This window comes from Ascaphus truei, chromosome 13 (assembly GCF_040206685.1).
Source record: "Ascaphus truei isolate aAscTru1 chromosome 13, aAscTru1.hap1, whole genome shotgun sequence".
Taxonomy (NCBI): Eukaryota; Metazoa; Chordata; class Amphibia; order Anura; family Ascaphidae; genus Ascaphus; species Ascaphus truei.
In genome coordinates, this window is record NC_134495.1 from 41,506,514 (window position 1) to 41,578,602 (window position 72,089).

The 72,089-nt window shown below is 45.3% G+C and overlaps 1 protein-coding gene across 1 annotated transcript; it reads left to right on the forward strand.

The window, feature by feature from the left end:
- Window positions 1-14,002: 14,002 nt before the first annotated feature.
- LOC142465249 (uncharacterized) lies at window positions 14,003-53,542 on the forward strand. The gene is given in 6 exon segments (XM_075569249.1): window positions 14,003-14,075; window positions 17,546-17,734; window positions 18,859-19,044; window positions 29,343-29,466; window positions 51,182-52,684; window positions 52,687-53,542. Coding segments are annotated over 5 exon segments (1,992 nt in total). The 5' UTR covers window positions 14,003-14,075; window positions 17,546-17,656; the 3' UTR covers window positions 52,788-53,542.
- Window positions 53,543-72,089: the final 18,547 nt, after the last annotated feature.

Consider the following 72,089-nt stretch of genomic DNA (forward strand, 5'->3'; position numbering starts at 1 on the left):
CGTTTCCTGGAGACGGTGGACAGTCATGGGTCTGATGCTCAAAAGATCCGCAATGGTAACACAACTCTCCGGTTGGGCGCAATTGTCGTAAGGGTGCCCGAGGACGCTGGACTCCGAGTTGCATCGGCTCTGGGGCTTCCAGCGCGGGCAGCGGGGAGAAGGCGGGCCTCGGGGTAGTAGAGAAACTGGAGAAAGGAGCACGGAAAGGCGTAGACCGGGGTTGCTGGTGCTGAGCGCGGCGTACCTGAAGACGCTGATCCATACGAATGGCTTGGGAGATAAGGTCCTCCAGAAGTCCTGGCCTAGGTTGAGAAGCAAGTTCATCCTTCACAGAGTCCGATAAGCCTCTCCAGAAGACAGAGACTAAGGCCTCCTGATCCCATCGCGTCTCAGCTGCTATGGTCCTGAATTCCAAGGCGTATTGGGTCACAGGCCGACGTCCCTGTGAAAGCTGCAGCAGAGAGTCAAAAGCAGTCTCTTGTCGTGCGGGGGTATCGAAGACCTGTCGAAAGTCTCGTCTAAAGGCTGCGTAATCTCGGGTAATATCGGGACGCAGTTCCCAGATCGGGGAGGCCCATGCCAGTACATTACCTGTGAGCAGGCTGTAAACATAAGCCATCTTTTTACGACCAGTGGAATACGGCTGCGGAGCCATCTCGAACCGGATCTCGCATTGATTGAGAAAACCACGACAGGCGTGTGGATCCCCTGCGTACGGCTTCGGGGCCGGAATCTTCGGACCTGGGGACAAAGTGGATATCGGATCTGACTGCGCCGGCGGTGCAGCCGCAGGTGGTGCCTGAAGAGAAAGGTCCTGTAACTGTTGGGAGAGGAGAGCCACTTGATCCGTTAAGGCCTGGATTTGTTGGTACATGGCCGTTATCATAGAGTCCATGTCTGTCTGGTCTGCGTCTTGTGGGCTCGACATAATGTTACGCCGGTGCTGCCCGCAGACCAGACCTGTCCCTTATACTGAGGTGGGAGCATAAATGAACATGCACCCGCAGCAAAAGGAGCGTGTCCGGAGTGTGGTGTTTTAGGCGTTGCCAGGCCAGGTGGTGTTAGCTTTAGCAATACTTGCCGGTACCGGTAAAGAAGTTCCGTAGTCGTTGCCGTTAGCCAAGGTCAGGGATTGGAGAATTCCGGAAGGTCGGAGTCCAAGAAGGGATTGAGAGCCAGAAGAAGACGTCCGCCAAGCCAAGTCGTAAAGGGAGAAAGTGCCAGAGTAGACCTCCGCAGTGGAGACTATGTCGAGCAATGAGTGAGTGGCAGGACAGGCAATATAAAGTGTGGCTGACCAATCAGAAGCGGGGGCAGACCTGGAGGAGTGCGTGGAGCTGTCTTGGATAGGTCCCCTTGATTGGCAGGCAGGTGAGTAATTTTGGTCTGGGGAAACAGCCTGTACGTCAGCTGGGGGCGTGGTTTCACTGCTAGTGCAGTGAATAAATTATCTTCACCCGGCGGGCCCTGTCCACGCGCGCGCCTGGGACAAATGGCAGCCGCATGAGAGAGGGGCGGCCTCGGAGCAGAGGTGGACCACCGGAGATGGCGGGGAACCCCCAGGGCAGCGGAAGATGCCTGGTGCCAGCAAGGGGCACACACCATGGCAGCAGTAGGAGGCAAAGGAGGTGAGGAGGGGTTGCGCTGAGAGCGCCGCGATCCCCGAATTCTCACAGGATGTTCATGCACCTTCCACCAAAAATTTCCCCTCTAACCGTGGTTGGTTCGTCCGGAGTCCGACCCTCGAGGGGGGGGAGGGTACTGTAAGGATCCGCGCTACGGGTATACCCACGTGCAGCGCATCCTTACCTTTTTCACAGGCCATTCAGGCTCCCCGGCGGCATTCCCCGCTCCTGGCTGTTGTCCTCGCACCTCCAGCCCCCGCACCTCCAGCCCTACGGGCGTGCGCGCACCCAAGCCGCCATTAGTTGGCGCCAGGTGCCTGACTCCGCCTCCACTGACGTGGCACACGCTCCTTGCGTGTCTCCGTCCCGGTACTGTCAGCTCCGCCTCCCCGCTTCTTCTTCCTTACCTGACCCTTCCCCTGTCTGTCCTTCTGCTCCTCCCCTTCTTCTGTCTGCTCCTGGACCCTCCGGTGCGCCTTCCCCATTTCTCCGCCTCCTCGGACATCACGCACATGCCCTGCACGCCCCTTCCCCATCAGCCTTGCCTCTCAGGTCTTCCTTCTCTTTCTGTCCCTTCCCTTGTCCATCCCTCCGCTCCTCCCCTTACTCTTACCACTCCCTTTGCCTCTAGCAATCCTCCTCTATCTGGGTCTTACCTAGGTCACTCCTCTGTTCCTTCCCTCACTCCCATTGGTCCCAAACTTTCACACTCTGCTCTCCTATTAGGTCCTTCTTCGGGCCACTCCTCCATCACTCCCCTTTCTCTGATTGGTCCCAGCCCACTATATAATCCCCCTTCACCATTTCCTCTTTGCTCTGCATAGCTTCTGTACCTTGGTGCTGTCTACTGTTGCCTGGCCTCTCTTGTCTTTTCAGTGCTGCTCCTGTCCCTGGGATCTCTGCTGACATCCCTGGATTTGACCTTTTGCTTTGGACATTACTACGCTGCTCTCTGGAACCCTTTGAACCTCACTTTGGACTTTCTACGCTGTAGACATCTACAACCTTTGGACACGGCACACAGACAATCTACTACGCTGCTCTCTCCACTCCACGACCCAGGCTTACGGACAATCGATTACATTGCCCTCTCCAACCCACGACCCTTGGCATACGAACTTAACACTTCTACACCGGAGCTGTCAAGTACGGTATCATTTACATTCTTGTTGCCCGGACCACCTACGCTACTTCCACACTCCGGCCGTGCCCCCGTTTGCTGCTAGGTGTGTGGTTTTACCCTTTCCACCTCAGTCCCGGGGTCTCGTCTGGCTTGTGGGCAGGCCGAGCGTTACACTAAGCTAATGCTCAAAATAAATACCACTCAATGACCTGTGATTGGCTGTCCAATAATCCAATGGCAGTTCGTCATTAGCTGCAATTAGCATACTGCTGTGTACATGATTAGTTACTCAAATACTGCAATGTTTTAATACAAATATAAATTTAAAAAATGTATTTCAAAAGGCATATAAAATAACAGGTGGCAATAAATTTGCTCCAGGAGAATACTGGAAGAATGGAAACAGAGGATTAATAACATACCATTAACTATATACTAAATTAGAAATGACATAGAATAAATGCATGCAATCAATAAAGAGACCAATTATCTACACTTTCATTTAACCCCTTAGGGGAAAGAGATTCCAATTGATATATCCAAAAGGTCTCTGTATAGAAAGACTTTTTAATCTATCTCCTCCCCTCCTACTTCTGGGAATAATTTTAATTCCCTTAAACCTAAGGATGGAAGGATCTTTATTATGGTATTTAAAAAAATGTTTTGATAAACTGTGTTTCTCATACCCATGTCTAATGTTCCTGATGTGCTCTTGGATACGCACCTTAAGACTCTGCTTAGTGCGGCCCACATATTGAATATTACAAGCACATTCTATCAGGTAAATTACATGGGTAGAGTCACAGCTGATGAAGTCTTCGATTTTAAACTCTTCGTTTGTAATAGCAGATTTGAATATTTTTCTATCTGTATGCATTCACCCCCTGTAAAAAGGTGAGGCTGACACGGAGTTGTGTTCAAAGAGTAGAAATTGTGTATTATGAGCGCAGCATCAATAGAGTAAAATAACCAGCTTATTCTGTGTGCCCAGAACAAAATAAATCAACAATAAATTCTTCCCTTGGTCAAGACAGGGGAATCTTATTCAGGGAGTTATAGTTATACATTTCTGTCACACTGCATCATTCTTACTTTCTACTATTCTCTGCACATGCTCCAATACCTCCTTCTTCTGTAACTGTATCTTCTTTGTTTAATGTTATCTGCTGCTGGGCCTAGAGTAGCTGTGTGGGATGTATGGGATTAGTCTCTCTGTCCTGTCTTGTATCAGGAGCTTCAAGGTTGGTTAAATAGCTGGATTTTCTTTTGCATGCTGCCTTGGAATATTAACCCATCCCTTGCTGGTTATATTGGCCAAATACAGTATGCAAACAAAGCACATTCTTTCTTCTTATAAACAGACACAGTATTTTCTTCTTAAACAGAATTTTCTTAGGGTAAAGTCCAGGGGTTTCAGGTTCAACACCCCCTTCTCTTACTTACACCATATACCTTCACCTTATTGAAATAATAATGTTGGAATGGACATATTATTTAAATGGAATGGGGGAATCTATGGAGAGGAAATTGTTAGCAGTGTTCGGAATCGATCTTGTCTTTTGTATGTCTTTTTCTTTGTTATATGTCAGTATGCGTGTTGTTTCAAGAATGAACTTTGCTCCAGAGCGGGGGATATGGACTGTGTCTTGTTGCTCAAACACTCAAGTGTTTTGGTCAGCTAAAAAAGAACAGTTTAGGTTAGATGAATTGATCTTTGGGTCAGTCTGGGATAGATAAGATGACATGTAACTTGATTGGTTTATAAGATGATTTCCCTCGTTTTCAGGGAGTGCATTGTGTGATGTCATTATATTCTGCCTAGTAACCTATTTTAAACAAAGGAATCCTCCCTTGGCAAAGTGTCTAATGGACAACTTTCGTGTATGATCATACTCTATGCTGTACAGGCAACAAACTACTCATTATCTATGAACCCGTGTTTGTGAGTTTGCAAACAACGATAACCCTCTGTGCCAGGCTGAGAGAGGAGGATCACAGTCTCTGGCTCCTGGCAGTGCGGGAGGTGCCCCCTGTGCAGCCAGCTGAGATTTCCCCCTGGGGTTGCGGGACCCTAATGATGAAACACTGGGGCAGCGCTGTATAAGGCCTGGGACATAGTAGAGTACACTGTGCTGAGCCGTGCTGAGCCGCTCTGAGCAGATGCACTTACCCCCTGCATCTGTCATCAGCGCGGCTTAAGCAGCCGCTTCCGCACGCTTCCGCATGCGTGCGGAGGCTCAGGTATTTTGAAGAGACAGGCAAATTTAAAATTTGCCGCTCAGGGGAATGGAGGAGCGGTCACGTGACCACTCACATCCAATGGGAGCGAGGGACTAGCCCCGCCTCCCGCCACGCCTCCGTTCCGCCTCTGCCACGCCTTCACCCCGCCTCCGTCTCATCTCGCCCCCAAAGCGTGCTCACTGCCTCGCCTGTCAGGACACAAAAAAGCTCCAGTTTGAGCAGGCGAGGCAGAGCAGGAGCGCGGATCAGCGCGGCCCGAGGCACCATGCCCGAGGCCTTAGAGTAATGTATATAAGAATAATGTATATAAGAGTACAGGTAGTGCTCGTTATCCAACGTTTCACTTTACAACAAATGGCATATCCAACGCCTTACAATGCAACCCTTTTTTCAACGCCGGAATGGGTTATCCGACGCCTGAATGCGTTATCCAACGCTCACCACCACTGATTAACATGGGACTCACTTTACAACGGTTTCACTATCCAACGCTACTTCCAGAACGGATTCCGTTGGATAACCCAGGACCGCCTGTAATGTATATTAGAATAATGTATATAAGAGTAATGTAGCAATAACGCAAAGTATTTATCTTGACCCCTTAAATTCATTAGATATGTATCAAAGTCTCACAGTAAAATCCAAACCCGTTCACATCAAAGGCAGATAAACTCCTTGACCTGGAGACGTGTGTGAGATCTTCAATACAAAAATACTTGAGAACCAAGTGTCTTCTTCACACAATAATACATCACATGTATAGTTATTACATGACATGTATAGTTATCACATCACATGTATAGTTATTACACATGTGATCTTTCCGAGTACATCGATTATTTATTTACAAAATTATGTTTTAAAAATTAAATCTTATCTAAGGGACACTCTACAGGTTTTATCCATTTTAAAAGATATAGAATGGAATGATAATTTTATCCTTGTAACATGTGATGTTACACCTCGATTACTCTACACCTCGATTAATCATAAAAAAGGGTGTGAGACTATAAAACAAACTTTTAAAGAACCATGCAGATTTTATCCTAGAGGGTATAGATTTGATATTAACACATATATTTTTTTTATCTGCAACAGTGTGGGACTACCATCGGGACAAGCTTTGCGCCAAGGTATGCAACATTTTAATGGGTATATGGGAAAATGAACACATTTGGAACAATAACCTTTTTGGCGCAGACCTGGTCACATGGCATCGCTATATAGATGACGTGTTTTTTATTCGGAAGGGAGATGAAGCCAGTGTGATGGTAGGTGATAACCAGGCTCTCATATAAAGGTTTAATCCCATTTGGTTACCCCTGATCCATAATAAGGGTTCAAGAAGAGTCAGCTCTTGAGCCCAGTACTGTGTAATGCATAAAATGTATTGTGCGACAATAAATTATTTTGTGTGTTTTTCCCTTTCCAGGGATGCCAGCAAGCAGGGATTGCTAGACTATGAGTTTCAAGGGGAGTTTTGCGAAGAAAGTGTTTATTTATTTTATTTTTTATTTATAAAATATTTTACCAGGAAGTAATACATTGAGAGTTACCTCTCGTTTTCAAGTATGTCCTGTTGTCAGAATGTGTCTAGGTAGTCGGGGTCCAGAGTTGCTGGATACCCCAAAAATGTACCTTAGAATCATGTTTGATTCCTGGATACATATAGGCACATTGTCCCTGCAATATCTCCCCTTGAAATTGCTTGCGCGACTCACCGCTAGGGTTCCCTGCTTCAGCACAGCCCAGAAAGGTAAATGGTGCAAAGGGATGAAAAGTATCTCTGCAACTATCAGGGGTCCCTAGGTTATGGGGGATACTGCCCGGGTTACCAAGAACCTATATAGGGGTTCATGGGTTCTCCAACCATAGATAAGGTTGTGAGGGGATTTGTATAATTCAGTCCCAAGTCTATTTCATAGTGTGTGGTGAATATAGGGTAATAGAAAATAAAGTGCAGCTTTTTATTCTATTCCCCATACCCAGAGACTTAGGACATGTAAAGGTATATTGTTATTAACATTTCTGTTTGGTATAAAATGTACTGTTGTGCGCGGTATTATGAGCTGGGACTTTCAGAAGCAATGTTCTGAGTGAGCCACTGGGCTACTAACTTGGTGCCAGTGAGTCTACAAAACACACAAAACCCCAGCAAGCTCTTTTTGGGATCCCCTTTGCCCCCACAAAATATATATGTATATAAGTGTCAAAAAGGAGAGCTATTGAGTGTGGCAAATGTATACAACAAACGACAGAGAAGCCCAATGCTACATCCAACATGACAAAAATACACAGTAAAATACTTATATATTCTCTTGAAAAAGGGTCATTTAGTTTAACCCTTTAGCCAAAGCGTTGTTAGCTTGCGAGCCACGACAAGGCAGACACCTGTTCGCAAGTCCTAACACTACCAGATAAAATACTAATATACCTCTATTAGGATTACAATTCTCATTTACCTCTATTAGGAGGGAGAAAGACCAACATTGGATCTGTATCCAGTAGAAGGAAAAAACATATTCACTTGGGAAGTGGGGAGGGGCGGGCTTAAAACCTGGGAAGGAGGAGCCACTAACCTCCAACAGCTGAGACAGGCTTTACCGGAGCTGAATTGAACAGGGTACATATTCCGGAGACCCCCTGCTTCATACCCAGGGAAGGATTTTTAAAGGTAAAGTTCCTTTTATGCTCTCCTGTGTATAGGGTTGGCAGGTGTCCGGTACTGAACCGGACAGCCCGGTATTTGGTTACTCTGTCCGGTAAAAAATGAGAGATAATACCGGACATGTATGTGTGTGGGGGGGTGACATGTATGTGTGCGGGGGGGGGGGGTGACATGTATGTGTGCGGGGGGGTGACATGTATGTGTCCGGGGGGGGTGACATGTATGTGTGCGGGGGGGTGACATGTATGTGTGCGGGGGGGAGACTTGTATGAGTGCGCGGGGGGTGACATGTATATGTGCGAGGGGGGAGACATGTATGAGTGCGAGGGGGGAGACATGTATATGTGCGAGGGGGTGACATGTATGTGTGCGGGGGTGACATGTATGTGTGTGGGGGGGGGAGACTTTTATGAGTGTGCGGGGGGGTGACATGTATATGTGCGAGGGGGGAGACATGTATGAGTGAGGGGGGGGGTGACATGTACAGTATGTGTGCGGGGGGGGAGACTTGTATGAGTGTGCGGGGGGAGACATGTATGAGTGCGAGGGGGGAGACATGTATGAGTGCGGGGGGGTGACATGTATGTGTGCGGGGGGGTGATATGTATGTGTGCGGGGGGGAGACTTGTATTAGTGCGCGGGGGGTGACATGTATATGTGCGAGGGGGGAGACATGTATGAGTGCGAGGGGGGTGACATGTATGTGTGCGGGGGGGTGACATGTATGTGTGCGGGGGGGTGACATGTATGTGTGCGGGGGGGTGACATGTATGTGTGCGGGGGGGTGACATGTACAGTATGTGTGCGGGGGGGAGACTTGTATGAGTGCGCGGGGGGGTGACATGTATATGTGCGAGGGGGGAGACATGTATGAGTGCGAGGTGGGAGACATGTATGAGTGCAGGGGAGTGACATGTATGTGTGCGGGGGGGTGACATGTATGTGTGCGGGGGGGGGAGACTTGTATGAGTGTGCGGGGGGTGACATGTATATGTGCGAGGGGGGAGACATGTATGAGTGCGGGGGGGGTGACATGTATGTGTGCGGGGGGGGAGACTTGTATGAGTGTGCGGGGGGGTGACATGTATATGTGCGAGGGGGGAGACATGTATGAGTGCGAGGGGGGAGACATGTATGAGTGCGCGGGGGGGGTGACATGTATGAGTGCGCGGGGGGGGGGTGACATGTATATGTGCGAGGGGGGAGACATGTATGAGTGCGAGGGGGAGACATGTATGAGTGCGAGGGGGGAGACATGTATGTGTGCGGGGGGGGGTGACATGTACAGTATGTGTGCGGGGGGGTGACATGTATGTGTGCGGGGGGGTGACATGTACAGTATGTGTGCGGGGGGGTGACATGTATATGTGCAGTGGGGGGGGTGACATGTATGTCGGTTTTACCTCTCCGGACTTAGTAACCTTGATAAAGGGCATTTTTGCCTGAAACTAGTTGGTGGACCCCTGCTGTGGTCTAGGGGGGACCCTTTTGTCCACTTTTTATGTAATAAATCTATTTTTTTGTTGCTTAAAACCGTGAGCCTCCTTCTGTTACTTTGGGCAGTGCACTGCCTTATTTTTCTACTTGTTGCTGCTGCTAGGGGGCTGGTCAGCTTTCTGCATCCTGATTGGCTGCACTACACAGCAGCAGCCAATCAGGATGGAGGTGGCAGGAAAAACATGTAGCAGAGAGAGGTGAGGCTGTGTCCTGTGTGTATTTGTCCTGTTTTGCCCTGGTGTGTGTTTGTGTGTGTATTTGTACTTGTACTGTTTTGTGTGTGTGTGTGTGTGTGTTCTCTGGCTGTCCTGTGGGGGTGATAATGACAGGGAGAGGGGTGAGAGAGGATGAAGGGAGAGGGAGCGGCTCAGCGAGTAAAGACACTGACTGGCACTGAGAGTTTGAAGCAGGGGAGCCTGGTTCAATTCCCGGTGTCAGCTCCTTGTGACCTTGGGCAAGTCACTTGATCTCCCTGTGCCTCAGGCACCAAAAACATAGATTGTAAGCTCCACGGGGCAGGGACTGTGTCTGCAAAACGTCTCTGTAAAGCGCTATGTATAACTAGCAGCGCTATACAAGAACATGCTATTATTATTATTGGATGTGAGGGCGGTGAGAAGATGAGGAGGGGTGCAGTATTGCTCGCCATGGACCTGTATGTGTCAGGATCAGGCTTAGGTCCCGTCCCGCCCCGTGACGCATCTCGCAACGTCACGAGTGACGCGCATCAGCCGCAACCTGCGCATAGGCGCCGCGCTGCTAGGAAGGAAAACACAGCAGGGACCATCTCCAGGCTCCGCGTCCGTCCGGCGCACGGGCCCAGGCAAACAAGGGGTTCATTCTCTCAATTACTCCTCAGCTGCTATGCACTCCGCCCCTGCCTGTCTGATTGCTCATTACCCTGCAGCCTTGTGCCTCTCTACCATTGCCTGCCGGTTCCTTAAATGCTCAGCCAGCCCTCCTGCAAAGTGGCTGAGCGTAAACGCTGTCGTGTGCTTACCTCAAGCTTCCTGCCTTTGTCTTGTATTTTGACCTCAGCTTGCACCTGGACTCCTGCCTTCTCTGACCCCTGGACCACTGCTACGGACACGACTATTCTACATTCTATACCCCTGGACCGCACAACGACAATACGATCTCTCCACGGTTAGACCACGGAAGTACCTCGGCCAATCGGACCTCTCCTACCCTGACCCGGCTACACCACTACCACTCTGCACTCCGGACATGGCTGCTCGGTTGTAGGTCGGTGGCTACAACTTCCCCACCTCAGCCTCGCGGTCCCGACTTGTTTGTGGCGAGCACTCGTTACGGTATGACTGCAGGTCAGTTATTTCTGAATGATCAGACCATTAGGTCATTTGTTCTAAATTTCACTCCAAGCGTGCATTCATTTGCCATATTTCATAAAAAAACCCTCGGAAGGGCGCTCCCTCCCAAGACCCCTCCCCAGATTTTTTACGAAACAGAATATAAAGTGGTGCAAATTGGTGAATACTTGGAGTGAAATTTAGAAAAAATGATGTAACAGTTAGGTCATTTATAAATAACATTCTTCCCCAGCAACAATTCTCGCCTGCGCCGCACCTTTCACCATTTTGTTTAGTATTTTTGGACAGGCCACCCAGCATCCCTACCTGTGCACCGCGCAGGCAGCCTCGTGCCAGCTGGAAAAGTCCCTCTGATTAAATCAGGATTTACTTTGGACTATTTCAGTGTATTATTGTCATCACTAAGATACACCAGTCAGGAAAAAATCACTTCTCCCACCTTCCTCGTGTCAACACTGACCCCCTTCTCTTGGCCACACTGCCCCCCCACCCCACTAGATCACACAGACCCCCTCATGCCAATAAAGACCCCTCCATCCCATCCCTAATGATAAAGCCCCTGCTAATGATGCAGGAAGGGTGAGACTCCCCCGGCCAGAAGGGGAAATGAGGGCGTTATTATATCTCTATAACGGGGTGAGACCGGTCCTGCGCCGCACTATAGTACAGAGCAGAGCGCAGGAGAGGAGCGGGGGCAGAGAGGGGATATGGGGGGGACATTGGTGGGTAGAGCCCTGAAGGTGAGAAAAGGAGCTGTGTATGTGATGCAGAATTTGGGGGGAGCCAGGGGGGGAAATTAACCCCTTTTCTGAAAAGATTTTTTGAAGTGAAACTTCTTTAGTGGCACCTCTGATGGGATAAAACTGGATAGATGTGGGGCGAAATGTTGCGGCGGCGGCGATAGCTCCTAATCGCCGCCGCACCCCCCCCCCCGAGCCCCAGAACCTCCACACACCCCCCCCCACCCCCCCCCCCCCCCGAGCCCCACACCCCGTGACATATCGCCGCCGCTCCTAACGGCCGCTGCCATGCCGTGCATGCGCAGTTGTGATGGCGCCGCTGACGGACGCCACACATGCGCAGAAGCGGCTGGCAGCGGCGTCGTTCCCCCCACACGCGTTCGCGGGCCCCCTGCGCCCGCAGGAAGCAGTGACATACGGCGCAACACACGCGCGGCACAGGGGCTCGGCGCCAGCTCCTGGAAGAAAGGGTGATCTCGCCCGCGGCCGGTCACTCATGCCCGTGCCGGGCGCATGTACCCCGCGGGGGTGGGGGGGAGGGGTGTGTGCGCAGAATTTGTGAAGGGGGGGGCGCAGAAGGGGAGGGGGAGAAGTGGTGCGCAATTTTACACCCCGCCCCTGGCTGCAGCAGGACACACACACACTGACTGACCCCCCCACACACTGACTGACCCCCACACACACTGATTGACCCCCACACACACTGACTGACCCCCACACCCCCACACACACACTGACTGACCTCCACACACACACTGACTGACCCCCACACACACACTGACTGACCCCCACACAGACCCCCACACACACACTGACTGACCCCCACACAGACCCCCCCACACACACACTGACTGACCCCCACACACACTGACTGACCCCCACACACACACTGACTGACCCCCACACACACACTGACTGACCCCCACACACACACTGACTGACCCCCACACACACACTGACTGACCCCCACACAGACCCCCACACACACACTGACTGACCCCCACACAGACCCCCCCACACACACACTGACTGACCCCCACACACACTGACGGACCCCCACACACACTGACTGACCCCCACACACACTGACTGACCCCCACACCCCCACACACACACTGACTGACCCACACACACACTGACTGACCCCCACACACACTGACTGACCCCCACACACACTGACTGACCCCCACAACCCCACCCCCACACACCCCCACACACACACTGACTGACCCCCACACACACTGACTGACCCCCACACACACTGACTGACCCCCACCCCCCACACCCACACACACACACTGACTGACCCCCACACACACTGACTGACCCCCACACACACTGACAGACCCCCACACACACACTGACTGACCCCCACACAGACCCCCACACACACACTTACTGACCCCCACACAGACCCCCACACACACACTGACTGACTCCCACACAGACGCCCACACACACACACTGACTGACCCCCACACACACACTGACTGACCCCCACACACACACTGACTGACCCCCACACACACACTGACTGACCCCCACACACACACTGACTGACCCCCACACACACTGACTGACCCCCACACACACACTGACTGACCCCCACACACACCCCCACACACACTGACTGACCCCCCCACACACACACACTGACTGACCCCCACACAGACTCACATACACACACTAACTCACATACACACACTGACTGACACACATACACACACTGACTGACACACATACACACACTGACTGACACACACTGACTGACACACATACACACACACACACACACACACACACACACTGACTCTTACACAGACTGACACACACACACACTGACTGACTTACACATACACTGACTGACAAACATACACACACTTACTGACATACACACACACTGACACACATATTCACACTCAGTGCAAATAGCTAATACAGGGGATGTGTGCCGAGCACGCGCATTATAAGTCAAATGTATTTGCGTTTTGTCAATGAAATTGTATTTTGATTTTTAATTAAAACATCACCAATACAAATACAATTTCTGTGACAAAAGTCAAAGAAGTTTCACTTACTATGCGCGTGCACAGCACACACAGCTTTTTTTTTTTTTTTTTTTTTTTTTAATGAATCTGAGGCTTTAAACTACTAGAATTCCTATGGCAATGTCTCTTTTGATCCTGATTATTATAACTATTCTGTGCTATCAGCTCTGAGACAAAGTCCCATCTCCTTATTCACAAGGCTCAGCAACCGCTGCGAGGATCCCAGACTTTATTTATCCCTGAGAGAGAGTTACTGGGAATATGGATGGGAAACTGCTTGTGGATGTGACTAATATCTGTGATTAGAGAGACTCATTATACTGAGGGTTTATTAGAAATGTTTCACTTTATATTATTATTTATCTCACAATCACTGATATAAATCTGCAGGAAATGATATGAAGATCCTGTGACTGCAGCCAGAGGCCCCGCCCCCTCTCCCTCTGTCTCCGCCTCCTCTACAGCTGCACGGTGATTGGCTGCTGTCAGTGACGTGTCCTTTTCTTTCCTGCCTGCATCTTCCAATACTATAATGTTTGCAGATAGATTAACTACAAGTCCCAGATACACAACTGATCTCTCATCACCGCCTCCTCTACAGCTGCATAACGATTGGCTGCTGCTTGTCACATGATCTTCCTGACACGTCTTCTGAGAGTTGTAGTCCTGCTCTTCCTGTACTGTAATATTATTTACAGAGAGATGAACTACAAATCCCAGAACCCATTGCGTTAAAGAAAAAGATCAGCCAATCAGTGAGGAGTTTTGATAACTGCCCCCTCCCCCTCATGGCTGCAGCAAGGTAAAGATCTGATCTTCTGTCATCATTCACATTATACACACACACAGCTATTGTAATACACAGGCACACTGACACACACAGCTATTGTAATACACAGTCACACTGACACACACAGCTATTGTAATACACAGTCACACTGTAACACTGACACACAGCTATTGTAATACACAGACACACACTGTAACACTGACATACAGCAGCTATTGTAATACACAGACACACTGTAAAACTGACACACACAGCTATTGTAATACACAGACACACTGTAACACTGACACACAGCAGCTATTGTAATACACAGACACACTGTAACACTGACATACAGCAGCTATTGTAATACACAGACACACTGTAACACTGACACACACAGCTATTGTAATACACAGACACACTGTAACACTGACACACACAGCTATTGTAATACACAGACACACTGTAACACTGACACACACAGCTATTGTAATACACAGTCACACTGTAACACTGACACACACAGCTATTGTAATACACAGACACACTGTAACACTGACACACACAGCTATTGTAATACACAGACACACTGTAACACTGACACACACAGCTATTGTAATACACAGACACACTGTAACACTGACACACACAGCTATTGTAATACACAGGCACACACTGTAACACTAACACACACATCTATTGTAATACACAGGCACACTGTAACACTGACACACACAGCTATTGTAATACACAGACACACTGTAACACTGACATACAGCAGCTATTGTAATACACAGACACACTGTAACACTGACACACACAGCTATTGTAATACACAGACACACTGTAACACTGACATACAGCAGCTATTGTAATACACAGACACACTGTAACACTGACACACACAGCTATTGTAATACACAGACACACACTGTAACACTGACACACAGCTATTGTAATACACAGATACACTGTAACACTGACATACACAGCTATTGTAATACACAGTCACACTGTAACACTGACACACACAGCTATTGTAATACACAGGCACACTGTAACACTGACACACACAGCTATTGTAATACACAGGCACACTGTAACACTGACACACAGCAGCTATTGTAATACACAGACACTGTAACACTGACACACACAGCTATTGTAATACACAGACACGCTGTAACACTGGCACACACAGCTATTGTAATACACAGGCACACACTGTAACACTGACACAAACAGCTATTGTAATACACAGACACACTAACACTGACACACACAGCTATTGTAATACACAGGCACACTGTAACACTGACACACACAGCTATTGTAATACACAGGCACACTGTAACACTGACATACAGCAGCTATTGTAATACACAGACACACTGTAACACTGACATATAGCAGCTATTGTAATACATCAACCAGTGTTGTTTAACCTATTTTTGGTTAAGGAAACCTATAATTATATTATGTTATTCTGAGGTTTCCCAAACCTCTGTGATAGTATCTGAGATCAGATGCATTGTAGTTTCTAATGTATTTGGTCCAATTTCAAATGACCTGATACAAGATAAAAGCATCAAAAAATGACCAAATGGTCAGCCTTCCAAATACCACCAGTGATGGAAACTGAATAAAACGTTTTCTAACTCCTGTTGGAGAAGGGCATTGAATGTAAATATATATCACGGTTCAGATGTTGTATCCTGTCAGTAATTGATAATACTCTGTCCATTCGGAGGGGAGAGATACAGGGGACTAACCTGCAAGATATTCTCTTTACCCAAATGTAATACCAAACATAGACACCAGTTCTATAGCTGTTCTCTGGATAAGTGAAAAGGGAAATCCCTAAATTGCAGAATTTTCTTGCTGGAAGGGGATATGTAGGAGATGTTACCTTCTGTCCAGACCAATCTCGATACTGCGTAAACTGTGGGGTCCCTGCTAAGATTGCGTCTTCCAAGCAGCTGATCTCCAAGAAATCCCTTACGTACACTCTGCTATTGCTTGGAGATGAATGCCCAGACCAGCCTCAATACTGTGTAGTCGTCAACACTAGACTGGCGTCTTCCGGCAGCTTGAAGAAAGGGGAACTCCCACATGGTTCTTTGGTAGCAGCTGAGTGTCTCAGTGAGTGCAGTAGGTCCCATTATCTATGATCACTCCTTGCCTGCTTCAATTGGATGAGCCCAACTCGTTTCATCGCACATAGTGATTTCCTCAGTGGTATGAGACCTCCAGGATCGCGTAATCTATGACCACTATTTGCCTGCTCCAATAGGATGAGCCCAACGCGTTCGTCACGTATAGCGACTTCCTCACAGGCTGTGTTAAAAACAAAAGGTGACCCCTTTTATTTTTCGTCATATCGTGCAAAAAATCACAACATTTTGTGAGCATTTATAGGTCTCTGTCCTGGAACAGGATTGTTCATTTCATTTCTACTCATCAATAATTAAGTATAGATATAGAATAAAGTATCTGTTGTCTAAATTTAGCATAGGTTGAACTTGATGGACATACGTCTTTTTTCAACCTCATCTACTATGTAACTATGTAACTATGTTTCCCCCTCCTTTGCAGCTCTGCCTGCTAGCCCTTTGTTTTAGTTGCATGTTTCCCCTGCTCTGACAACACACAGTGCCTGTGTAATCGATACATTATTGTTACACATACTGTACTTTTTTTTCTTTACACTGCCAGTAGCTGGTTGCTTTGCCAATCTCTTTAATCCCCATTGCTAAGTGGACTTTTCCATACTCCCCTGTCTGTATTCACTGGTAGCATAGCCCTGTCACTATTCCTGTGTGACAAATATTACTCACTTCCTTTTCCATCCTAAGCAGGCTGAGTGAGTACCTCTTATGCTTCTACACTCTGGCAAGGCCATTCCGTTTTTACCTTTCTCTAACTACAAAGCACTTCACCCTAGAGAAGTATTATCTCACCACATCATACCATCTACAAGTGCCTTTATATGTCTGATGCTTTCCCAATAAAGTTAAGATAATATAACAGGACTTGTTGTGCTTTCAAAAGGGGACGAGTTAAGCTATCTGGCCTCAACCACATCCTACATGTGGCCCTGGTTCCAGAATAGTCTTTAATAGTAGATGATTACATTTAAGAATTATTTGATATCTAATACATATTCGTTGGCATTGGTAATGGCATGATGAACTCATAGTTACAAAATGGTTTTCAGTGAAGAAGATAAGCACGTTATAAAGTGCTGGATTCAGAGCACGAATTTTCATCTAAAACACTTCCATAAAATGAATCTTGATGAGTGGTCGCTAGGAGGACTGAAAAAGTAGTACGCAACAATGTATATCCCTCCCTCTCCAGGGTGACACTGACAGGACCCACAGCCCCTCATGTGTCGATCCCACTACAGGGTGATACAGACAGGAGGGACACTAATTTCATTTGATCCTTTTCGGTCACTGCAGGGTCACATATACATCCTTATCTCTCTCCATGTGTAGGAGGATATTCTTGTGAAGGAAGTACAATATATATCCCTAGCTGCAGAAGTCACCTGCAGTGAAAAACTTCCACAGGAACCAGTCTTGGACCATCTGAATAACTCACTGATCATGAACAAGGACGAGAAGCAGATGACTGAGAGGATCTTGGATCACACCCTGGAGATTATCTACCTGCTGGCTGGAGAGGTGAGAGCTGCTGGAGAAAGTTATAATGACACCACTCTTATCTCCCTCACTACAACAGGGACCTGCAGAGCGTTAAAGCTGCAGTTCAGTCTTTTTTAATTTTTTTATTTATTTTTTTACTTCAATAGCTTCATGTGGGCAATCTCTAATTACCTAAAGAACTGTATAGCTGCCGGTCAATTTGTTCTCCATGTATTGATAGGTCGAAATTTGGTGACATAATTAGTGAAGGGATCTGTTTATATTCTGCTTGTCTGTCAGTGGAAGCTCATGAATATTCATGAGCATTCCTGCACTGACATGTGCTAGAGGGAGGGCAGGGATGACAAAGGGGTGTGCCAGGGCTTGTGACAGGACATGAAGGGGCAGTGCCTTAGCAAATGGCTGTTAAAATAGAATACAAGAAAATTGGTCTTTCAAAGTTGTTTTTTTAAAAACAGAAAATGCTAAAAGTATTTTTTCTTACTACAGAACTGATTTATTAAAAAAAAACACACATGCAGGATATTGACTGAACTGCAGCTTTAATATGTGAGGTACTTGAGAAGCAATATTCAGGGACACGTAATTAGAGAAAGCAAGAACCCAAGGGCAGACAATGTGTTTGGTCATATGGAGAGCCCAGGACCACATAAGGACACGATTGGGCAGCAGGAGAGCACAGAGTCAGATAGGATCAGAGAAGGATGCAGTTTGGCAGAGGGGATTGACCCAGTGATTGCATGTACTTGGATCCAGGAAGAGACCTGTTTGTGCAGAGGGAGATCCTGGGACCACTACATATATTATAAAATAAATGTTTTGTGTCTGTGCAACATTATTCTGTAATATCCACAGTGTCAGAAGTCCTGTAATGAATACATACACTTTTTAATGTGATGTGTGTACAATTTATGATCATTGATCATATAGGCACAGGGGAGTCAGTGAGTTATGGTGCAGTTATATCAGTGATAATAGAAACAGAATTGGTGGGGAGGGCACTGAATAGATTGAGTATAGAGCTGTTAACAAGAGACATGTCCCTCTTAGTGCAAAGCAACAAATTTGCAGGAACATGAGACATGTCAACTGTTGTCTCTTGCTCTGCACAGTGATATTTATTACTGTCTCTCAATATGTAGGATTTTATAGTTGTGAAGAAGCACGGTGAGCATGTCACAGACAGCAGCAGTCCCTGTGTGCCAGAAAGACCCATCATGGAGAATCCAACTAAGTCCCTGATACATGAGAGAAACGATGACAAGAAGCTGATGTCTGAGAAGATCCTGGAACACGTCAACATCATCATTCACCTGCTGACTGGAAAGGTGAGGGCTGTGTTACAGTAGATATGTCCTGGAAAAACTCAGTTCCACACGTGTCTTTTTAGGAAAACAATTTGAATAGAGACTTTTTCTGCAAATAGCTGTTACCAAGAGTGCATTTAATACAAATCAAACATTGCTGTCTGACTTAACATAAAGGCACTGAAATAATAGTCCTAAGCAATCCAACCTTTACCCTAAAAAGGGAGCGGGAATGCATAATTTCATATGTCCGTATATTTATTATTTTCATTGGGCGTCTCATTTCTTATCTTATATGATGTCGTTACTGGTTATACATTTGCTATATATTTTAGCAGACTAAACACAAAGAAATACTTATGATGTCTGCCCACCTCATCTCCACACCCCCTTCAAGGCTAACATCTTTGTATCTCTTGCCTAACTCTACAAAGAGAGAATTAACCGATGAACTCGAGGGGCCCCCCTAATAAAAGAAATGGCACATTAGAAAGGTGATGGGAAGTTAAAAAAATCTTCCTTCACATATACAGTACACTATTTCCCTGCTACCCATAATATACTGTAATACAAATCATGTTTTTTCTTCTAGCTTATGGAAAGACAAAAGCCTGGTTATAGTTATGCATAAGTTAATAATATGAAAATATTACACTTCTGCAGCTAGGAAGAATATCAGTGCTGAGTCTAGCGATCCCACTGTTGCCACCAGAAAATAGCCTGTCACGGAAGAGACCAGGACTATCGCACCAGGAATCAATTCGCCAGACAGAAACACACAGTTTATACAATTTAATTTATTGGAAAATGAAATGTCCACAACTATTTAGAGTAAATCAGCACACACAACTGGGAAGCTGGGGTTAACCTATAAATCTAGGTGCAGGGAACTCCCTATAGAGGTTTCCCTGTTCTTTCTTTCTGCAATATCCGCTGCATCTTCTCCCAGTTACACACAGCTTCTTTCCCCAGATGCCTCTTCAAACGAAATCTGCTAGGGGTCTCCCTTCTCCCAGGTGTTTGTAATTTGACCCATTCCTTTATCGGTGGGTGGAAATACAACAACAACCACATTAACCTGCAAAGAGTTACTTGGAAAGATCCCAGACCATTTGGCCACATTCCAGCTGAACATAACATTAACCCCTGATTCCTGAAGTGCTTGAACCAGGCTTTCAATACAGATATATAGGACTAATGACAGGCTTGACCTTTATTAAAAGCAGTCACATTTACCCCTACCGTCACACCTCCCCTTTAAACAGAGATCTCTTAGGTTGCGACCACAACGGGTTGATCTCCAAGCATGACGCATGAAGGTCTGAGCTTAGATGGACCTGGATCGTCCTGCCGGGAATGTCCATCGGTATTGTTGTTCTCACTCCCCTTCTTTTGCTGTACAATGAAATCATACTCCTGTAAGGCCAGACTTCACCACAGCAGCTTGGCATTATCCCCATAGACCAGCTGGTACCAGGTCGGGATTATGGTCCGTAATGACCATAAAAGAGAGGCCATACACACATGGTTGGATTTTCCAGAGGGCCCATACTATAGTCAAGCACTCCTTCTCAATTGTAGCATAAACAGCCTCCCAATCTAATAACTTGTTGCTTAGGTACAGAACTGGGTGTTCAACTCCATCAGCACCTCATCTGACTCAGCACTGCACCGATACCAAATTTAGAGGCATCGGTCTGAATCAGGAACTGCTCGTCATAGATGGGAGTTGCCAAGAACAGTGCGCTTGCCACGGCAGCCTTGGGAGCAGAGAAGGCCCGCTCATACTCCGGTGACCAAGTTACCATGGGAGGGAGCATCTTTTAGTCAGGTCAGTTTGGGGTTTGGCCAGGGAGCTGTAGTGTGGTACAAACTTGTGGTAATACCCAGCGTTCCCCAGAAAGGCTAGCACATGTCTCTTGGTCTTGGGAACCAGCCACCCCACAATGGCTTCTGCCATGGCGGGCTCAGGTTTGAGATGCCTGTCGCCTACCCTGTGCCCGAAGTATACAACCTCTGCCATCCCTATTTGGCACTTGGCCAGCTTTAGCGTTAGCCCGGCCTCCTGGATGCGTGCTAGGACCGCTGCTACATGGGTAAGATGATCATCCCAGGAATGAATAAACACTGCTAAGTCATCCAAGTACGCCCGAGCATACTCCTGCATTACCTCAAGCAGGCGATTGAGCAGACGCTGGAAGGTAGCCAGCGCGTTCTTCATCCCAAATGGGTGGTGAAGGCTGACTTCTCCCACGACTCCTGGGTCAATGGGATCTGCCAGTACCCTTGGCTCAGATGCATGGTGGTTAGATACCCTGCCCTGGCGAGCTCGTCTTACAGCTCATCCATCCGAGACATGGGATAGGCATCCGACACGGTCTGGGCATTTAACTGCCGATAGTCCACACAGAATCGGATGGTTCCATCCTTTTTGTGGACAAGGACCACTGGCGAAGCCCAGGCACTTTGAGACCTGGAGATCATTCTGTCTCCAACATCTCTGCAATCTCCTTCTTAATGCTCCGCTTTACCTCCACAGACACTCGGTACATGGATTTACAGAGGGGCCCCTGATCACCAGTGTTGACTAGATGATCAGTGAGGTGAGTCCGTCCCGGCTTGTCTGTGAACAACTCTTGCACCTGCTTCCTTTTGGAAACCGCAAGCTGGGACCCTATACCTATGTCCTCTACAGAGCCTCCCTACCTTGCCAACCCTAGGAGATTGGGCAGAGCTCTGCTCGCTGCGTCTCCCGATAGTGGTCTACACACCGCCATCACCACCGGCTGACTCGCATAGTATTCTTTTGACATGTTGATATGGTAGCTCCGATGTCCACCTAACTCCTGATCCAGAGCTACCACATAATTTGACTCGTTCACCTGCTGGATTGCCGGGTATGGGAAATACAGCTCAACCCTGTTATAGTGTGATGAGATACAACACGGATCAGCTTATAACGCGGTGTGAGTATGGCTCCCAATAAATTACACAGTCACACACAAGAACATTTATTATACCATAAAACAAATACCTGTAAACTGCTGTATATTGCTACTCAGGTAGGCCCGCTTTTGCCCCGTCGCGTGGGTGGTGCGGCGCTCTCTGTTGACGTCTTTGGCAGGCTGTGTGACATCTGGGGGATGCTGGGGGTTGGACTCCAGGAAGTGGAGCCAGCTGGAGCGGAGCATGCGTCTGTTGCTGCGTGACACCAGGACTTCACCGCCTCCCTATAGTGCTCCGTGCTGCAAGAAGCTTATCCAGCACCCCCCCTGTATACAGTTTCCCCTCAGTCTTATCCCCCCCGACTCCTTGTATATAGCGCCTCCGCGATTGCCGACCCGGACCCCATGTCCATGGTGTCGGATCCCCAGCACACTGCGAAGCTGCTCCGGTTAAGTCCTGCGTGGTGTGCCGCTGCGCCTCCGGGTCTGGGACAGCTGGGAGAGTTATCCCAGCTCTCCCCCTCTGGTGGACGCGGAATTCCTTATTGCAGACACATTTTAATTCTCTGCAATCTGCTTATAACGCGATCGCATTATGTGGACCCCAAGCACTGTGTTTTAATGGGGTTCAGCTGAACCAGGCTGCCAGGAGCTTGTTCTGGCGAGTCGGCTTTAGAACAAGCACCTGCTGCCCCGGGATGAACTTTCTACTATGGGCATTTCTGTCAAACCAGAGCTTTTAGTAACAAAAAAGTGGTATTAGGGCGCTCCTATACAGAGTGATTTAATGTGATCAGAATAGTGAATAAAAATAGATTATCATGTACATAAACAAGTGCTGAAATATATATATAAAAAAGGTAAGCGTGCAAGTGCAAAAAATTGGGTAATAGGTCGCAGCTCAACCCTCTGAAGAAAAGGTCCTGGTTTTCTTCTGTGTAGTTATATTCGAAGCTTTGGGGAGCGCAGATATCACCATATATAAAAAAACAAATAGAAACTACATAGTGTAATCAGCTTCATAAAGTTTCTTTTAGATTATAGGATTCAGCCAAATGGGAACTCACAATTTCTCAAACAAAAAACTGCATCTCCAACATAACATGTGGCTCAGGATATTCAGCTGTTGGCTTCTCTAGTAGTAGTATTGTATTGGTGGTCACAGTGTGATCTGCCTCGATGAAACAGAAAGATACCACAATAGTGTAACTCTGTATAAAATTCAGATGTATATTAGATACAATATTGCATTTACATTAATCAAAGTAGCATTCACACATAAAAACTATAGTTGAGTGGCCAGTTATATCTCCAATAGCCCCGGTTTGAGTCTCTCAGTTCGCCATGCTCCCGCTGAGTGTCACATCACTTCCGGTGGCAGGTTGCATCACGGTGCCTTCAGGATTGTGAAGGAGGACAGGCAGTGCTTCTCTTGGAGAATACCAGTAATGCCTACTGTGTCGACTCTACGCATTTCGGTTCTCAGCTTCGTCAGGAGTCATGACTCCGAAGGCACCTGAAGTGATGCCACCCGCCAGCGTTTCTGCCTGGACTGAGCTCCCTTGAGGTTAGCCTGTGCTAATCCCATCAGATCGGCTAACCGATCCTTGGGCTCCACCACATACTGAAGCACCGTCGCATCTGTTGTGGTGGTCTCCCCCTCCCATCCCTTCCGGAACAGGTTGAGTGGTCTACGGACCCAGCACCCGTATAGAAGCTGAAAGGGTGAGCAGCCAATAGACTCCTGTGGCACCTCCCTGTATGCGAACAATAGGTGCTGTAGATGTGCTTCACAGTCCCCTCCTTCGGCCTCCACAAATGCCTGCAGCATTTGTTTCAGGGGCCATTGAACCGCTCACACAGTCGGTTGGTTTGAGGGTGGTAGGGGTTGGTGCGGAGAGCAGCCCAGAGATTTTGGGGAAGCTCACTCATGAACTGTGCTCCCTGGTCAGTCAGGATCTCACTAAGAAACCTACAGTTGTTAAAAATATGCATGAGCACCTCGTCCACCTTCCGGGTGTCAATGGAGGAGAGAGCCACCGCCTCCGGGTACCTGGTTGCAAAGTCCACGACCGTTAAAATATACAGTTTTCCGGACCTACTGGGGATCATCAGGGGCGCGATGTCTAGTGCCACCTGCTAGAAAAGTTCCCCAATCACTGGTAGCAGCTTCAGGGAGGCCTTCGCCCGATCGCCTTGCCACTCGCTGGAAGGTATCACAGATGCAGCAGAACGCCAAGGCCTCCCGCGATACCCCTGGCCAGCAGAAACTTTGTGTCAGCCTGGCTCTCGTACGGGATCTCATGCGCTAAGTGCAGCAACTGTGCGCAGTAATTACTAGGTACCACTTACTGACATTTGGCTGTCCATGGTCTGTCCAGAGCTGCCGGGGCTTTTTAACGGTATAAGAGTCCATAGCGCCATAAGATCTGCTTGGCTACAGATTCTGAAGACGGAGCAGCAGGCTTGCCTTCCAAGCTCGGGTCCATCCGCACGGAATCCCAGGAACATCTTACTCTGCTCTGGCCCACTGGCCCTAGTCACACAGTCACTGTCAAGGCAGGCTCCGCTCGTCTTACCCGGTCCACCTCCTCCGTAAGGTCCACGACTGGAGGCTCCAAGGTCCGGGGAGTGAAGGTTTCAGGGTTGTAACCCTGAACAACAACTGATGCTGGGTTGGGATCTCTGCAAATCTGGCTCCGAGTCATCGCGGCTACGGCATCATCCTCCTCGTACCTGCATCGGAGTCAACACAAGTCATTGTTCAACAGTACAGAAGCATCTAGCCGGGAAAAATGCTGATATCACAGATGCCTTTGCCTGTGCCCCAGTCCAGGAACACGCTGGCTACTTGGAGGGATTTGCTGCCCCCCATCTGCCAGGGTCACCCTCATCCCCTCCCCAGGTAAAAGGTACTCTGACCCAAACATCTCAGACCGAGCCAGAGTAACTAGTGGATACTGGTAGGGTTACCCCCGCATCAGCTAGGATAAGATATGATGGTGCTACTCCCTTGGTAGGTAATAAAACAAGAACACACAAGAAAACGTAACCTAGTATGGGCACTCGTCCATCTCCTGGGTGATTAATGGACAAATTAAAATTAACTTTATTAGATTGCCAATAGGAGATAAAATCTAGGTGATTAAAACGATAATTAAACGCATAAGTGATCCAAATAGTAAAGAACTATATTAAATCCTGTGGATCATGGAAGATAAGCTGTGATATGGTGTGAATAAATCCTATCAGCAAATGTGTGGATGTATTTATCCACAACAAAGGGGTGAATATACATATCCTCTGCCCTTTGATAAATAAGGACTTGAACTGTAGGGTCTACTGATCATCTGATGTAGCTGAATGCATAAGTCCCTGGTAACAGGTAGGTTGTTCTCAACTTGGAACCCCTGCCTGGTCTGCCTAATTGGTATGGGTATATTTGGTCTAATACCTCATAAGTGTAATACAAGGATATAAGTATTACAATAGGTAGAGACAATGATGTGCAATGTAAGCGCACACCATTGGTGTAAAGAGTACTCTGGACCGATCCAGAACTAGCAGACTAGCGAGCGGACTCTGTATGAGTCTAATCGCGATTCTGCTGATGATTGAAGCAATAAGTCAGTTGTGGGGTAGGTATCAATTAACCTAATGTACCCCTGTGTTGACAACCAGACTTACAGTATGTTGATAGGTTCCAAGATATACTGAGGCAGACAAGCGAGTGGGCTAACAGTGAGTCAGATCGTGTTCCTTGAAGGTATAAGTTATTGAGGGCTGGTTTAGTAGTAACCTATAGTGGACCTATGACCTATGAGGACACCCTGAAGCACACTATCGTCGACCTCAGTACCTGTAATGGCTAGTTAGGACTGCATGTACAGGTCCCTAGTAACAGGTAGGTCATTCTTGACTTAGAACCCTTACCTGATCTGCCTAGTTAGTATGGGTATATGTTGTCTAATACAGCGGTGCGCAAACTGGGAGGTGCGACCCCCAGGGGGGGGCGAAGCTGTCGGCGGGGGGGCGCGGGGTTTACAGAGGCCCTGCGCGCTTCCCGAAGGCACTTAAATTAAGTGCCGGGGGAGCTGCAGGGCCTCTGTAAACTTTACTTACCTAGGCTCCGGTGGCTTCCTGCATCGCCATGACAATGCGGCGTCAAAATGACGCAGCGAGGTCGTGACGTCACGTTGCTATGGCAACGTGACGTCATGACGCCGGAGCGCAGGTAAGTGGGGGTTAGGGGGGCGCGGGAGTGAGGGGACCACCGGCAGGGGGGCGCAGGGAAAAAAGTTTGCGCCCCCTTGGTCTAATACATCAAGTGTAATGAAAGGATATAAATATTACATTAGGCAGAAACAGCAATGTGCAGTGTAAGCACACACCGTAAGTATATCCTGGTACCAATCTATGGATGTTAAGTCGTAAACATGAGTGTACAATAGGTTAATTGACACCAACCCCACGGCTGATTAAGTGTTTCCGCAGGATCGTGATTAGATTCATACAGAGTCCGCTCGCTTGCCTACTATCTTAAGATCGGTGCCGGTATTCCTTTTATACTAACGGTGTGTGCTTACCCTGCACATTGCTGTTTATGCCTAATGGGATATTTATCCATCTGGAATGTCCACCTCCACTGCAGGTAGCCCATCTAGAGCCTCCACTTACTCATCACCAGAGTTGGCGGGCGATTCCCATATTCTGGAAGGGCCCGGAATTACCTCAGGGCTAGCCAGTGCCTCAGCTCTGAGCACTGTGCCTCGTACTCCACCAGGTCGGTGATCAGCTGCTTGTCCCAGTTCCTGGTAAGTACTTCCCACTCCTCAAACCGGAGTGCGATCAGGTCCTTGGTCCAGGACAGGTACTTGTCCGACATTCTTGTAGTCTTGACTGTACGTCGAGAAAGCTACAGGGAAATGTAAGGGTGTGTGTACTGAAACAGTTGTAATTCTGTGTTCTGTCTTCTTCAAAATTGAGACCTTAATCAGGACAGATATTCCCAGAAGAATATCGAAGCGGAACCTGTCGATTCCGCCGCTGCCTCACACCAGGGATCAATTCACCAGACAGAAACACAAGAGTTTCTCAAATTAATTTATTGGAAAAAGAAATATCCACAACTATTTACAGTAAATCAACATTCATACTTACAACTAGGAAAGTGGAGTTACCCTATACACCTAGGTGCAGGGAACTCCCTAAAGAGATTTTCCCAGTTATTTCTTCTTGCCATGTCCGTTGCAGCTCCTCCCAGTTGCACACAACTTCTTTCCCCAGCTGCCTCTTCAAACAATATCTGCTTCACAACTCAACTGAGCTGAGCTAATCTCATCTGGCTAGGGGTCTCCCTGCCCCCAGGTGTTTGTAATATGACCCATTCCTTGATTGGTGGGTGGAAATGCAACAACAACCACATTAACCTGCATAGAGTTACTTGGAAAGAGCCCAGACCATTTGGCCACATTCCAGCTGAACATAACATTAACCCCTGATTCCTAAAGTGCTTGAACCAGACTTACAATACAGATATACAATTGTGTGAAAAAGAAAGTACACCGTCTTTGAAATCTATGGTTTTACATATCAGGACATAATAACAATCATCTGTTCCTTAACAGGTCTTAAAATTAGGTAAATACAACTTCAGATGAATAACAACACATGACTTATTACACCGTGTCATGATTTATTTACCAAAAATAAAGCCAAAATGGAGAAGCTATGAGTGAAAAATTAAGTACACCCTTACTGCTTCCATAGGAATTAAGATGCTAAGTAGCAGACAGGTGCTGCTAATCAAATGCCCTTGTGACCACCTCTATGAAAGCCGAAGTTTTAGCAGTTTGCTGGTCTGGAGCATTCAGGTGTGTGTTAACACAATGCCAAGGAGGAAAGACATCAGCAATGATCTTAGAGAAGCAATTGTTGCTGACCATCAATCTGGGAAGGGTTATAAGGCCATTTCCAAACAATTTAAAGTAGATCATTCTACAGTGAGAAAGATTATTCAAAAGTGGAAAACATTCAAGACAGTTGCCAATCTTCCTACGAGTGGACGTCCCAGCAAATTCACCCCGAGGTCAGACCGTGCAATTCTCAGAGAAATTGCATAAAACCCAAGAGTTACATCTCAGACTCTGCAGACCTCAGTTAGCATGTTAAATGTTATAGTTCATGACAGTACAATTAGAAAAAGACTGAACAAGTATGGTTTATTTGGAAGGGTTGCCAGAAGAAAGCCTCTTCTCTCAAAAAGAACATGGCAGCACGGCTTAGGTTTGCAAAGTTGCATCTGAACAAACCCCAAGACTTCTGAAAAAATGTCCTTTGGACAGACTAGACCAAAGTGGAGATGTTTGGCCATAATGTACAGTGCCACGTTTGGCGAAAACCAAACACAGCATATTGGCACAAATATCTCATACTAACAGTCAAGCACGGTGGTGGAGGGGTGATGATTTGGGATTGTTTTGCAGCCACAGGAACTGGTAACCGTGTAGTCATTGAGTCGACCATGAACTCCTCTGTATACCAAAGTATTCTAGAGTCGAATGTGAGGCCATCTGTCCGACAGCTAAAGCTTGGCCGAAATTGGGTCATGCAACAAGACAATGATCACAAGCACACCAGCAAATCTACACCAGAAAGGCTGAAAAAGAAAAGAATCAAGGTGTTGCAATGGCCCAGTCAAAGTTCAGACCTCAATCCGATTGAAATGCTGTGGCGGGACCATAAGAGAGCTGTGCATAAACAAATGCCCGCATACCTCAATGAACTGAAGCAACGTTGTAAAGAAGAGTGGGCCAAAATTCATCCACAATGATGTGAGAGACCGATAAAGTCATACAGAAAACGATTACTTCAAGTTATTGCTGCTAAAGGTGGTTCTACAAGCTACTGAATCATAATGTGTTCTTAGTTTTTCACACATGGCTCCTCCATTTTGTCTTTATTTTTGTTAAATAAATCATGACACGGTGTAATTTGTCATGTGTTGTTGTTCATCTGAGGTTGTATTTACCTAATTTTAAGACATGCTAAGCAACAGATGATTGTTATTATGTCCTGCTATGTAAAACCATAGAATTCAAAGAGGGTGTACTTTCTTTTTCACACAACTGTATGCAAAAATAATACAGATGGGTAGTGGTAATCACAGACTTGACCTTTATTAAAAGCAGTCACATTTACCCCTACCATCACAACCACCTTCCTGTTTTCATTCAGCCTTTTCTTGAACAAACTTTGTTCTATGTATCTGTATTTCCCTCTCTGCCTTGCTCACCTGTCTTTCCATAAGGAAAAGATTCTTACAGGACCATTTATTATATCTGGATACTGAGTGGGGGATTCTCTGTGTTTCAGGTACCTATAAAGTATGATGATCTTGCTGTGTATTTCTCCATGGAGGAGTGGGAGTATTTAGAAGGACACAAGGAGCGTTACAAGGACGTGATGATGGAGAATCAGCAGAACCTCAGCTCACTGGGTAAGAGGAGTTTTTCTGTTATTCTAATAGAGCAGTCAGACATGTTTGGATTCAGCAAACAGGAGCTCAAGTTACACTTTGGGGCCTATTCTAGTAGCTTCGATAACCAACTCATCAATAATTTTGGGCTATTCTAGCAACATTTTGTAAAGCCTCGATGAGTTGGCCAAATCGTACGGGGAAGGCATTTTTTCGCGATTTCTGGCTCCTGCTCAAATACGTAGAGCGGGAGCTGCAAAAATTCAAACAGCGCAATTTTGATAAATTTAGGCTATTCTCTGATTAGATAATCAGAGCTCTGGGATTGCGAGTTTATCAAAGATTTCATCTCGTCAGGCCTAGGGTGGCGAGATGGGATCTGAGGTCAGGACTTAGAAAAGTCATTTTTCCTGCATCGGATTGAAGCCGAGAGTCTCCGTAGCTGATACACATTAATACCAGGTCCGGAGACCCCCGGCTTCTATCCTGTGCAATAAAAATACATTTACAGGAATCTTCATTACATTAGCGGCTAACCGCTACGGCAATGAAGGGGTTAACTACCAGCGCCCGGTTTATTGTGGGTTACTACCGCTACGGTAATGAATGCGTTAACCTCCCCCCCCCCCACCCCATCGCTACCTACCAGGTAGGCATAAACACCCACCGAGGGCCAAATACCACCTTCACCCACCCGCGCTACCCACAATAAACATTACAACACAATTCTAGCCAATACACTCATTCATTGCCAGTGTGGTTACCTATGCCCTGAATGGGAGCAAAAATAACCCCAATGGCAAGTATTGGGCACCCCCTCTACCCCAACAACCCTCCCCCAACACATACAGTACAGTAATGGGCAAAATTACTATTATCCAGATCTGAATAATAGTGCATTTGCCCATTCAAAATAAAAAAATATCCATACAGTAAATACAACTTGCCCTTATCCCTGCCAAGATGAAGGCCGTCCTCATCACCATCCTCCCCATCCTCACCCTCCTTTGGCAGGAACACAACAATAATAAATACAATCTTATGGCCCCTAACCCCTTAATCACCTTAAGCGAGGAGTAACTGCTAAAGTAATTAAAGGGTTAACCCCCTAACCACCCACCCTGGGACAACTACCTCTACCCATTGATTGGCACAGTGGTACATCATGCACATATACTATGGGTATGATAAGCCACAATAGCAGTCAATTGGCAACCTAAAAAAATAACAGCACCTAAACAACACAACAATAACAAAACCCAAACACCTAAACAACACAAGAATTTAAGAACCCAATCACCAAAACATGAAAATTAAAGAACCCAATCACCTAAACAACACAACCATAAAATAAATGCCTAAACAAGCCAAAAATTAAATAAAAACAAGCCCTCCAAATACATAACAATTATCTCAAAACAATAAACAGAAATAGAAAACATAACAATAATTTAAAAAACAACCATTTGCCTAAAAGTGCCTGTCACTATTTGTCTATACCTTAAAGGGGTACAGATAAATACATTGACAGTCAATGGGCAAGCAAAAAAAGTACAATAAAAAAAGCTGAAAAACAAAAATAACATACATTCAATGTGCTTCTTACCTTTAGATGTCTTCACCCTCCGATTCCCGGTATATCAGGAAGTTCAACATCCACAACGCAATGATCCTCAGTTTCACGAAAGTCTGGTTCTTCAATCTTCTTCTTTTCTTCAATCTTCTATCTTCTTTACTTGTAATCCATAGAAATCCACAGGGCGACTGCTGTCCCGTCGTCTTCTTAAGCTAAAATGAGATGGGACAGGCCTTATATAAGGCGTGTGACGTCATATTTTATGGTCAGATGGTTCAGCATCTGATTGGATGCTGTAACATGTGACAAATTGTTTTGCATTTTTTTTAAGGATTTGACATCATCTCCAAGGGAGGTAGGTCACACACCACATGGCTGTCCACAATCTGATTGGTTTAAGTACCCTGTGACATGTTCTATTTTTTTTTTAAAAGGATGTGACATTACTTTAAGGAATGTCATATCCTTTTTAAAAAAATGGCTGCCATCACATTGTACAGGAACCAATGGGATTGTGAGATATACCATGTGGTACACTCACAATCTCATTGTTTGCTGTACCATGTGATGGCAGCCATTTTTTTTTAAAGGATGTGAAAACATCCCTTAAGGTGATGTCACATCCTTTAAACAAAATGGAACATCGGATTGGTTGTTGTACCATGTGATGGCAGTCATTAAAAAATCTGTCACATGGTACAGCATCCAATCGGATTGGAGCTGTACCATCTGACCCTAAAATGTGACATCACAGGCCTTATATAAGGCCTGTCTCATCTCATTTAGCTTAAGAAGACAATGGGACAACATCCACCCTGTGGATTTCTATGGATTACAAGTAAAGAAGATAGATGATTGAAGAACTGGACTTACCTGAAGCTGAGGATCATTGCGTCGCAGATGGAGAGCTTCCAGATACATCGGAAATCGGAGGGTGAAGACATCTAAAGGTAAGCTAAACATTGAATGTATGTCATTTTTGTTTTTTTATTTTATTTTTTATTGTATTTTTTAATTTGTATTTTTTTGCTTGCCCATTGACTGCCAATTAATTTCTAAGTGCCGCTTTAGGGATACTAAATACAGTGACATGCAATGCATTTTTAGGCAAATGTTTTTTTTTAAATAATTGTTGTTTTCTATTTCTTTTCTTTTTTTTAACTTGTATTTTATTGCAATTTGCATAACAACTTACATGCATTTTTTTTGGTGGGGGAGGGGGTGGAGGGAGAGTAACAGTCCAAAAATGAATTCAAATAAAAAAATTAAAAGGTGTGGGGGGCGGTAAAGTTTTGGTACCAGAACAGCTTGATTTGGCATATTTAACATACAGTACCATCAATACTTTCCATCAATACTTTCACAGAAACCACATTTGTATCTAATAAAATTACAAGTGTATAATCTGATACTATAATCTTTCCGTTTTACTCCATTATTACCTTGAAACTTCATTAAAAGGGTGCCCCAGTTTGCCACTGTATTAAGACTGATGGTGTTTCGGGGCTTTTAAGAGGGAATTACAACATTATTATTTCTGGATTTATACCTGGGTTTTCTGCATCGGTCAGCCATGGATTCCAGGTTTTCTGGAAACTGTTACAAGTGTCATTGAGAAGACTAGTCAACTTCTCCATTTGGCACAGGAACCATACTTAAGCCCTTATAACTGGTACGGTAAGAATTTTTTTCTGGACCCATACTTCAGCTATTTTACACCTAGTGTCGGTGGCTGTTTGGGATAACAATTTATTTTCTGCTCTCGAGAGACCCTAAATGGGTCTGTTCAAGAGAAATAACTATGGATCCAGTGGTATCTTCACATCCAGAATTCTCTGAATCAAACTACGTACCAGGACCTAAAGTTCAGCAATCCTGGGGCAGGTTCCAGGTCACATGTGGGTAAACGTGTCTCTCTCTCCACACCCGTTTGGGCAGAGGGGGGACTATCCTGGCACATATTTGGATATGGTTATAGGGGTTCTGTACCAACGCAGCATCCCCTTGTACACATTTTCTTTCACCGTTGTGCAAATAGAGCAATTTGCTACTCTGTTTAAAATATAATCCCAATCCAAATCCTCTAGTTCTTCTCCTAGATCTTTTTCCCATAGTCTGATATAGCTGCGTATATCTTGAGACCCTGTACTGGGGAGGGAAAAGATCCCATATAATCTTTAGGTTAGGTCTCTTTGTGATTCAGCTTCCATACACATAGATTCGAACCCTAATTCAGAATCAGACAGGCAAATTTTAGCATAAAATGCTCTGATTTGGAGAAAGCGAAATATTTCTCTTGAGGGGAATCCGTTTTCCAAAATCAATTGGTCAAACTGTGCCATTTTACCTTTTTTATTTATGTCTCTTAGTCTATTTGTAGCTGCTTTTGCCCAGTTGAAAACATCTGCCTGTCTTGTCCAGGGGGAAAACTTGTGTTCCCCCATAGAGGGGTTAATTGAGAATTTTTGGACTTCAACTTACATTTAAATTTGAGTTTGTCCCAGAACTTTAGAGAATGTGCTACTGTCGGGGGGTTTGTGAACAGGTGCTCTATTGTCTGCGAGTAATCAGAGTAGATTGGCTATCTCAACTGGATGGATCCGTGCTGACTCCAGTGCTACCCATCTTCTCAAGAAGGTGCTAGCGTGCCAACCACTAAATGTCATGTTTGGGCCGCCTTATAATAGGATAGCAGGCAAGATAGTCCCAAGCCCCCTGCTCTCGCTGGGTGAGTGAGAATTCCTTTATTAACTCTTGCTTTCTTGTTGTTCCAAAGAAACTTAGTTATGAGTGATGGAAGATGAAATATATCTGATTTGTTAATAGGTATGGGGAGAGTTTGGAATAGGTAGAGCAACCTGGGAAGGAGGTTCATTTTAACCGACTGTACCCTTCCTATCCAGGAAATATTGAAATTGGACCATGTTTTGAGATCTGCAGCGAATATCTTTAGGAGATGTAGGTAGTTGGCCTTGTTTAGGGAGGAATAATATCTGGTCACAAATATCCTTAGGTATTTTAAGGCCTGCTTTGCCAGTTCTAGTCAAAGTTGAGCTTAATTAATTTAACTGTTTCTTCTTGAAGGTTAATATTAAGGGCTTCAGATGTATTATTATTTATTTTAAAACCTGAGAGCTTGTTAAAATTGGCCGTTAGAAAACATGTTAGGGAGGGATATCAACGGCTTAGCTATTGTAAGAATGATGTCATCTGCAAATAGTGCCCATTTATATTTTTTGTTGCCTACTTGTGGACCAGTAATGCTTGTGTTGCCTCTAATTTGGGTCGCCAGTGGTTCAATGCATAGGGCAAATAGCAATGGTGAAAGTGGGCATCCCTGGCGTGTCCCGCTTTTGATTTGGATTGGTTCCGAATGGGCCCTACCACATACCACTCTAGCTGTAAGGCTTTTGTAGAGATAATATAGCCTTTCGGAAAGGGCCTTCGAATCCAAAAGATTTTAGTGTTTTATTCATATATTGCCAGTCTATCCGGTCGAAGGCTTTTTTTTGCGTCGAGACTGAGCAGGAGCGAAGGGATTTTTGATCTCTGAGCAAAATCTGTTCTGGCCACTATTTGTCTAATATTGTATGCTAAAATATATAGATGTTTGCTGCACACCAAAACAACAGTACAAAAGTAGTGATACAAATACCGGTGCTCCTTAATCCCAGGGAAGACCTGTGTAGCATCCGATGAATCCAAAGATATGAATGGACAAGGGCACACGTATTTCTTAATCATAAAGCATTTATTGTGTCATACGGTACACAACGTTTCGGCCTGCCTGCCACGTCACTTGAGAGGCTTGCAGGCCAAAACGTTGTGTACCTTATGGCACAATAAATGCTTTATGATTAGGAAATCTGTATGCCCTTGTCCATTCATATCTCTTAATATTGTATGCGGCCTGAAGTCTTTGGATTAACCCCACCTGGTCACCATGTATAAGGGAAGGGAGGATTGTTATAAGTCTGTTAGCTAAAATTTTGGAAAATATTTTAATATCCGAATTGATTAGAGAGATTGGGCGGTAGCTCCACAGATTTTTGGATCCTTGCCTGCTGTGTGAATAAAGGATATTGATGCCTGGAGCATATTGGAAGTGAAATTGAAAGAAGGGTCTACCGGTATTGAATTGAATAGATTTAGCAGCTGGGGGAAAATAATATTAGCAAACTTCGTATAGTAGATATTGGAAAAGCCATCCAGGCCAGGGGCTTTGTTTGATTTCAAAATTTTAATGACCAGGTGGAGTTCCTCCATTGTTATCTTATGGTTGAGTGTTATTTTTGGGAGATTTAGCGAGATGAGAAAGTCTTTTGTTCGCTTTTCAGGCTGCAAATCAAGTGCAGCTTTTTCCCAATATATGGTTTAGAATAGAATTTGTGAAATTCTTCCAAGATTTTTTCCGGATTGGAGTCAAGGAACCGTTTGTTGTCTTATTGATTGTACCCCTGGATTTGGTGTTGCGTTCCTTAATTTAGTTGCTAGAAGTGTGTCAGCCTTATTGTCTTTCTCAAAGAACTTTCTTTTTGTCCACTTCATGGCCTGCTCAGCCCTTGACATGAGAAGGAATATTAAATGAATATAAGGAGTAGACCGCACTCAATGAGACAGATAAAAGATAATAGAGTGTGAGTGAGTGGTGCAGCGGGAGCAGGGGGGTGGGCTCAATCCTCCCAGGTAATACTAACAAAAAAATAGTTCCCAGCACTCAATGATAGAATAGTCTGATGATAAGCAAAATAATTTGGAAATGTAATATGAAAAGATATCATCACATTTGGATATACAAATGGAAGATGTGGGAGTAATTGTAAGGAGGTAAAAATTACTCCAGGTGCTAAATGACACCTATGGAGAAAGGATACAAAGGAGGATAAGGGATAGGGGAAATGAGGGGAGGGAAAACAAAGGGAGGGGGGTGGTGGAAGGCAAAAAATGGAGGGTGTACAAATAAAAGGCAAATAGAGGGGGGCAACGTTTCGGGGATAAATCCCTTCTTCTGGCCCATTCCTACGATCTGTGAGACCACAGGTACTTCCCTCTCACTTTATCCTAACCTCCAAAAAATGCAAATATGAAAGGAACAGACGCAGCCATCAGGCTAACTATGGGAGTAAGCCCAAGTATACCAAAATGGGTGTAGAAATGGCAGTGGCCCTGGTTGGGACACTAGGGAGTCTAAATGGACAAAGTCTAGTTACCAAATGCAGAGTCCAGGTAACTGACCAGCTTCTAACACTCTGGTCAGATAACAGCCCACAAAGGAAAGTAAGTGCAAAAGCAATCAATCAAGCAAAAAAAGCAATAGAGTAACCAGCTCACGATTTGATCATACCACTAAACCACTGCTGTCAGCTGTGATGCGTCTGGCAGCATCGCAGCTGACAGCAGTGGTATCATCAAATTGTGAGCTGGTTACTTTATAGCCCTTTGTAGGATTCCCCTGGAATTCTCCCTCTGCGTCTTGGGAAGCTGCAAGAAACACGAAGGGTTGACCAGGCCCCCCCCCCCTCCACTAGTGGGCCAGTGAGGCACCTTTCAACTAGGCTGGTGTCTCCCAAATTTCTCTGCGGGCTAGGGCTCCACTATTTCCCCCACAAACCTGAAAGAGTTGGTGTCTTCGCTGTTCTTTACATCCGGGCGATGATCAAACTCTCCCATGGGAACTTCATCCTTTAGTCTCAACAGAAATTAGGTTGGCCACGACTCCTTCGTAGCGGGTTTCCACGGCAGGCTGTCTCTTTTTGGCAGTTGGATTGTCCAGGTTATTTGGATCGCCGTAAGGCTTGCTGGTTCCGCGCTTCTGATGCAGCTATCACCAGCTTGCGCAGGAAGGCCGGGCCCTCCTCCAGGTATTTGATTGAGAAGATATTTCCTTCATTTATCACCTGAAGCCTGAAGGGAAAGGCTCATCGGTATTTGATTCCCGCTGAGCGCAAGCTAGCCGTCACCTCCTTTAGATTCCTTCTGCAGTTTAGGGTGATGGGAGAGAGATCAGGGTAGACTTGGAGAGGGGCATTTTCAAAGCTCAGTTGGTTGGGGCTTTTAGTTGCAGTCCCAAAAGCTTCCTTCATATGGTAATAGTGGAACCTGGCGATCACATCTAGGGGCCTTTCTCCTGGCTGTGGTCTGATCCTTAGCGCTCTGTGACATCTGTCCAGTCAACAGGATTCTTCTGTGAAGTCAGGTAAAGTTTTTGTAAGCCAACGGCCCATAAAGTCCTCCACATCCTGGACTGTCTCGGGGACTCACCTAATCCTGTTTGTTAGTTTGTGTCTCCATGTTTTCATCGTCCTCTTGTTTCTCCTGTAGGTCTGCAATTTGCGCCTTGACCTCCTTCATTTTGGCTCCCATTTGCTTCTGATGGACAACCACGTCGTCCATTTTCTTTTCTACTGCGTCCGTCGGTTCACCCAAGCCAGAAACTCCCCTTCTCATTACTGAGATTGCATTGTGAAATAGGAGATTTATATTGCTGTATAGGTCGGACACATCTTTCTTAGTGGCGGGCGTGGATTCTACCTCCATGTCCGATTCAGAGTCCGACTGTGGGTTAGATAGCGGTGCGCAAACTGGGGGGGGCGTGAGATTTGTCAGGGGGAGTGTGGGTGGTTGCAGCGGTCCCGCGCTCCTCCCCAACGCATTTAAATTAAATAAAGAAAATAAAGTGCACAGCTACAACCAACTAAATTGTGATAATGACCAATGTTTACAGTGAACAAAGCAATATTGCTATACCGCTATACCCTATACCTTAAAGAAACATGTGAAGGTATATAAATGGATAAAAATAAACCATACAAAACCGTGAGAAATCCCAAAGAGCGTCTGCAGCTGTAAAAGGAGAGTGGCTCAGCACCCTCACGAAACTATGGAATCAGGGACAAAAACAACAGCGCAAAAACGCAAATAGTGAAGTATATTAACTGTATTTATATAAAAATTAGGGTAAGTATTCTGCGTACATAAAAATGGTAGATCAATCGCAATTACGTGTGCATTACATGAGATTACCACACAGCCAACACCGGAAATGCTGACGGATGAGGATCCCTGCGGTAAGTGGTCACGGGTGGTCTCCAGATGTCGTCTTAACCCCTCAGAGTGGTGGCAACTTGCACAATAGGTCCAACTCGGGTTGTACGTCTCATCAGGAAAAAGCTCCCTGAGATATCTGAGATATTAGCACTTTATTTAAGGGAGTTTTTTCACTGCACAGACAGAATTCTCCGTAACTGGACAGTCTGAGTCTTTCTACCTTATAGACTCAGTGGCTATTTCTCCTTTTCCTGTCCTTGGTATGCATTTGCATGGATTAGGCTTAGAGATTGCATAAACCTGTTTTTTGCTTGTCTTGAGTAAAAACACAATATACCTTATTGTCTAACTACTCATTAATCCAGTCAGGATAATTCTGGATGGATAGGGCTATTGAGTATACCCTGGATTTACTTCATTATTAACTACATATGCACACCTGCACATCAGGGGTGTATAAGTGTCCGAGTGTGTGTCAATAGGTTTTAGTGTCACTTACCTGCACAGCAATTGAATTGGTGCATATATGTCCTTCTGAGACACACCTGTTTATCTTTCAGATACCTTTATGTACATGGTGTAACATTCAGTTGCATAGTCCACCTGACACAGGCATACCAGTATATTGCCACTAAGGTGCAGCAGACCTATACAAGGAATCTATTTGTATACTACAACGCACTTGCATCTGCATAGATTGTACTATACATACTTTGGAGTTGTATATGTTTGCATGATAGAGTCACAAGCTGTGCTAGCGTGCTTTTTTATCTGTGTTCACGTCCGTATCTCTTGTAATTAATTAATAAAATGTATTTATTTTTCTATTAGTAGAGTTTAGTGTGCGTCCTCATAGGGTTCTTTCTCTCTGTCGTGTAATCTAATATGTGTATACCCTGGTAGCACCACTCTAGAAAGTAAAAGTTATTTTTCTTTTCGGTAGGCTGAGCAGGCACTCTGTGTGTTTTTTGTGTGTACAATATTTTGAACCTAGGTTCTTTCTTGATCCTAGCTCGCCTTATACAAGAATTATGTCTGGTTTCCTAACCACTCGAGTTGATAACAAAGATAGACGACTTGAGGCTGATCAACTTTTTTCAATCAATCCTACAACAAATGTCCCTAATACACAGTAAGACATTAAAACATATTTCACTAGTTTAGAGAAAAAGTGTAAAAGGGAGATTCGCCTGTTTTGGGAAACGACAAGTCTAGACAATTATGTTAAAAATGACTTTATTCCCCGAGGCATAAGGATTAACACTTCCCCAGCGTTTGGGGTGTTGGATGACACTTTTATTAAGAAGTGGGAAGGTGTACTGTCTAGTTGTTCCAAACAACTAATGCTCCTTTTGATCGAACATCATAATCTTAAATTAGATGAAGCCAAAGTAGAATTAAATCTGGAACTCGCAAAAAGTGATAAGTGGGATAAGGAAGAAGAATTCACTGATTTAGAACTAAAACTTAAAAAGAACATTGAAAATTTTACTAAGGAGATCAAAGAACATAAACACAGAAAATTTACATGAGATTACAACGATTATCAAACAGGAAAGGTTTACAAAACTTATACAAACTCACACAAAGAATATCAGGAGTCATCCATTGAGTGGGAAAACTCCGATACAGATGAAATTAGTTTCACAGGGGACACTACTACAACTGACCAGACCCATTTTCTAGAGTCACGCAGGGGTGGACGAGGGAGAAGATATCGGGGAAGAGGTACAGAACAAGAAGGGGCAAGAGGAAAACTCAGAGACAGAGAGGTATGGGGTTACAGAGGGCGCAGCAGAGGGAAGAGAGCGAATCAACATCACCCACAATAGACCAACAAAGTGAATTACAAGTGGTGAATCTATCTGCTATCCCCCTTACCCCAGCTCAGGAATTAATCCTTAAAAAAAGGACTGTCATTTACCCCTTCCTGTAATTTCAACCTTTTCAATTGGGTCAAAGATATCAATCTCTTTGGGCGAAAGTTGGCCCTACATAAACTCGATAAGAGAAGAGAATTATTTAACACTCCACAAGATTTCCTGGCAACAGCAAATGAGAGGGATCTTGAAAATCTCAGAAATTTGATATCTTTAGAAGAAGAGGCAAACAGAAACCCAGGACAGGACCCCTACTTAACTCTAATAATAACATTTCTATGTTCCTGAAATTAGTGACCAAAGAATTGGAACACTTACCATCCCAAGGTGGACAAGATAATCTGACTTCCCAAGAGAGAACAGCCTTAAAGGAATTGACTGAACTTTATGGGGTTATAATAAAACCTTTGGATAAGGGGGTTAATATTGTAGTGTTAGATGAAGACGAGTACTGTACGGAAAATCTTAGACTGTTGAATGACCAAAGGTGTTATAAAATTCTTGCAAAAAACCCCATAATTGCCTTTTATAAGACACTCAAAACTATTCTAAAGAAGGGCCTGGATAATGGGGTCATTTCTGAACAAGAAATGAAATACATGCTTGTAGAAAAACCAAAAACAGCCACTTTTTACAGTATACCAAAACTTCACAAGAATCCACTACAGCCTCCCGGCCGACCCATAGTTTCAGGCATTGACTCACTCAGTGAGCATGCAAGTACCTACCTGGATCATGTGTTACGCCCCTATGTAATTAGCCTACCTTCATATACCAAGCACACAACAGATGTGTTAAGAAAGATAGATGGTATACATATAACGGCAGGATAATTTCTGGCTTCTTTAGATGTTGAATCTTTATATACAAGTATTCAGCATCCAATTGGCCTTACGGCAGTAGCACATTTTCTGAAAGCCAGACGTTTGGAATATCAGGAACACACTAGAATTACTAGAATTCGTCCTGAAACAATTATTTTCTCTTCAAAGGGAAGTTTTATCATCAAATTCAAGGTACTGCCATGGGCAGTACCTGTGCCCTTACATATGCCAATATATAGCTTGGATGGTGGGAGGAGACAAAAGTATTTATCCCAGAGATGCAAACCCACACACATAACATTGACCTATGGTCTAGATCAGCGGTGCGCAAAGTGGGGGCGTGACCCCCAGGGGGGGCGGGAGATTGTGCTGGGGGGGTGCGGGCAGTTGCATAGGCCCTGCGCTCTTCCCCCAGGCATTTAAATTAAATGCCGGGGGATCGCGTAAGGCCCATGCAACTGTTTACTTACCGGGATTCAGCCGTCTGTGTTGCGTCGCCATGGCAACGGGGCGTCAATAGATGCCGCGGCACCAATAGACGCCGCGTTACCATGTGACCTGACGTCACACGCCCACGCAGCGTCATCTGACGCGGCTGAAGGAAGGCAGGGGGGCGCGAGAGCCGGGGGCAGAGAGACGGGGGCGCAGCACAAAAAGTTTGCGCTCCCCTGATCTAGATACATTGATGATGTGCTTGTGCTGTTGAGTGGGTCAATGGATGATTTTAATCTGTTTGTTAAGGCCATGAATAGGAATGATCACAACCTACGGCTGACCAGCGAGATCAACCGGGACAGGATTGTATTTTTGGATTTGGAAATCTTCAAAGATCAACAAGGAGATTTACACTCCACTGTCCATACTAAACCCACGGCCACAAACAATCTCCTCCTCTATACTAGTCGCCACCCTAAACCTTTGGTGCAAGGCATTCCAACAGGACAATTCCTTAGAGCTAGAAGAATTTTTTCTACCCCACTAGACTTTGAGAAACAATCTGAGATCATGACTAATAGGTTCTTACACAGAGGATATAGCAAAACATGCATTAATAAGGTATACAAGCGGGCTAAAAACACCAACCGGGATACTTTGCTATATCAGCATCGACCTATCCCCGAGGGAGGGGGTCAAAACATGATCAGAATAGTGGGGACGTATAACAAACAATGGAGGCAAATCAAACAGGTGCTCAATAAATATTGGCATATTCTCCTTGAAGATGAGGACTTTAAGACAATCTTGAGAACTGTTCCCTCAATAACATACAGAAGACCTAGAAATTTGGCAGATCAACTTGTCCACAGTCACTACCAAACAGCCAATACACGCACTTGGCTCACCTATAAATCAGTGGGGACATACCGCTGTGGCATGTGCAAAGCATGTAATTTCATCAATACCAGCAAGGATTTTTATAACTGGGGTGAGAGTAAGAACTTTCAAATTCGATGTTTCACTAATTGTAAAAGCAGTAGGGTCATGTATTTGGCAACCTGCAAGTGTGGCAAACGGTATGTTGGCAAAACATCACGTCAGCTACGACGCCGCATTCTTGACATCTCGGCACTATAAGGACCAAAAGTGATACTCCAGTAGCATGACACATCAATTTAAGCTAAATGGATCTTCACGTTAGGGACACAATCTCCCAAAGGTCTGAATGAAGGCTTTGCATATTCAGCTTTCTTGTGATATATACAGTATTTTGGTGAGGTTTTGGTAATAGTTATTCATGTACAGTGTAAATAATTTCCTTCCCTGTCAATAACAACACGGATATCTCATGTAATTTTAAATGCTTTTAGTACACTTTGTCTTTCAATAACTTTGTTTTGAAAGTACAGGTGTTTTTATAAACAATGCAGGCACCGATTACATTTTTTGCTTACCAGGGCTGTGATAGGCTACGGGAAGGACTAATAAGAACACATCAAATTTACATACACATGATTTGGTCAACTAGGCAACGAAGCAGCATAAAAGGATGAGCCCTGCATTGCTTTCCCCCACCCCCGTAGAAGTTCAGGTCACTGAACGAAACGCGCGTCGGGTGATGACGTTCGCACTGACGTCATTAGCGCGACATGAGTGTTAGCTCCGGTATCTATGCACAGCAGCGGCTTCATGCTTCAAACTCCTAGTTATTTAACTAAGATGTGGGCCATACGTGGTATCCACTAGTGGAGACAGGACTGTACCTTTACATAGTGAAGGTGTCGAAGCTTTACTCACTAAGGGCAACTAAACAAGACAGGTTGCATTACGTCTTTCAGATTCTCTCAGAGTACCAACTGACGTATTGCAACATTTACCCCATTATATACCAATTGTGAAGTGCTGATCACTGAGATAGTAGCACTTTATTTAAGGGGCTTTTTTCACTGCACAGACGGAATTCTCCGTAACTGGACAGTCTGAGTCTTTCTACCTTATAGACTCAGTGGCTATATCTCCTTTTCCTGTCCTTGGTATGCATTTGCATGGATTAGGCTTAGAGATTGCATAAACCTGTTTTTTACTTGTCTTGAGTAAAAACACAATATACCTTATTGTCTAACTACTCAGTAATCCAGTCAGGATAATTCTGGATGGATAGGGCTACTGAGTACACCCTGGATTTACTTCATTATTAACTACATATGCACACCTGCACATCAGGGGTGTATAAATGTCCGAGTGTGTGTCAATAGGTTTTAGTGTCACTTACCTGCACAGCAATTGAATTGGTGCATATATGTCCTTCTGAGACACACCTGTTTATCTTTCAGATACCTTTATGTACATGGTGTAACATTCAGTTGCATAGTCCACCTGACACAGGCATACCAGTATATTGCCACTAAGGTACAGCCGACCTATACAAGGAATCTATTTGTATACTACAACGCACTTGCATCTGCATAGATTGTACTATACATACTTTGGAGTTGTATATGTTTGCATGATAGAGTCACATGCTGTGCTAGCGCGCTTTTTTATCTGTGTTCACGTCCGTATCTCTTGTAATTAATTAATAAAATTTATTTATTTTTCTATTAGTAGAGTTTAGTGTGCGTCCTCATAGGGTTCTTTCTCTCTGTCGTGTAATCCCATAAACAAATGCCCACAAACCTCAATGAACTGAAGCAATGTTGTAAAAAAGAGTGGTCCAAAATTCCTCCACAACGATGTGAGAGACTGATAAAGTCATACAGAAAACGATTACTTCAAGTTATTGCTGCTAAAGGTGGTTCTACAAGCTATTGAATCATAAGGTATACTTAGTTTTTCACACATGGCTTCTCCATTTTGACTTTATTTTTGTTAAATAAATCATGACACGGTGTAATATGTCATGTGTTGTTATTCATATGAGGTTGTATTTACCTAATTTTAAGACCTGCTAAGCAATAGATGATTGTTATTATGTCCTGATATGTTAAACCAGGCCTGCGCAACATACGGCCCGCGGGCTGCATGCGGCCCGCCGGGACTCCCTGTGAGGCCCGCGATGACACCCCCAACCCCCCTCCCCTTTTAGGCAAGGAGCACGCTCCCCCTCCCCAGCACAGGGCTGATGCGCCCCCCCCCCCCCCCCAGCAGAGGGCTGATGTGCTCACTCCCCCAGCACAAGGCCGATGTGCTTCCCTCACCCCCAGCCCGCTCCAGTCAGGTATGATGCGCTAACGCGATCCCTGCCCCCTAGCCCGCTCCAATACCTGATGATGAGTCGCTGCCGAGATGCCTCCCCCCCCCCCCATTCCTCCTGGCTGAGGCCCGCCGCCGCTTCTTCTGCCGCCACGATCAGGTAGGCATGGGGGGGGGGGGACTGCTGAAGGGTGCTGGGGAGAGATGAAGGGTGCTGGGGGAGAGATGAAGGGTGCTGGGGGAGAGCTGAAGGGTGCTAGGGGGAGAGCTGGAGGGTGCTGGGGGAGAACTGAAGGGTGCTAAGGTGAGAGCTGTAGGGTGCTAGGGGAGAGCTGAAGGATGCTGGGAGAACTGAAGGTTGCTGGGGAAGAACTGAAGGGTGCTAGGGGGAGAGCTGAAGGGTGCTAGGGGGAGAGCTGAAGGGTGCTAGGGGGAGAGCTGAAGGGTGCTACGTGGAGAGCTGAAGGGTGCTAGGGGAAGAGCTGAAGGGTGCTAGGGGGAGAGCTGAAGGGTGCTGGGGGAGAACTGAAGGGGCTGGTGGAGAACTGAAGGGTGCTGGGGGAGAACTGAAGGGTGCTAGGGGAGCTGAAGGGTGCTGGGAGAGCTGAAGGATGCTAGGGGGAGAGCTGAAGGGTGCTAGGGGGAGATGAAGGACGCTGGGGAGAGCTGATGGGTGCTGGGGAGAGCTGATGGGTGCTGGGGGGAGATGATGAAGGGTGCTGGGGGGAGATGATATGATGTTTTGTGCATTTTTTAGTATTTCTGCGGTCTCACCAAATAAACCCCATTTTATTCAACAATGTTGTCCTGCCTAGTGGATTGATCCAAGAAGGTATAAAGGTGTTAAAAATGCTGGTCTTCCGTGACAGGCTTTTAAAAAAAGAAATGTATAATTTTTAATAATAAATGCTGTTTTACCCGTGCGGCCCAAATCTGTTTTCCTTGGAGCATTTCGGCCCTTCTCACTTTACAAGTTGTGCAGGCCTGTGTTAAACAATAGAATTCAAAGAGGGTGTACTTTCTTTTTCACACCACCTTATATACACATATACACATACATACAGTAAGAAGCAATGGTTCTTTTGCAAAATGCTTGCTTTTATGTTTTTTATATGTACGTTGGCTCATTTTAAAAATATTTGTATGCTATTTATTTTGCGTGTTCATGTTGTATTATGGCATTTTTGGTGCTGTTTTTAATTGTTTATTTCTGTGTTCTTTTGGATGTTTGCATTTTAATAGTGTTTTTTTTGGAGTTTTGAATTTGAAGGATGTTTTTTTGGGAGATTTATTTTATTTATTGATGGTTTTGTTTTGGTGTTGGAATAGTTAATTCTGGTGTTGATTTGGTATTTGATTAATTGATTGGTGGTAATTTTGTTGTGTTTACTTGTTTTTTAATGTTTATTTGGTACTTGTTTTTTTTATAGGTTCACCATTGATTGGCATAGTGTTAAATCATGTCATATTATGTGGGTATGATGTACCAATGAATGGGTGGAGGGTGGGGGTAGTGGGTCATGGGTGGGTGGTTAGGCCTCCCGGGTAGGTAGCCGGGCAGGGTGCATAGCGGGGCAGGGTGGGTTTACCCCTTAATTACTATAGCGGTTATTAACCGCTACGGTGATTAAGGGTTTAGGGGCTATTAGATTGTATTTTGCTATGTATTCTTTCTGGCAACGGAGGATATGGACCTGCAGTAAACTGACGAGGAAGCCCTTCACATTGGCAGGGGTAAGTTGAACAGTTTTTATTTACTTTATTTATGCTGCCTGGCTAATGTTGTGTTTAATAACGGACACATCATCTATTACCCATATCTGAATAATAGTTATTTTGCCCATTACTGTAATGTATGTGTTTATGGAGGGGGGGATAGATGTATTTATTTAAATGTAGGCCATGTTTTTTTTTTTTTTTTAAATACAGGAATGGTACCGCAGGCCAGCCGGGGCCCACGGAGATCACCTGAGGACCCCCGGATGCCCACGGGGACCACCTGAGAACCCACGGACACCTGCGGGGAGGAACCGGGGGCCCCTATGGGGACCCACGGGGAGCACCCAAGGGCCCCTAGACCCCCATGGGAACCACCCAGGGGCCCAAGACACATGTAGGGATGACCCAAAGCCCCCAGACACCCGGTGGGACTACCCGGGGACCCTGTCGGGGCCCACGGACACCCGTGGGGACCACTTGGAGGCCCACGGAGCCTATCGGGGACCATCTCAGGGCCCCCAGACACCAGTGGGAACCCCTGAGAGTGCACTGTAGGGCCTGCGGACACCCGTGGGGGCCACCTGGGGACACCCGCAGCTCTGTGGTATTAATCCTGTGTGTTAAAAAATAAAAAAAATGGTTTTATGTGGGGGCACAAGGGGTGGGTGGGTTGTGTTTTGGTGTTTATTAGATATTGTAATGCTTATTGGGGGCCTAGGAGGTGGTTACTGGGGCTGTTGTGTGTATTCGTGTTTATTGTGGGTAGTGAGGGTGGGTGAAGGGGGTAGTAGCCCCAAGGATGGGTGTTTTGTCATACTGGGTGGTAGCGGGAGGGGTTAACCCCTTCATTACCGTAGCAGTATTAACCGTTAAGGTAATGAAGGGGTTAAGTCCACCTGCAATCCCCCCTGCAAGGCTTAAACACCCACCAAGTGCCAAATACCACCTTCACCCACCCCCGCTACCCACAATAAGCATGGCACTGGTGGTTAACTAATGAAGTGGGCTGTAAATGTATTTTTCAGGCATCTGATTCATGCCAGGGGTCTCTGGTGCTGATATTAATGGATATCAGCTCCGGAGACCCCGACATCAATCCGATGCAGGAAAAATGCATTTTATTTTCTAAGTGCCGTCTCGCCGCTCATCGGCAGCTTTTCACCTCCTTGCCATCTTTTTGTGGTGAGGCGATTTGGGGAGAAAACATCCATTCTAGAGTGACGATCAGCCGTGATAAGCTGATCGGGGCTACTAGAATACAGCGAGTTTGAAAAGTTGGCGATGAACGGCGAAAAGTGGCTTATCGCCGAGCGTTTGGCAAAAAAAAATTTTTCGGCAAAAAACCCCCAGCTTATCTGGGCTTTCTGAATCGCTGTAAGCTTTTTTGGCGATAAGCTGGCAATAAGGGGCTTATCGCTGCTTATAGCATGTGGCCCTATGTCGTTTGGAAGGGAATAAAAGGAAAAAGGAGGAATTGAAATACTGTTAATTACCTATTTATATCAGGATATAAACGTTCATAACCAGTGTTCGACAAATCCAGTCGCCCACAGGCCAGGGGCGACTGGATTTGACCCCGTGGCGACCTCCTCATGGCCACCCAAGCAGCGCACGTGGTGCTTGCGCTGAAAAATCAAATAACATAACTTTTTTTCGAAATCCAGCAGCCTGATTGGCTGACAGGACTTGGCAGGCTGCCAAGATTTTTTTCCCCTCAAGGCCACACATGCCCATCTTCTTCCTTTCCTGCCTGCTGCTTGAAGAGGTTAGTAGATGGTAGCGGGGTGTTCCGCCTCTTCCCCCCCAGTCCCGCTCCCCTCCTCCCCAGTACCCGTGTCTGCCCGCGGGGTGGGAGGTGGTAGCGGGGTGTTCTCCCCCTTCTGTCTCACCCTCTCTCTGTCTCGCCCTCTCTCTGTCTCGTCCTCTCTGTCTCGCCCACTCTCTCGCCCTCTCTCTTGCCCTGTCTCTCTCGCCCTCTCTCTCTCTCGGCCTCTCTCTCTCTCTCGGCCTCTCTCTCTCTCTCTCGCCCTCTCTCTCACTCGCCCTCTCGCTCTCTCTCTCTCTCGCCCTCTCTCTCTCTGTCTCTCTCTCACTCGCTCTCACTCTCTCTCTGTCTCTCACTCTCTCTCTGTCACCCTCTCTCACCCACACTCTCTCTCTCACACTCTGGATAATTTATTTACCCTGTATAATTTAACTGCCCTATACCTACACCGAAATAACCTATGCTGCTTTCTTCCAGATCTGACACTCAAGCTTCACACGGGAGACATCGGAATCCCCCCTAACCCAGAAGACAGGTAGGGAACACCTCCCCTCCAACATATAATATTGCAGGAATGAGGGTACCTGGACATTGAGGGACTGCGGATCAAGTAAGATCACACACACATGTAACAAGGACTAACTGTAGTATAATGTAATACAATAAATAAACTTATGTCAAAAACGAAAGTTGTTCTTACTAAGAATTTATTCAATTTATTTTATTTTATTTTTTTAAAGCGGGGGTGGGGCTGGGGGGCGGGACTAGGTGGCGAGTAGATTATTGGGTGATTTGTCGACCACTGTTCATAACAATATACATATTATTTCACATCACAGTAGGTTTCTGAAAGGTGTAACTCTAGTGGCATTTACAGCACACACAGGGCAGACTAGTGCATTGTCAGGGGTTCTCTCGCAGTATACATTTGTGTTTGATTCCCACCACAAGGAGTCTGGACGTCCCTTTTGTTTGACACTAACTCTGGTCCATGGTATGTGATGAGGGCTCCAGGGTATCATTTCTGAGGGTCAGTTATACATCTGGGGCATTTTTTTTAGCTCGGCTAACTTAACACACCGTGTTTCAGGAAGGACTAGACATTTTCAGTTATCAAAACCTATTTCAATTGATTTTAAGAAAATAGCTATAAAAAAAAATTACCCCTCAGTTGCTTTCATTTTTGCCACAGTACTTATTTAGATTACAGTATATTCCATATGCAATTTGAGATGTTTTTTACTAATTTAAATTTTTAACTAGTAATGTTTAACATTATGTCTAAATCAGAGCAGGCTGTAATTTCTCTCCAGAAGGACTTTGATAGACTGGAAACTTGGACAGGTTAATGGCATATGAGGTATAATACAGATAATGCAAGATTATGCATTTGGGAAACCAGAATAAACAGGCAACGTACAAATTAAATGGGGATAAATTAGGAGAATCCTTGATGGAGAAGTGATCGGGAGAATTAAACAATGGAGGGGATACCGGCACCCCATAATGGGATGCTGGAGGTCCCCGGACCGCAAATTAATGCAGTTCAGCTCCAGAAACCACCTGCTACAATACTGTGTTATTAAAATAAAAGCAGCTTCGCTACCTTGGTGGCTAGCCGCTAAGGCAATGAAGGGGTTAAGCCAGGGTACCTGGTTTATTGGGGGTAGAGGGCATGGTGAAGGGGGTAGTTGCCCCAGGGTGGGTGGTTAGGCCTACCGGGAAGGTTGCGGGAGGAGTTAACCCTTCATTAACTTAGCGGTAGTAACCCAAACACCAATACAATACATTGAACAACCTCTCCCCCAACACTTACAGTACAGTAATGGCAAAATCCTCATTATCCAAATCTAGATAATAGCACATTTGCCCATTCAAAAATAAAACATAAACAAAACATGACCCAGCCAGCATATAGTAAATTAAAGTTATACTTACACCTGACAGGATGAAGGCCATACTTATCCATCTAGTCTTCCTCTTCTTCAGTGGACACCGCCAGTAAAATAAAAAAAACTAACTACTGGCCACTAACCCCTTAATCACCTTAGCAGTTATTAACCTCTATGGTAATTAAGGGGTTAACCCCTCCCGCGACCCACCCGAGTGGCCTAATCACCCTTCCCAAGGCCGCTACTCCAACCCCCTCTACCTATTGATTGTCACACTGGTAAACCAGGCCCATAATATATACAAATTCGAGGATTGGCTGATGTTGTGTCAGCAAGTCTTCTACAGAAAGTACATTACCATGGTGCACTCCAGACTAATTAATTTTTATATATGTATATGTGAAAGTGATTTGTGAATAAAATATCAATATTAAAAATAATGCATGGTGCTACTGACTCTATCTTAGCTTGCTGTAAGAGATATGAATCTCTATTATGATGAAAATATGGTGAATTCCATGTAACCTTTAATAAGGCATAGTAACAGTTCCACCTAATCTATATAGTATAGATTCACTTATGTCATATAAATGTCTACTATACAACCTTCTCTTGGTGAAGTCTTAATTGTGACCAAAGTATACTGTGAACTCAATAAACCAAGTAATCATCAAGTATCACATACATATTTTACAAATGAAATAAATCATAAGATATTATCTGTATTATATTCCATAGATCCGCAATTCGTAAAGCATATGAAACAGTGGTTTGTATAATGTCAGCTGCAGCACTCTGACTACAAATTAGGTCTCCAACCCAAGCTTGTATATCAATCGCCTGCAATGGTGATATAGGGAGTATCACAACAATGTTTAGCAGGAATCTAATATGGATATCATTGAAATGTCTAAACTAACATATAAAAGCTGTTTACTAAACAGAGCAGCTCTAACATCACTGCATGATTTTACTATAACTGATAGAAACTGTCCAAGTTATCCCATAGTTAATAACAAAATGTCCACATGATAGGATCACCTGTTGGAGGTGCGCAGGGAGAGTGACTGATTCAGTCTATCTCTTAGTGTGCGTCTCTTAGAGGCAGGAGCAGCCCAGTAGAATTCACATAGCACGAGTCCCATTCAAATAGAGGGACCCCCGCTGATTTAGTCCAATGGGCCATTAGTCTCCGTTCTCTGTACTCTGTGGAGCAGGGGAGGGGTTCCCTTGAAGGCGCCACAAGGAGGAAAGGCCAGAACCGGAGGTTACATCTGTATTTAGCTTACAGTATATTCCAATTGCAATTAGGGATGTCTTATACTGGTACCCTATACTAATGCAAATGTTCAACCAGTAATTTTAAATTATGTTTATGCTATTAATGAACTTATTTCCAACAGATAACAGAATTATGGCTAAGGAATCAGAGTCACGTGAAAAAGAAAATCCCACAGTCTCCCACATTTATACTATCAGAGAACATGCAGGGACTGAATATGCATCTACTGATATTGAGAAGTGGGAAAAAGGAAACACTCATGCACAGAAAGTTCACAAAAACGTGTTAGTAATGAAGTATAAGTGTAATGAATGTGGTAAAAACTTTAATTATAAATCAGCTTATAAAATTCACCAAAGAACACACGCTACACAAAGACTGTATAAGTGTTCTGAATGTCAGAAATGCTTTACTAGTAACTCAGCTCTTGTTAAACATCAGACAATTCACGAGGGAGTGAAGTTGTTTTCTTGCTCTGAATGTGGCAAACACTTCTCTCGTAAATCATTTCTTTTTAGACATCAGAGAATTCACAGAGCAGAGAAACAATTTTCTTGCTCTAAATGTGGGAAATGTTTTTCCAAGAACTCATATCTTGTTAGGCATCAAATATCTCACACAGGAAAAAAATCATTTGTTTGCTCTGAATGTGGAAAATATTTTTCCCAAAAGTCAGATCTTGTTAGACATGAGAGACATCACACAGGAGAGAAACCATTTGCTTGCTCTGAATGTGGGAAATATTTTTCCCGAAAGTCAAATCTTGTTATTCATCAGAGAAATCACACAGGAGAGAAACCATTTGCTTGCTCTGAATGTGGGAAATGTTTTTCCAAGAACTCATATCTTGTTAGACATAAAAAATCTCACACAGGAGAGAAATCATGTGTTTGCTCTGAATGTGGGAAATATTTTTCCCAAAAGTTAGAGCTTGTTAGACATCAGAAAATTCACAGAGCAGAGAAACCATTTGCTTGCTCTAAATGTGGGAAATGTTTTTCCAAGAACTCATATCTTGTTAGGCATCAAATATCTCATACAGGAGAGAAGTCATTTGATTGCTCTGAATGTGGGAAATATTTTTCCCAAAAGTCAGATCTTGTTAGACATCAGAGAAATCACACAGGAGAGAACCCATTTACTTGCTCTGAATGTGGGAAATATTTTTCCCGAAAGTCAAATCTTGTTAATCATCAGAGAAAGCACACAGGAGAGAAACCATTTGCTTGCTCTGAATGTGGGAAATATTTTTCCCAAAAGTCATATCTTGTTAGACATCAGAGAAATCACACAGGAGATAAACCATTTGCTTGCCCTGAATGTGGGAAATATTTTTCCCGAAAGTCAAATCTTGTTAATCATCAGAGAAATCACACAGGAATAAAACCATTTGTTTGCTCTGAATGTGGGAAGCGTTTTTGCCGTAACCACAGGCTTATTAGGCATCAAAAATGTCACGCAACAGAGAAGTCATTTCTTTGCTCTGAATGTGGGAAATGTTTTTACCAAAAGTCAGATCTTGATATTCATCAGAGAATTCACACAGGAGAGAAGCCATGTGTTTGCACTGACTGTGGGAAATGTTTTTCCCAAAGCTCAAATCTTGTTAAACATCAGAAAATTCACACACAAAAGAGACTAATTGCTTCCAATATGGGAAATGTTTTACCCAAAGTTCAGAATTTGTTAAACATCAGAGACACTGCAGAGAAAAATGTATAGCATGAAAAATGTAATTGAGAGGGTCTTGGATTTTTGCTCTCAGGACGTTCAAGTCATTAAGATCCTTATGTGATGGAAGAGGCCCTTAAATAAAGGTTATGCCCAGCCTGTGGCCTCTTTGCCCATCAGGTACTTTCATTTTGGAGTGAAATAGAAGTTAAAATGTATTTACAATAGGGTATAGCTTTTTTTAGTAGCCTGTATACCCTGCCCCTTGTGACATCCACCAAAGGCCCCCTGCAGTGTTTCCTCTGTCCTTTACCTGGCCGCTGCCATTTGCTTCATGACCCCCCTGCTGAGATGAGGCCTTTGATGCTTGCTAGATCTCAGACAAAGTAGCACCCTTGATTAGGGAATCATTAACACCTTCCGGTCTGGATCCCCTCTTTTATTTACATTTCTGTTGTGTGCTGGCAAGCCCTGGGTGTGTCTGAAGATTAGCAAATATACCAAATATCCCTCTAGGTCCAAAAGCCCATAAGGAACAATGGGACAGAATATCTTTAAAATTCCCTTCCTGACTGTTTTGCTTTTAAAATCACATGGGGAAGCCATTAACTTGCTGTGTTGTCTTTCATTGGACACACTGGACCAAGGAGTTAACCCCTGCCTCTGCACCCAGCCTTCTGTCCTTCTGGCCTTGTACTGTAAATTCTAGGAACTTTTACTACCCTTCCATTTATTTTACTGCTGATTGCGGCTAAATTGTATGTTAACCCTTTGTGTACTGTACCGCTCTTTATTAAATATATTGTTCTGACTGAGTGTTAGCCCATGTGGTTCTTAGTACTTGGTTATTCTGTTGTATACTGTATTGTGTGGTATTTGCTAGTCTGCTTTCTGGGAACCCTGCGACTCTGGAAGTGGCTTGAGTCCCATTGTCCCCAGTAACCACTTAAGGATAGTATGGACACCCTGGGGTAACTACCACCCTCACCCACCCCCTTTACCCCCATCACACACAATAATGGGCAATAGCCCTATGAGCTTTAAACCCCAACCGGAGTGAGTACTGTCTCTCCCTAGGGAGGTCTATATCTTCAGAAGTAGGGAGCCCTTGGAGTTGAAATGAATGGAATTCACCTCCGGAGAACCCCTGCTTTAATACAGTAAATAAATTATTCAAATGTCCTGCCCATTGATGACATAGATGGGCGGATATTTTGCTCTAGTGTTCCCCCTCATGACGTGGAGGCCCATATTCAGGCATCTATGTCATCGACGGGCAGGACAGACCAGTGTCTATAAGAGCTGCTCTGGGGAGACATGGAGAGAGGTTTTCTCTCTGAGACTCCTTTGAGCAGCTATTACAGACTGTCGGCCTGGGACGAGAAACACCCCTTAAATCCTCGTGGGCTGCAAAACTGACTGATTTTGGGTGCCACAGACCAACCACTCACAGTCTGTGGATTTGAGCCTGTTGGTCTGTGGCCACTGAGGCAGTAAGTCTCGCTACATCTGTGTTCTCTACATGGCTTATCCATGATCATCACGAATGTTTATGCTCCCAACGAAAATAGCTTCACATTTTTTGAAAAGTCTTTGAGAGCAGAAGGGAAGGTAATTTTATGAGGAGACTTTAATGTTGCCCCTGATGCGCCTCTTGATAGATTTCCCTGGAATGTGAGGTCGCTACAGATACCAGGATACTATAACCCTACACAGATGTTTAAGAAATCCAAGTCTAGTTGACATCTGGAGAGTGAAGCACCCACTATCAAGAGACTACGCATTTTATTCTGCACCCCATAAATCGTACTCGGCGATAGATCTTATGTTCACGGATGCTACCTTGGTAACTAAAATAACACAAGCTAAAATAAACTTAATGTCCTGGTCAGGTCATGATTCGGCTGAGATTAAGACAACCTGAGCTCACACTAAGCACATCTCCTGGGGGCTAAATGAATTATTTTTTTAAATACCAGAGATTCTGACAGAATTAGATTCAAAGATAACTCATTTTTTTCAGCAGAATCAAGACAGTGTCTTTTCCTTGGTGGCCCATAAGGCAGTTATTAGAGGCAAATGTATTAGTATAGCATCACACAGAAAACAAGCTAGACGTGAAAGAATTTGTTCCCTAAAGCACAAAATCTATAAACTAGAACAAAAGCATAAACACAACTTAAAGCTGCAGTCCAAGCAATACTCTACATATGTGTTTTTTTTTAATAAATCAGTTTTGTACTATTAGTGCTTATAGCATTTTAAAAAACTTTCTAAATTACATTTTTCATGTATTATAATGTAACATAGTTACATAGTAGATGAGGTTGAAAAAAGACATGCGTCCATCAAGTTCAACCTATGCTAAATTTAGACGACAGATACTTTATTTTATATCCATACTTACAGTATATTGATCCAGAGGAAGGCAAACAAAAACCCCAGTGACATATCATCCAATGATATCTCATATGTATCTGCATCACAGTCTCAATGGGTAATGAATTCCGCATTTTAACTGCCCTTACTGTAAATAACCCTTCCCTTTGTTCTGATGAAATCGCCTTTCCTCCAACCTTAAAGGATTCCTCCTTTGTACTGCCCGTGGGATGAATAGTTCTTTTGAAAGCTCCTTGTACTGTCCCCGAATATATTTGTACTGTAAGAGTGTTTCTTTGGCTGCTATGTGCCAAATAAAGCTTTTTGACCAGTAAGAAGTCCCGGTCTGCAGTTTTTCCTCTCAGGAGCAGATGCACCACCAGAATTTCTTTCTCTACCTGCAATCTAGCTTTATAACAACATGTGCTCAGTATGACCAAAACTGGGCCACCTCACCTCTAACCTTGATCTAATCATTAAGGAGTTTTATGATTATTACTTACAACTACTGTATATGATGGAAATATAGTAATGAATGATAATATGGTTCTAAGGTTCATAGAGTCACAGTAGATCAGATCAATGCCACTACTTACATGGCCCAAAGTGAACGTAGACCTGTAAAGGTATCTTGAGGAAAATAAACTTCTCTCCTGTTCACTGCCAACGTCAGAACTTGTATGCTTGCCAAGGGAAAATCTATCCTTAAGTTGAGATCGAAAATGGGACCCCTTCTTATGGTGTTGTACCTTCCCCTCGCACTCGGATATCATACACAGAGATAATTTTTATGAAAAGCAATGTACTGTATTCACATAAAAATATAGTACAGCACGCTGTACTTACATACCAGTATATAAAATACCATCGCGGTCTGCATTAGAGCGTGTCTCAGCCTGGATCGCGCAAGTCTGCTGGTGTCCGTCTGCTTTAGCATTCGACGCGGGATGCTGATTGGTTCAGGTTCTTCCTCTGCATCCTACGGTGGCTCGGCTAGCTCAAAATGTTTCAAAATTAATGTATTCATGTTTCACTGAATACACTGGAGCTATATAAAGGCCACACTGGGGTAATTTGGCATAGGAGGGAGGTTTCTTAAAGCAACACTCTCACTGTTTACTGTCCCAACAGCCAGAGTGGTCTGTTTTGGCACAACATCAGGCAGGAAGAGATTCTCACAATTTCTAGACCCCTAATCCCCCTGTGCATTTTAACTAAGGAACTGAGCACTTTCAAATCCGTATGGATTAAAAAAACAATAGTAAGTCGAAGGCAATAAACATTAATGTCCCTTCCCATACAGATAAAGTAATAACATTTCATTTTTGTTATAAGTGGAAAAGTCATGATATTAGGTACCTGTGAGTGTATCTGATAAATGCATACATCTTATATCAGGCTAATTTCCCAAAATGAATAACAACAGTAAAGAAAGACATGAGTGTTTGGACTACATTTAAGATCTCCTTGATCGGCCGCATTCAATCGGTCAAAGTGAATTTACTACCACACCTGCTAAATCTTTTTCAGACTCTACCTATACCCATTGTAACTAAAGATGTCATAGGTCTTCAAAAGAATATAACAGAGTTAATATTGGCTGGAGAAAGGCCGAGGGTCAATGGGGGTTTAGCACATCCATGCTTTATATATTATAAAGCAGTTTAAGACAAACCAACTCATCAACTGGTAAGCAAATTCAGCCTAAAATGCTGGGTAAAAATAGTCTGACCTACTAGGCTGATTGACTCAAAAATGGTACTCTGTCTCCCTCGAGCAGCCAGAAGATCCATTCCTGAGCTTCTCCCACAATGACACATTCCTTAAAATTCTGGGTCACCAATGGCCTGAAGGCGGGTCTCACACACGAATTCCGCTATGATGCCTATATTTAATAACCTAGAATTCCCCCAAGGTTTAGTGAAAGAAGATTTTCAGATCTGGTGATCTGCTAGAATCTCAAAGTTGGGGGACAAGAGGGAAAATGGCAAATTTAAAATCCCTGAGGCCCTTCTTCCTGACGGGGTTCTCACAGAGTGGCATTTCTCTGACTCATACAGCTTCTCAAATAGGAAAAGAGATGCCTTAAACTTATTTGAAAACCTATATCTAGAGAAGGGACTAATCTAGACTCTTTACAGCACATTTTTAACTTGCGATAAAAAGAAATAGTCCTCCTTTGCGCTGGGCCTCCAATGTCGTGCACAAATTATATTAGATGAATATGTGAATAAATAAACACATTAATGTCTGATTTCTGTAAAAAAAACAGTGATATGGTGAACCACCTTCGAGTGTACTTTAATTATATTATTGGTGTAGTGACCAATTATTCCTTTCTAAATCCCACATAAATAAGTGAAATAATGCTGACAATATTATGTAAATCCTATAAATGGTGATGTGTATCATATAAATGTGGAATACATTGATTATAGGCATATAGTACTTCACTTTCCCTTGTGCAGGATACGATTATGCAGATAGGTAGTAATCATGTAAAGAAGAGATAAATCACATAGTACAATGACGTTTATAAAACTTTATAAAATAACATAAAACAGAGACTCCTGGAATCTCACTCACAAAGTATATGATAAAAATGTGTGGTAAGTGTACTGTTCTCCGTCGCAAGCTTTGACCCTCTGGTTTCAGTGTGGAGCTCCTCCAATGTTTTTATATATTTGAGGCGATAGCAAAAAGCTATTTCTACACCTCCAACAAAAGAAAATTCATATAAGGTTTTGTACCGATTTATCTCACACCCACAACGCTAGCAAAAATATATGCATCCCAATATGTCTCAAGGGACGTGGTGATCAAGGAACCTTGTTACATATGTGGTGGTGGTGGTGTCCAGGGATTAAACAGCTCTGGAAGTGTAAGGAATCCACTACTGGCTTTGACTATTGCCTTGCAGACTTGTGCAGTTGCAGGCTTCCTCTGGCAATCTATGGCACAGGTGCTGCCTCTCATTGCAGCTTCTGCCCTGTGCTACTTCATTGGAGGAATTCTCACACACCCTCCTCCTGTGATTGGATCTCCGCCCTTTATATTCTAGGCGTTGGCTCTGAACCAGCGCCGAGCATAACTATTCATTTCTCTATGTTACTGACTCTGCCACAAACCACCCCAGGCCTCTCTCCTAGTGTTCTTACCTTCAAGTTCCTGAGTATCCAGAGGCCTGGTCCTGGACGTCTGTGCTGAAGCGTTGTTGCCAGCACTGGCCTGCTGCTATCTCCTTGCAGTGGCCTACCCTGGACGTCTGTGCTGAAGCGTTGTTGCCAGCACTGGCCTGCTGCTATCTCCTTGCAGTGGCCTACCCTGGACGTCTGTGCTGAAGCGTTGATGCCAGCACTGGCCTGCTGCTATATCCTTGCAGTGGCCTGCCCTGGACGTCTGTGCTGAAGCGTTGATGCCAGCACTGGCCTGCTGCTATATCCTTGCAGTGGCCTGCCCTGGACGTCTGTGCTGAAGCGTTGATGCCAGCACTGGCCTGCTGCTATTCTGCAGTGGCCTACCCGGGACGTCTGTGCTGAAGCGTGTTGCCAGCACCGGTACCTGCTGCATTCCCTCCTAGCAGTGGCTACCCTTCCTTTCCTGCGGCTTGCTGCGATCCTCTTGCAGTGACCTGCCTTGGACTTCTGCGCTGAAGCGTTGGTTCTTCCCGACGCTGCCCTGCGGTGAACTTCGTCCAGCCTGCTGTCTCCTCCTGCTGAGATCGGCGTCATGGGCCGAGGCCACTCCTCGCGCAGAGGCCACCCCCGCACTCACGCTCCTAAGCTGAAGCGGGGATCTCCTGACTTCCTGTTGCCGAACTCCTGCTTCATTAACGACGATGCTGCCTTCTCCAATCCTGACCCTGCTATGTACGACTACGAACTGCGCACTCCGGATCAGTCTGCGTGGACTAAGGTCGGTGATTATATAACCCCACCTCAGCCCCGCGGTCCGGTCCCGGTTTGTGGCGAGCATCGGCGTAACAGTATGCTCGGCCCATTAAAACCGGACCGCGCCGTGGCGGGGGTTGGTAAATGTTTAACTGTACCTATGTCCCAGGCTGCGGACCAGTCCCTGTTTGAAAAACAGTATCTGTTTGAAAGACTGCCTCCACCTCATCTTGAATGTATGTATGAAGGGTTAACCCCTGCAGAAAGACTAACTCGTAAAGAAATACTTACAAGGTCTCAGGAATGTAGAGAGGTGAAGAAGATGTTACAAGCCCAGTACTCCCAACTACTCCTTCTTATGTCTACTCCAGGTCTTGAACCTGCGGATTTTGGGGTACCGGTCCAGGCTATAGACACCACCCTTAAATTATTCCTGGAATTTGACAAAAACATAAGCGAGCGTGAACCTCTACTTGCTGCCCACGCACAGACTATTCACAAACCCTTTTCTGTCAGTTCTGTTGCTAAACCTGTGGGGGTACCTCTCTCTCCTAAGAATGGTCAAAACATTTCTCTGTCGCTGCCCGCTAAGGAAGAAGCTGCCACGCTCCCTAATCCCGAGTTAACCTCCCTAAATTCTGTCCCTGAGGTTATTTCGGTGTTAACCCCTGCTAGTCAGGCTTATGCGTCCCCCACTGTAAATCCCTGCAGTCCCCAGGTCAGTGTGTCTTCCCTAGCACCAGAGAATGAATCCTGTTTGCCCTCTTTTCCTAAACCAAAAATTCTAAGCTCTGTTTCCAAGGTTTTTTCTGTATTAACCCCTGCTAGTCTGCTCTGTGAGGTCCCTACTGCTAACCCTAGTATTCCGCAGTTTAATGATAGGTCCCTAGGGCAAGAGGCAGAACCCCCTATGACCCCACTCTCGGAGACTAGCTTCTATTTCTCTGATTCTCAGGTACAGAGTAATTTAACCCTTGGGGTTTTTCCTATGTTAACCCCTGCAGGTCAGCCCTGTGAATCTTCCTTGGTAGATCCCTTTAGTTCGTCAGTCAGGGACACCTCCTTGGCCTCAGAGGATCAACCCCTTTTGTCCTCTGACTCGGCTAAATTCTCGGGGTTATGCCCCCTGAACTCTCGGCAAATATACTGGCTCCAGTAAAAAGTATTCTGGAGCCGTTTGTTTCTCTAAACCTGTTCGCAGAATCCCTACTCCTAGGTATTTCACTCACCCCGTCTGCCACTCAGAGAGCTGAGACCCCTGCTTCTGAGCATAGACCCCTTTTCGTGGAATCTGTTGTCGTTTCTGATGTCCCAGACACTCTTTCCCAAATACCCACTTCAGAGGCCAGCACAGTCGTGGTTGCCCCACTTGCACTGTCTGAGTTCTCCTTTTCTCAAATCCTAGGGTTTAAAGCGAACAGTACATATTATGCTCCTTTCCAAGTGACCCCTACTGAGATCAGCGTATCTGCTGTTGCTCTCTCAGTACCATTAAAGTTAGGGCCCTTCTTTTTGAAGGATCAGGCTTTCAAGTTTGAGACTCCCTTTATCCCTGACTTTGTAAATCTGCAGTCCCTTCTCACTGTAGTTAAAAGTTCTCCAGCAGCCGCTGAGTTAAGCTTTGCCGCTGTCAAATCTTCTGTTATAGAAGCAACCTTGCCTAGCTTACTTCTGTTTGTCCTATCTGTGATGCCTATCATCTTTACTAAAATTTCTGTTTTGCAAGGTATTTCTCCTATTAAATCTGTGATACCTGCAATTCCTTTAATCAGTTCCAAAACCCCTGTCACTAAGTCTCCCATGGAGTCTGATGCCCTCACTAGGGATTCTCAGGGACCCAATTCTGTAACAAGCAAGATGTCCCTTGTGTCTGTTGGAGAGTTTACCCCAGTTTCTCTCACGGATCATGCCACAGCTTCCGGGATGATTAAAAATGACTTTAAGTCCGGGATGCCCATTCCTGTAATAATACTGTTTCACGCTGATTCGCCCACAGTATTCGGGGTATCCACTACTGACTGTATGTCTACTACCACGAACTCAGGGGTATCGCATTTGGAACGTTCCCTTTTTTCAGAAGATCCCGTCTTTAAAATGGACTTATTTTTCTCTGTGTCTTCCACAATACTTGGGGTACTTGCTATTGACTGTCCTGTCCCAAAACTAGGGTTACCTCTCAAAAAGGTGCCTGGAGCTACCGATGTTAAAGACCCTATGTTTAAAACAGTAACAATTTGCATTGCTTCTCCCACAGTATCATGTGAGACCTGGGTACCTGGGACCTCCACTCCGAAGCCAAGCTCTAGTTCTCTGTCTTCTTTCTCTGTGTTGGAGGCACCCAGCTTTAACCCCAAGACTTTTTTTTCCCTAAGGTTGATGCACCGCGTAACCGCCTGCCTTGTTTTTTGGATAAAATCTGTTTTCTCACCTTTCAAACAGACTCCTTACTCGCAGGTCTCTGTGCGGTGCCCAAAGTGCCCGTTCTGTATGGCAATTGGCCTCTCCCTAAGACGAAGACACCCTTACTGGACCTCGTCGCTTTACCTGAAGCGTCCGTTCCTGTTCTCTATGGGTCCACTATGGGTATAGACATGCTTATTATGTCCTTCGCCAAGGCCACAAATTCGGATTTCATTCTCTCTAAAGATCACAAACCAAAGGAAGCGGATCCTTCTTCAACTGCCAGTACCATGACCAAGAGTTGCATGCACACTGCTACAGACTCTCGCAAATTGCTTGGGATAGCAACCCTGCTTGGTATCAAAAGTACCGCTGCTATAGTATGTAGTGAACCCTCCCGCCCCATTCCCTTGCTAACCACCACCCGGAATTCCTTGGAAGCTAAAGACTCTCGCAACTTCCTCCGTGCTGATTTCACCAAAGACATTGCCTTCTCTGAAGGTCCCTCTGCCATTTCTGTCCGACAATCTGTGTCCTGTGTCCCGTACTCTTGGACTATTACTATGCACCGGACACCTGGCTACTGTCCTTCCGATGTTCCCATTCCGGAGCCCTCAGGTCCCATTGTCCATGTACCATGAACTGCAGTACCACCGCTGTCTTTCATGACACTCGCCAATGTACATCTGGATTGTGGACCTAATTCTCGCCGGAGACACTTCAGGAACAACTCAATGTCTCCCAGACCTATGAATGGTCCTGTTCACCCAGGCTTCTCACCCAGTGGTGGGGGTACTGTAAGGAATCCGAACAAACTATGGGCTTTCAACGCCACCTCTCGCCTAAGGAGGTTTAGGAACAATTCCATGTCCCCCAAATCTGTGATGGATCTTGTTCGTCCGGAGGTCTCACCTGAAGGGGGGGGTACTGTAAGGAATCCACTACTGGCTTTGACTATTGCCTTGCAGACTTGTGCAGTTGCAGGCTTCCTCTGGCAATCTATGGCACAGGTGCTGCCTCTCATTGCAGCTTCTGCCCTGTGCTACTTCATTGGGGGAATTCTCACACACCCTCCTCCTGTGATTGGATCTCCGCCCTTTATATTCGAGGCGTTGGCTCTGAACCAGCGCCGAGCATAACTATTCATTTCTCTATGTTACTGACTCTGCCACAAACCACCCCAGGCCTCTCTCCTAGTGTTCTTACCTTCAAGTTCCTGAGTATCCAGAGGCCTGGTCCTGGACGTCTGTGCTGAAGCGTTGTTGCCAGCACTGGCCTGCTGCTATCTCCTTGCAGTGGCCTACCCTGGACGTCTGTGCTGAAGCGTTGTTGCCAGCACTGGCCTGCTGCTATCTCCTTGCAGTGGCCTACCCTGGACGTCTGTGCTGAAGCGTTGATGCCAGCACTGGCCTGCTGCTATATCCTTGCAGTGGCCTGCCCTGGACGTCTGTGCTGAAGCGTTGATGCCAGCACTGGCCTGCTGCTATATCCTTGCAGTGGCCTGCCCTGGACGTCTGTGCTGAAGCGTTGATGCCAGCACTGGCCTGCTGCTATTCTCCTGCAGTGGCCTACCCGGGACGTCTGTGCTGAAGCGTGTTGCCAGCACCGGTACCTGCTGCATTCCCTCCTAGCAGTGGCTACCCTTCCTTTCCTGCGGCTTGCTGCGATCCTCTTGCAGTGACCTGCCTTGGACTTCTGCGCTGAAGCGTTGGTTCTTCCCGACGCTGCCCTGCGGTGAACTTCGTCCAGCCTGCTGTCTCCTCCTGCTGAGATCGGCGTCATGGGCCGAGGCCGCTCCTCGCGCAGAGGCCACCCCCGCACTCACGCTCCTAAGCTGAAGCGGGGATCTCCTGACTTCCTGTTGCCGAACTCCTGCTTCATTAACGACGATGCTGCCTTCTCCAATCCTGACCCTGCTATGTACGACTACGAACTGTGCACTCCGGATCAGTCTGCGTGGACTAAGGTCGGTGATTATATAACCCCACCTCAGCCCCGCGGTCCGGTCCCGGTTTGTGGCGAGCATCGGCGTAACAGGAAGTTGGTGCACTTTTGAATACAGAGAGTGCTGAACCAGCTTCTGACTTTTGACAAATTTATGTTCCAATTGCACAGACCAGTTACAGAGCTGAAAACAAACTGGTATCACACATAGTCACAGCCTCCAGATGTGGGACAGCGACCCACTGGATGAAACAAATGATCCCGTCATTAACGCAAATAAGAGATAAAATGTGGTTCTCCTGTTATATATGGAAAACATCACCAGTTTGGTGAATGACACTCACTAAACGCATTAAGTCATAGCCCTCACATGTGTGTTAGTAATGTTTTAATTATTTTATTATTATTAATCTGATAGATTTTTCAAACATTCAGTCATCACCAGCACAATTGTGGACTTCTGTTTAGTTCCATTCCCCAGGTATCTTTTGCCATTTTGTGGCTATATAGTGAACTAAACTGGAAACAATATTTCATAAGGAGGGAAAAATTGTGAGCACAGTTAAGTACTGAAAAATCAATTATCTTATGCATATTAAGGGTCTTATAATTTTAATTAAAAAAATTAAATAGTAATTTGAATAACTCAAGAATATATTGAATATAAAAACGTTATTTTAAAATGATCTTGTAGTGCAAACGAGCTTTGTAAACCAGACCACATAATGGTGGTAGTTGTGATTGAAATACAGAAATAGAATAGTTTCCTCTTGTTCTGAGAAGACATCCCAGATCAGATGATCAACAGGGGTCCACTTTTCTAAAGAATACGTAGTTGCTACCAAAAGAGTTCTTCCAAATGATGCAATACGCTATGATGGAATCAACCACTTTCACGAACAATTAGACACATCAAATCCCCCTATCTGCAGCGTTTCTTAATGCACGGGATGAACATTCACAGTACTGTTCATGAAAAGTGCCGTAAAATGGTTCTCTTTGTTTTTCTAAAGACAGAAATTGTTTCGAAAGTTTCATTTGAAGTAATGGAGAATGTAGTAATGTAATAAAACAGTTTGTTTGGAAATGTGTTTTTGCTCATTCATCAGTCATAGCTAACACAATTGTGGTCTGTAATTCTATTTTCTATAATGGTTTGAAAAAATCTAACCAACTTCGTAAAAAGCTTCTGCTGGTGAACTGTAGACACTAACCCAGTAGAAAGGTCTGGTCTGTAGGCACATGGTGACACTGATCTGTTTGTATGGATTTCTCGATTCCCTCTACTTTGTTTTAGGAGATGTCCACTGGGTGAATGGAAATGGTTAGAATTGTAATAATGAAATATAAAGAGGGATTGTGAATATATTGTCCCATAGCTATGAGTGCTCTTTATTGTTGTTACTGTTAATCCTGTTTGGGATAAATAATCCTGTTTAGTGTTGGGATGTGTAATCCTGTTTAGTGTGTGTGTATATAAGAGAGCAGTGAGCTGGAGGAAATCAGCCCCAGAACAAGGGAAGCTGCAGGACTGGTTATGTGACGCTCCAACCGGACAATTGTTCTGCATCTTTATACTGACCTTTAACGAGTTAATACTGGTTTTGCACTAATCCTTGGATCAGATTTAAATTTGGACGTTTGCTTTTATTATTTTAAACATGATACTAAATTTATAAAACAGTGTTACAGACAGGACAGAAAATGTGATTTCTGTGGTTACGGAATAATAATAGGGCAGGAACATCTCTCTCCCAATGGTGGCTCTTATTTCTATGTGTATTACTCACCCTGTATTGTGTATTTATACCTGTATACTGCACATCACTCTCTACCGCTTCCCTTTTATATAGTATACTCTTATTTCTTTGTGTATTACCCTCCCTGTATTGGCTCTTGATACCTGTATACTGCACATCGCTCTCAGCAGCTTCCCTTTTCTGTGATACATTCGCTGAAGTTCTATCCCCAGTTTGGGAGATTTAGATCAATCTAATCAGGGAGGTTTTGCTGCCCTCTAGTGGTGATGTTTCTGAATATTTTTGTATGAAAGGTTTGTGAGATATTATCACTGTGTCTACTGGCTCTTGCACAGTAATATGTGGCGGTGTCTCCAGATTCAGCACCTGATAGTGCCATGTAGACCTCATTTGTAGAGGTGTCCCTGGTCAGGGTGAGTCTGCTCTTCAGAGATGTTGAAAAATATGTGTCCCCGTTATAATAAATGCCTCCAACCCACTCCAGTCCCTTCCCTGCTGTCTGTCTGACCCAGCCCACCCCATACATGTTGGTGCTGTCAGTGATGGGGGCTCCGGACACTTTGCAGGTCAGTCTCATGGATGTTGCGGGTCTCACAAGTCCAGGACCGGACTCCTCCAATCTAATCTGGGATAAGGCGCCTAGGAATAATAACACAAACTATTAATGGGCCGGATACAAAATACTGATCCAGATACAGAATAATAACTAGGAGATATTCCTTACATGGCAGGATCAATAAGAGGAGGAAATATTCATACAATGAATCCATGTTACTTTCTGTGTAAAGTGACACAAAGTCACCTCTTTTCAGCTTCTCCTCTGCGGGACAGTGAGATCTCTGTGCCCCAAGAAGAGGTGTCACAGCCTTTAAACAGGATGTGGGCTGTTACACTTTGCATATTCAGCTCATTATAGGGCTCAGAGTTATAAGAGCAGAGAGAACCTTCTCATTAAAGAGACACCACACAATGCACTTTATTCCTCTCTCACTGGGTATTAATGCTTCAATGCTGTATGTGCACAGATAGGATGGATACTCCCCCAACATGAGGAATGGGGAATTTGTAAGATAATATAATGAGAGGCCCCAATTAAATATATATATATATATATACAGTATATATATATATATATATATATATATATATATATATATATATATATATATATATATATATATATAATATTTGATTATTTTTTTTAAGTATTATTAAATTCAAGATGTGCAATTGGTGAAATAGTGTTAAATATATGTATAAAAGTGAATATATAAAGTATGTAATAAAAGTGAAAAGAAACAATACACACAACATAAAACAGTGAAAAAACAGTCCCTTAAATGTCCAATATGTAGAGAACGCCAGGTAGAGGGGGTGTACAGTAGGGCAGCTTTCAAAGGGATGAACCACATCCAAAAATGAACCTAGAAGGAAAAAAAAGACAAAGCACACGGCCCATAGCGTAAAAAATACATGTAATGGAAGGGAATAGGGAGGGAGGAAAAAGGCTCACTCACTGCCAACTGTATGAATCCGCGGTGATGATCCTCTCTAGGTGCATAAAGCAGTCTACAGGAACCGGGACACGTCTCCAGCTGCGCTCCGGAAACCACGGACTCTGCCCGCACAGGATTCCAAATGTCGTGGCTTCCAATTCAGCTGCAAGCGTGATTCAGCCAGCACCGCGCTCCTGCGTGATGACGTCGTGTCGTCGTTCCTGGCATTATGCCAAATACAGAATGCCAATGTATCAGATACATGGACCCTGTCCTTAATTTCCTTGGCATATTATCTATGCATCATATAAATGGAGTCTGTCCTTTGTTCCACCTACAATTTTATTGTAATAATTGTGTTTTATTTTTTATGTTTATTATTGATAGTAAATACGTTGTTTTATTTATTCATGTTATGTTCATTAATAATCAACATAGTTCCTTTTCATACATATTGCTTTTTAGATAAATGTACTATATCAATATTTTGTATGTTGATTATCTATCATGTAGTTATATGTACATGTCCTTGGACTATCTTGTGTAACAGGTTTCCCCCACCCTCTGGGAGATCTGCCTATTACAGGGTGTGTAGTGCTGGGTACCTGCTGGTTCACAGGATGCTGAGCTTTCCGCCGGTGGTATGGGGAAGACAGGACAGGCTTTTGGGGTGATGGTTAGTCCTTCTCTCGGTGGTTCCAGGTATGCTGGAGACAATCCCTGCAGGAAAACCCTCTGATACTCCCCTTGATAGATTGCAGTCTCAGGCAAGAGTACTGTACAGTATATAAAAGAACTGGAACTTTATTCTCACACCAGCAGGGTATCAGAATACAACTAACTGGTGCAACTCTCTATACCTTCCTCCAGGGGGTACCTGGACTCAAACACCCAGGCATGGACCCCAATGGTTGGCCCTAACTCTTTCCCTACTCCATAGTGGAGAAAGAGGTATAGTCCTCACTCCCACTCCCCTAAGGGAGGGGATGGAAGTGGTCAGAGCCATATTCCAAGCTTCCAGTAATCACACTCCCTCATGGGAAAGAACAACTGACTACATTTACATATGCAGCCCCTTAAGTACCATGGGAGAGGATCCAAGATCTGAGCTCAGGATTGAGCAGAACATAGGCCTTGTCCAATCCCAACCACCCCCCCTCCACCGCCACTCAAGGGAGTTGCTCACTGAAGGGAAAACCCCGGATTGGGCCTAACACTGCCTGTACTGATACCAGGACTTACATGTTAGGCAGGGCAGATTAGTAGCCAAAACCAGACATGGCTACACTTGCATACTCCTTTGAAAAAGTCTCTGTATAGTGACGAAATGCATCAGGAATCCAGAAACGACGTAACGACGACAGGATGTCATCACGCAGGAGCGCGGTGCCGGCCGAATCGCGGTTGGAGCTGAATTGGAAGCCGCGAGATTTGTGATCCTCTGCGGGCAGAGTCTGTGTTTTCCGGAGCACAGCTGGAGACGTGTCCCGGTTCCTGAAGGCTGCTGTATGCACCTAGAGAGGATCCCCACCGCGGATTCATACAATTGGCGGTGATATTTGTATTCACAACTGCTTGATTTTTATGTTCCCTTGTGAGTGAGCCTTTTTCCTTCCTCCCTTCCATTAAATGTATTTTTTATGCTATGGGCCGTGTGCTTCCTCTTTTCTTTCCATATATACAGTGTGTGTGTGTGTGTGTGTGTGTGTGTCTGCTAGGGAGGAGGTAAGGGACAGGTGAGAGGCGCAGACCTAGTCTAAGAGTAGACAGGATCAGTCACTCTCTCTGCGCACCTCTAACAGGCGATCTCGCTGTTTATATTTTATTTGTGTAGCCCTGTTTCCCCCTAAACAAGATGGCTACTGGTGCTGCCTTTATCTATTGGCTCACATGGCCAGTTCACCACGGCTTTGACCTTGGCAGGATCGGTAGTCACTCCATCTGCTGACACGATGTGTCCAACGTAGGGGATGGGTGTTCGGCAGAACCGGCACTTATCCAGGGATAACTCGAGGCCTTCCTTGCCTAACCTGTCCAACATCTTACGGAGGTGTTCCTTGTGCTCTTCGAGGGTCTTCCCAAATATGATGATGTCATTGAGGTAAACCAGACACTTGCGAGGGTTTATGCCCCCGATCGTCTTTTCCATCAACCTCTGAAAAGTCGCTGGAGCACAACAAATACCTTGGGGCATTTGGAGGAATTGGTAGAACCCGAGGGGACAGATGAACGCCGTCTTCTCCTGGTCTTCAGGGCTCATGGGGACCTGCTAGTACCACGACCTATGGACCAGCAGACTGAACCACTGGCTTCCCATTAGTGCGATTAGGATCTCCTCTATACGCGGCAGCATATACTGATCAGGTATGGTACGCCTGTTCAGAGTTCGATAATCCACACACAGACGAACGGACCCATTCTTCCTTACACCACTATTGGAGAGGCGTAGGGACTTTGGGATTCGGTTACTATGCCGGCGGTCTCCATCTCGTTGAGGACATTTCTCACATCTTCCACATCTCTGGGAGCAATACGCCTGGATCGCTCCCGGAAGGGAGTGGTGTTGTTCAGACTAATGGTGTGATGAGCGTTCCTTCTATAGCCCACATCCATTTCACTAATGGAGAACACTTCCCGGCGTTCCTCCAGCTTAGCACGTAGCCAATTCTTCCATTCTTCAGACAGGGTCAATTCCACAAAGTCAATGTGCATCCCATCAGGCTCTTCTTGCGTGGTCGCAGCATTCATGTGCACTATAGTCTCCATGGTGGCGACTGGGTATATCCTTCCCAGCCTCTGCCCAACTTCAAATGGCACCAGGTGCGGTGACATTTTTTGAATGGACACCGTGATCTTCTCGGGGATGGTTGAGGTCCTTTCCCTCATTTCGGCTATCATCTTGTATCCTCTCTTGAGATCGTCGGCAGGGATGGCCCAAGTACTTGACCACGGCGGTCATATGCCTCACTACCCTCGGTGGAATCTCTATTAACCCTTTCTCTAAGTTGAAGACCTCCCCATATTCTTCCTACACCACGACTCTATAGCACTCATCCTTTAGCGCCAGATGAATTCGTAACGCGGACAGGGGAAGTTCGCCCACTTCATGCAGATAAGCCCGGATCAGGGACCATATTACTTCAGCATATGTTCCTAATATGATGGGCACACTCGGGTGTTTGTGAGGCTCGGGGCAGACAAGAGCCTCCACTTCCATCGGATGCATCCGATTAGTATTCAATTGCAATATGTTGATTTGAACGGCCACCACACCGTCGATTGGGGTAGTTCTCTTGACTGAGGCCCCACAGCTTCATCTTTTTGTCCAACTGCAGAGGCAGATCTTGGAGATGCTGTTCATAGAAAGACCGGTAGATAATGGTCACCTGGGACCATGTCCAGCAATGCCGAGGAATATATACCCTCCACGATGACTCTTATGATCGCGACTGGTCCTAACCTACTGTAGGCATCGGGTTGAGGAGTCGCGTCTGGACCGGGCTTTGTCTCGCCTTCATCCTCTTCAGGCAGTTCCAGGATGGCTGAGAGGAATGTTGTACCCATACGGTGAAAGACCATGCCCCAGTGTCCTGTGACTTGGCGGCGGCCTTGGGCACCTCAGAAGTAGGAATATCCTTTTCGCTTTTGACTCCCTTAGCTTTCAGAGCCTTTGCCTCTTTGGTCTCATCCTTGCTGGCCTCTTTGGTCTTTTTTGGAACCATGCCCAGCTGATCTTCCAGAATAGGTGGTTCTCCTTGCAGTAGAGAACATCGGATCATCACAACGATATGATGAGTGGGGTTTGGCCCCTCACAGTAATTGTTTCCGCTGATGTTCATCTACTTCAGAGGCTTTGATGATTTGGCGCAAACGTAAGTCCCACAATATCAGCTGGATACTTTGGATGAAATCGGATAGGTCTTCCCCCTATTTTTGGCGAAGTTGATAATATTTGGACCATAGCTCACTTTCGTCATCATCTATACCGTAGATTCGTGTCAGGGAAGCCATCCGTTTTTGCACCATGACTTCAGTGTGTTGGCCACGGTACATCTTTACCATGGTGGACGCAAGAGGTCGCAAGCATTCCGTTATCCTTTGTCTTTTCGCCGTGTCTGGGCAGGACCATTCCTTGAAAACCTGTAAGGTGTAGTCCTTCCAGGCGTCAAAAGCCTCTTCACCGGCAGGGGTAGGTTTGACGCCTGAAAAGAGTTTCAGCTTGCGATAATGCTGCGGCGGAGGGGATTCGTTCTTGGTGACACCCAGCTGCTGTATGGCCTGGGCCAGCATTTGTAAGTCACCCGCCCGGCGGCGGCTGGGGCTGCCTATACTTGAATGGCAGTTGGAGCAGGATATGACAATAGCGTCGGCTCCACAAAGACTCTCTGGGAGCGAGGAAGACAGTCACAGAGCAACCTCCTGCAAATCCGTGAAAGAACTACGGGTTCCAATTTTACAGGCATTTTGGGGTAGATAATGGGACACCCGTGACTGCGCGCTCCAGGGAGCCATAATTTGGACGGACCTCCTTCCTCTGCTAAATCTTGTCCCCCACTCACTAACACTGAACACCATAATCCATCTGTGTCTGTGCGGCGACCTAGGATTTTGGCCTCCCGTGGGCCTGGGTACTGACCCAGCAATAAGCATATATCATAGGAGGAGGTTTTAGCTGGGACTTGTCCAACAGCAAGCGTTTGTAGGGGTGGGATTTGCCTTTTTGATGCCCACTCACACACCTCCTGGCGTGAAAGTAATGAGAGCGCGAGCGACATAATTACAATGAGTTCGGGCACCCCAGGTCTGAATCTCAGCAGCACCTCCAAATGTAGCCCTGTTTTCCCCTCTACAAGATGGCTACTGGTGCTGCCTTTACCTGTTGGCTCACAAAGAGCCTGAGCCTCCGCCACGGAGAGCCTGATGTGCAATAATAACGAGGTTGGTGCAGCGCCTCCACCTGAGAGAGATCCCAGCGTAGTGGGGGGAGCCCCTCGCAGGACCAATTAACAATACTAACCCACAGGGTAAAATAGCAATACTCTTTACTTGCAACATATATATCTTAACCGCTCTATAATAACCAAGAGGTACAACTACCCACACACCTCGCACGGCTGTAACCCACCACCGTGTAGCCCACACCGTGTCCCAAGAGTCCCACACCCAACCCCAATGTGTGAGACCACGCGGCCACTATGGAAAGTTTAGTGGTTGTTGGTGCACTTGTTGAAAAGGTACCTGCAGGGTGCTCCAGCACCCTGGCGCGCATGACAGGAAACCAGATAGGAATCCGCCGATCCAGCGATATCCTCCACGGTGCATCCGCCTCTGCGTGAGGTGATATCCCACTGGAATGTCCCACTGTGATGATAGCCTGTGTCTTTCAGTGTAATCTGAGCCCAGACCATGATTTGCAGGGATAGCTTGCTTAGCTGCTGTGTCCCTGACTACTCCAATGACTATCGGGTCAGGGTCCCTACCTAAGGGCC